Source organism: Podarcis raffonei, chromosome 5 (assembly GCF_027172205.1).
Source record: "Podarcis raffonei isolate rPodRaf1 chromosome 5, rPodRaf1.pri, whole genome shotgun sequence".
Classification (NCBI taxonomy): Eukaryota; Metazoa; Chordata; class Lepidosauria; order Squamata; family Lacertidae; genus Podarcis; species Podarcis raffonei.
The window spans coordinates 54,742,318-54,814,406 of record NC_070606.1 but is presented as its reverse complement, the minus strand read 5'-3'; positions in this window follow the sequence as shown (position 1 = coordinate 54,814,406).

Below are 72,089 nucleotides of genomic sequence, written 5' to 3'. Positions count from 1 at the left end.
ATTCTTCAGCTAAATATTCCCCAGGTGCCTTATGGAAAATATATAACTTAAAATGAAAAAATGAGGTGGACAATAATATTTCCAGAGAAATGAAACTCCATATATTGAGTGTCATGAACAGAGAAGGCCCTACTCTAAGCTTTGACACTGCAAACTACACTTTTGATGTATGGGGCAGCGGCATGAGGCAACAGATAATGATTCATATACTTGGATCCCAAGCAATACATGGCTTTATACACCAATGTCAGCATCTTAAATTAGACCTAACAGCAAACCAGCAGCTAATGACGATATAGAGGTATTGGTGTCACATGATACAGTTGTGCAGAACTGTACCAGCTGCAGATTCTGGAGTGTCTTGAGGGGCAGCACAATGCAGTAGTCTAAATGATGTACTGTTGTGGTTATCTCAGTCTGGGAGGGGCAATAGCCACTAAGGCTCCCTATGTCTCAAGTGACAATGATGTTTGTAAGATCACCTCCCCAAGCTATGCATCTGCTTTGTCAGGGGGTGTGAAACTCCATCCAGAGCAGGCTGTTTACCAAAGTACCAGACCAGAGAACCACCCACAGAGCCTTCCGCTTAAAAGAATTCAGTCATAGGCCCTCATCCAGCCTATTACTTCTTCCAGACACTAGATTAGCACATGGTATCTCCTGATTGGAGAATGGAGAGATAAGAGTTAGGAGACTTCCACATAATGATACCACACTCCAGATCCTTCAGTGATAGCTCCCAATATTTTCATAAAAACATTTAGAAACCGGGTAGAACTCTATAGCACAAATGTCAAGGAGCTGAGCAGGGAACTTCTTAACCTGTTTTCTGGTGCTGGTCCTGCAGATAGGAGTGGAACCACCATAATACTGTGGGCCCAATTCGCAACCCACTGAGCAAATCCAGGAGAAGGCTGTGATCACTAGTATCAAACCAGGAAGAGACTGAAAAGAACCAAAAGAGTTACATTACCTAATCTCTCTTCCAATAAAAGTAATCTATCAGGCACCCAATGCCATTTCAATGCCTAACGTAGGTCTGAAGTCAGGCTGAAATGTGTCTAGAGAATCCACAACTGAGAATTCACGTGTGGGATATTCCTTCACAAATCTGTAGTGGCATTTCCATTTTAGAAATGTCAGTGATGATGATTACACTCCAACAAAGACGAGTGCTTAAGCCTTTTGTCTTCAATAGGCTTGAGTGTACTGAATTCTCTGTCCGGTTGTGGCTAACATCTGCATGGCTCTGTGGTCTAAACCAGTGAACCTCTTGGGCTTGCCGATCAGAAGGTCGGCAGTTTGAATCCCCACGATGGGGTGAGCTCCCATTGCTTTGTCCCAGCTCCTGCCAAACTACCAGTTCAAAAATACACCAGTGCAAATAGATAAATAGGTACCACTGCAGTGGGAAGGTAAACAGCATTTCCGGGTGCTGCTCTGGTTTTGCCAGAAGTGGCTTAATCATGCTGGCCACATGACCCAGAAAGCTGTCTGTGGACAAACGCTGGTTCCCTCGATCTGAAAGCGAGATGAGCCCATAGTCGCCTTTGACTGGACTTAACCGTCTAGGGGTCCTTTACCTTTACCACAGCTAACACAGATCTTTATTACTTAGGCTGGATCTAGACACATCCAAAAAGCATTTCAAGAAAATGTGTCGTAAACCCCAAAGTGGGAAATGTTGATGAAAGATGGAACTCCACAGCGCCACATCGTGTCACAGCATTATAACACATATAAAATGCTTTTTCTTTACTAGTGTAGCTGTGTCCCTAGTTTCAAAATGATGGACAAGATGCATCAACAGGTTATAGAATGCAGTGAAAGCTTTACTGAATTTTGTATTTATTTGTTATGAACTGCCCTGTAATCTTCAGGTGAAAGGCTGCAAAACAAACAAACAAATACTGAAAAAGATTCACTTCAATAAATCCATGCTCATGTTTGGTTGTATCCAGGGCTTTCATTGAAGCATGAGAATCCAGGAAGGCTGGTTACCCATCGACCTGGATCAGCATGCTTGCTAATTTTGTTTTAAGAAATGTCATTCCTTTCATTAAAAGAAAAATAGATGTCACTTTTTATACAATAACAACAGTAATAAGGAACACCAGCCAGGAGTGTGGCAGACAGCTGCCCCAGCTTCTCACACTTAAAAGCCCAGCTGAGGGTGTCATGGGGTTTTCACTTGTCTAGGCATCTGGGAAGGTTGCAGAATGTGAACCACAGGATATGTAGTTTGTATTATGGCTTGTAAGATTCACAAAACCTCAAAAGTAAGAATCACAAGAAGACTCCCATAGCCACAAATCCCATTCTATGAAAATTTCATAGAAACATTAATAATAATAAAATTATTTATACCCCTCTTTTTCCTTAATGGGACTCAAGGAGGCTTGCAGATAAAAACAAGAACTACTAAAAACACACAAAAATCAATCATAAAAATGCAATTAAACCATGGTAGAATTAAAATTATATACATATATAAAATCTGTTTAAAACATACCAATAATTACAAGAAAAACAGCACAGCACCAACCCTTTCATTAAAAGCAGTCAATTCCCAAAGGCCTGTTGCAACAAGAAAGTCTTCACCTCATGTCAGAAGAACAGCAAGGAGGGAGCCGGTCTACCTTCTCTAAGGAGGACATCTTTGGTAATGCAATTTATTTTCTCATTAATTGATGAAGAATGGCTGGGCGGGGATGAGGGGATGAGATAAGAAAAAATGTTCAGGACAGCACTGCTTTAGACATAAGTATCTGTCCTCAATAACAATGACGATGAAACGTCAGCATTAGATGATGAGGGAGGGCAGCAATCTTCCAGGAATCTTAGGGAATAAAAGATTACAGATATTAACAGAAGGCATGAAATGACAGGGTGAAATTGGAAATAGATGAATTATCTCAGTGATATTTACAAATGAGATGTAAGACTAGAATCCTAAAGGCACAAAGAGACTAGGAAGGTTTACAAAAACATACTTGCATACAACTGGAAAAGTGTGAAAAGCCATCAAATGCTCCATTTTCCTTACAAAACAGAGCTGGAAGATCAATGTTAGGAACAGATATTTCCATAACTTTGCCCATGAATTATATATATTACCTGGTATCCTCTGATAACCTCTTTGTTCATTACTCATTCTAGTTCATTCTCTCTTTCCCTTTTGTGTGCAAGTTCTAGCTAAAATTTGGTCTTATGCCAGCTCAGATCATTATCACATCCGTATTGACAGCTAGTGATGCTTGATTGCACCTGACAGCAAACAGTCTTGGAAAGAGAGAGAGAGAGAGAGAGAGAGAGAGAGAGAGAGAGAGAGAGAGAGAGAGAATATACAGAATGCCTAAAACTTCACTGAAGTTACTAACAAAATCTCCCTTTGATTTTGGTAGGCTTTCAATGAGGCCTGGGATGTGTTCTGTGATTCAGTTTCAAATTGGTTTTTATAAAAAAATTGTAAGTAGATAACGTGGCAAGGGAAAATTAAGAGGAGGAATGAAAACAATCTTAAAGCTTCATTCCCTCAGAGATCTTGAAGAGAAGATTTTTTTTCCCTTCACAGATCTAATGTTGAAGAATTTTCAGCCCCCTGAGCAGGTAGCATATGAATTAGGTTTTCAGGATTGTCTGACTTAATGGCAGAATAATTGGAACTTACTGCATCAAATCTATATTGACATTCAGTAATAGTTTCACTTTTATTGTGCGTTATCCTACGACACAGAAAGCAGCTGCAATTATCAATTACGAACCAATATCAATATTTAGTCAAGATCATTTTTAAGACCTGCAGCTGAAATTTGTTTTAAAAATAAAAAGTAAAAAAGCCAGGTTTATGGACTCCTGGCATGAGGAAATCTACTATGCTTTTAACAAATCCGTGATACATTCATGTTTCCAAGCTTATATCAATGAACATGTTAGCCCTATGCACAAGGTTGGTTTAAGACATTTTTCTGCCTGAGGCGAAGGATAAAATGATGTCTCCTCCCCTTCTTAAATGTATAAAAGTTAAATCTTACATTGAAACTGGCAACAGGATATTGTCCTCTACTGCACTTGTGGTCAGCAAGTCTTTCCCTCCCAATGAAAGTTAAGCATGAGGGTTTCATCTGAGCATTCATCATGATGCCTTTCAGATTATGGCAAAAGGATTGCACTTTAAGATAGAAAGCTGCATCCCGAAACCTTCACAATCTTAATTTTCAATGCCTTTCAGTCTAACCTTGGCATAACACATAACAATTTGTGTTCCCCTTTTCTCCAGGACGGGTATTGGTCTGGCTCTTAGGGCGAGCCCTTTAAAAGACTGGGAGCTAATGATTTTATTCAGAACTATTGTTCCCTGTCTTAAGCCCTGGAGATGAGATGAAGTTCAAATCAAATTAATAAGTGTGGTCCCATAAATTGTTAGGACAAATTGTTAGGACAAAAGTGCAGTTTCTGTAACTACTTTTATTGCTTTACAGAGAAGCTCACATATTTAGTGTCTTCGACAAACTGTTGAGAAATACTCTGCCAGCAGAGATTCAGCAGGCACTTTCTGTTGCAACTTTTAAAAGCTTCTTGAAAACTTTTCTATTCAATCAGGCTTATGTAGGCAATTAATAATACATTTTCCCCCGTAACAGCTTATTTCTGATTTCAACATTTTAATAGGATTTTAATTTTATGTTATACATATAAAATGGTTGTAAAGCATTCTGGGTTTTGTTTTTTTTAAGGAACAGAGATATATAAATATTTTAAATAAATAAATAAATTGGTAGCTTAGTGAACTGTTAAGAAAAACAGGAGTAGATCACACAGACCCTAAGTAGGTACTGCAGTACCAAATAAAGCCAGCTGGACATTATAATTTCACATGACATGTTGATAGGTTCATCATCATGGCTTATCAACATCAGTTCCTTTAATATTATATATATATTTCAACATCTGTTTTGAGGCGCAACCCCCTCTAGGAGATGGACGCTAGCAGCAAATCCACAGCAGAAATTGTTGCATTTCTTTGTGCTGGTTGTAAAACTGAGAATGGATGACTTCAGGCTTCTTTTTGAAAGGTTAACCCCATACTGCACTTTTTTGATCCTGAAGGACCCTACTAGTTTGGCAGCATCTCTTTCAATTAATATAATTCACATCATGGTGCGTTTAAATGTCAGCAAGTCATTTGACCTGGCCTGCTACAATACAACATAGAAGAATGTTGGCCTGAGCTGTATAGAAAGTGAAACACACACAACACAACCCAGAGAATCAGATTAATATGTTCCCTTTCTCCATTCATGCATTCTCCTGATTGTGCATCTTTAGTTAAAGGAATTGCTTTCAGAGCAAACAGTGATCAGATTCGCCCCCCCCCCGTAACATTTAAAAATGCATATAGATTGTGTGTGTGTTAATACTGAGGAGAGGAATCTAGACACAGCAATATATCTTTTTTTGGAGGGGGAGGGGGAAATGTGCTTAAAAGTAAATCAACTTTGACCCTTAAACATGTTCACTGTGTGCATGTTTTTCTAACAAAATGTTAACATTTACTGGAGCAGCCTGGGAGAAATCCAGAGCACGCCTGATGATTTTCTGGTTTCCGACATTTACTGATTCTTTTCAACAGTGAAGAAGAAGAAAAAGAAGAAGAGGAGGAGGAGGAAGAGGAGTTTGTATTTGATATCCCGCTTTATCACTAACCGAAGGAGTCTCAAAGCGGCTAACAATCTCCTTTCCCTTCCTCCCCCACAACAAACACTCTGTGAGGTGAGTGGGGCTGAGAGACTTCAAAGAAGTATGGCTAGCCCAAGGTCACCCAGCAGCTGCATGTGGAGGAGCGGAGACGCGAACCCGGTTCACCAGATTATGAGTCTACCACTCTTAACTACTTCACCACACTGGCTCTCCCATAGTAGTGACCCCAAGAAGATTCCATAGCCATGCGCTCAAGGCAAGTCCAAAAGGCAACTGTGTTGATCCATTTTTATATATACATGGACCAGTCCATAGAATAATACCCCATTTATTAGGACTAGGCATGACCACAATCCGATGAACAGCCTACTGGGAATAAGCTCCATTAAACTCAGTAATGCTGCCTAGTTCTAACTGAATAGGTGCACAAAAATGCATTGAGCTTTAACATAAGATCTTCAACCAGCTGAAATGGAACCTTCATTGTATTTAATTAGAAACGCAAACACAATTTTGCAATTTAGCACCCAGCATGAAGTGGAATCCGCATCAAAGAAAAGGAAAGAAATACTGTATCAAGCCTCTGTATGATTTCTCTGACTTCCTTTTAAGTTAAACACCAACAAACAAAAGCCTCATTTATCATCTCATTGACTAGCAAGAGCTAGGAGAGTCTGTCAGTCACTTTGGAAGATGACATCATTGCTTCTCCTCTGAAAAAGATACCAGAGCTGCGTTCCTCTTTGTTCCCCATCCACTGTACCTCTGCTGTGCTCAAGGCGCTCTCAGTCCCATTGAGAATTCCTTTCCATATTTCCTTTCCATCACAGCCAGCATCAACTCCTTGCTCTAGTTTGTGGCTATCATAAAAACACCCAAGACCAATCAAACACCCAATGACAGGAATAATAGGGAATTTATAGACAAATTTAAAAGAACTTTGCACAACATAACCATTTCATAGAAGAATCATTACAGTTTACAGAACTGCCTTTTTCTCCTCCCAACAAATGTGGGCTGTTTCCTTGGCAGATATTTCAGATCAGAGCTTTACTTGGCAAAGCAAAGCATGGAAAGCAAAGCTCCCAGGTAAGACAGGTGAGGTTACTCAACATTTCTCCAAAACCAGAATCTATGTTTCACAGTGAACCTATCGGCAGCACTGGATTTAGGGAGCTGTGGGTGGTTCTCCTGCAAAAAGCACTGAGCCAAGGGTGCACAAAATAATGATGATAACTTATATTTATATGGATACCTACTGAAAAGATCCATTAAAAAAGCAACTGTGCCAAAAGGAATTATTGTGAAAAGAAGAAATATTGGAGGGGGCACCAAATTTTGTCCTCGCTCAGGTGCCATATTACCAAAGACTTTTTAGATACACACATGTTGTTGTTTTTCCTTGTGAGTGTTATGTACTGAGTTGAATAGGATCCAAACTGCAACAGTCTGATTGGTCCTAGAACAATAGGATCCAAAAGGAAGCAGTCTGATTGGTCCTAGAACAATAGGATTCAGAATGCAGCAGTCTGATTGATCCTAGAACAATGCAGCAGTATGATTGGGTGGCAGGAACCACCCAATCATGCTCCAGATAGAAGTGAATCCACAACCTGATTGGCTTACAGTAGAATTCCGGAATTAGCCAATCATGTGCAGCCCATTGTGTAAATAATGTATATAAAGCAGATGCTTTGAGGGGACTTTCATTCATTCCTCCTCACCACTATGAGCTGAATAAAGAGCATGAAATCACTTTGCGACTCTGAGTATATTTCAGTGAGGTTGCTTTAGAAAAGGTTAGGACCCCTATTTTTATTTTTTTGCAAGAAGATGATTTATTATGTCTTGCCTTCTATAAACTGGAGCCAGAGAGACTGGGCAGTTTTCATTCAGAGTGGAGATCAACAAAGCTCCCTGGCAAGTCTGCCAAGTTCAAAAGCAATTTAGTGATAGGAGAAGGACAAAAGATGTAGAACGAATATGACTCCTCCTAGCTGCGGCAGTTTTTTCACCTGCATATTGTAGACAGGCTTTGTCCTGCCTCCTTAATTGGAAGAGGGCACATAGGGTGCGAGGAAAGTGTGATTTCTGTGATCTGAATTGGGGGCAAGCTTGTGAGATCTACTTTATTTTTTACTAGATCCACCGATTAGAAGCTTAGTGCAAGACTAGCAGTTGGAATTAAAGAATTCTGAGCCTAGGAATGAGTTTTGATTATCCAAACTGAATGGGGCTCGCAGACCTTCCACCCAAATTCTGTTCCTGGTCACCCACAGCTTTCTTCATTTCAGCAGTATAATTTAGTCTTGATTTGATATCATTCTCACCCTTTGGTCTAACCTTGCACTCTTCTCTTCGTCTTTTTATTACTTTGTTCACATTTGGTCTAGGCCGTGTCACTTCATCAGGTACCTTGTGATACATTGAAATTGGTGTGCTTTAAGTGTACCAAACCACTATTGAGCTAGAAATCACAGAACAGACTTATGCATTCCACCTTTAATGAGAGCCCCAGAGAGCAGGTGTATATGTAATAGAAACAGGTGAATGACACTGCTTTGAGCTGGCATAAAATGATTGGCATAAATATGCTCACCTACGGTCAAAAAACAGCACTAATGACCAAAGGAAACAATTAGCATGCCTCAAGCTAAAGTGCAAGAGCGGAGGGTCATATATCGAAAACCAGGACTGCTGGAAGAAAACAAGTACAATCATTTCAATGCTCCCATGAAGCATGCCTTAATGAATAAGGAAGAGACATATACAAATGCAGGGGAAATGCTACCAACAAATAGATGTATAGGAACAGACTTCTCCTCTGAGTGAGTGAGATCTGTCAGATCTTTTACTACTTCCTTTTGATTTTAGCGTTAATGTTATCCTTTTTTATATAACACACTTTTTTGTTTTTCATCCCTTGAACTTTCTAACATATATCTTTTGCAACGCCAGAAACACACATAGAAATTTTAAAAATAGGAAGTAGCTGAAAGTGACTTCTGATTTGATGTCTTACAGTGAAATCCTATCATGTCTATGCAGAAGTAGTCACAATGAGTTCAGTGGGGTTTAGGTATGTCTGAATGGAAGCCTAAAACACCCCCTTTTTTATTATGGCCCACTGTGAAAGGAAACATAAAGCTGAAACTTCAAGCAATGAAGTTTATTTTATATATCATCAATTTGAGATACCAGCAAGCTATTTCTCCGAGGGGTTTGCTTTATTACAGAGACGGACTGGTAATAATGTGAATCAGAGTCCTTGTTTACATGGTTGGTTGCCTGTTCGAGCAAACTATTGACCATCTGCACAAAAATTCTGTCTGGCAGTAGATTGACCAGAGACATGCAATGATGATCGCACAGTAACAATAGAAAAGCAAAAGAAAGAAAGAAACTAGCCTTGGGGTGGAGAATGTGGAGGAAATCAAATAAATGGTTTAATAACGCTAACTTCACTCCTGTCTGATTTCTGTTTGTGGCAGTTTACAGAGAGGTGAAAGAGGAGTGATGCTTAAAAAAACACACCATAACTTAAAACTTTTGTTTTCATATACAAAGATATACCTGCACTGATGAAAACAGCATGGAATAAGAAATCCTAAACCTTTTCTTCTTAAGCTGTTTATTTTAGATTTCAATCCATTCATTTATTTAATCTTATTTATTAATTTTAATAATCTATATACAGTGGTACCTCGGGTTACAGACGCTTCAGGTTACAGACTCCACTAACCCAGAAATAGTACCTCAGGTAGAAGATGAGAACAGAAATCGCGCAGCGGCGGCGCAGTGGCAGCGGGAGGCCTCATTAGCTAAAGTGGTGCTTCAGGTTAAGAACAGTTTCAGATTAAGAACGGACCTCCAGAATGAATTAAGTTCTTAACCCGAGGTACCACTGTACCTCTTAATAGCAGTTTCTTGAGGAGGGCAATGGAAATATAAAAAGGACACAATAGGAATTGTTCTCTTCATAAAGGTTTCTGGTTTCTAACAAGTTAATTCCATCCAAGCTACAGTGTCCTTCTGGTTCCATTTCCTATTGCTAACTATTTTTGCCACTAATCGATGTTCTGGTAAACTTCCCTTCAAAGAAGTGAGAAAATGACTGCTGTCCATTGCAGTCACAGTCACGCTCTCCATATGCAGCTAATGTTCACTCATTATCCCAACATCCATAGTAGTCTCCAGGAACATAAAATTAGTTCATCTGTGATATTTTTCATTATGAAGTGTAACAACCTCATGCATACAGATAGAAATATAAAGACATCAGTGCAATTTATTGTATTCATTGTGGAGAAAACAGAAGGAAAATACCAGCTGTGAGATGGATTCTCATAATAAGAGAAGTGTGGGGGGGGGGAGAATCAATTTTCTGCACTTTGGCTTACCAATACTTACTTTAAAGCCACAGAAAGAATCCAGATGTGAGATCCACTGAGAATGGAATACTACTGTGCTATCATTAAAATTACTAGAAAATTGCTATACTTTATAGTTAAAATGGAAAAAAATTATCCAGGCTAACACAATACAGAAAGCCAAACTACTCAATGTTTACCTTATTTTCAAAAGCTTTAATAAAAGTGGGGAAATTGATACAAACTGCAGTAATTGTTTAATGAGGAGGTAAAATGATGGTTCATTGCTTCTTTTTTTAAGAAATCACTTGGAATGTTTCACCTGCTTAGCTCTTTTCTTCTTTATGCTGCTGCAGCTGATGGTACAGGAAACCACATTTTACATTGAGATAATAACATATGAAATATGAATTAAAATCATTGATACAAATATAAATTAACCAAATGCATAGTAAACTCTGCCCATTAAATGCCACTTCTACTAAACCATTCTGCATTTTCTCTCTCTAGAAAATGGCCAAGTTTTGACAAACCTCCAAGATTCAAAGTTGCAAAAACAAACCCCTGGGTGATGTATTTCAAATAACCCAAACTTGGCTCACAAGTTACAGAATCAGAAAGTCCTTCTTACTTCTGACGTTGGGGGCAACCTCATAGCCCTTTATACAGCTGCTACATACAGATGATAAGAAGATTCATAGCCAATATATTTTGAAACACTAGCTTCACCTTGTATGTCCTACTGTGTATTCCATCAAGTGACCCTCCTCCATAATAGAGATTTTGAAAGACTGCCTTTTAAAAGCGCTAATTGTACAAAGCTGACTTTCAAAACACAGGCATTGCTGGGAGAATAATAAGGTGCGCATGGAAGAGAGGATAAAAGGGCAGCGAAGCAGAACGAGAGTCTGGATATCAAAAGGAAGATTCTAACAATCACTTCCTGGCTGCAATTACCTTCATCCCCTACGGTGGCTAAGTGACCTGTCAAGATGCCAAGGAACCCGGGAATGCAAGAAAGTTCTGTTTTCAATTCCGGCAGCCCTCTTCATCACATGCATTTTCCCTAGTTTAATTAGGGGAATGCACAAGGTGGCTGGATGAGGAATAAAGTCAGGTGTTTACAATCGTGGCAAGGCAGATGGATGGGCAAAAGAACCTACAAATTCTTTCACAAGGTGGTCATCCTCAGGTAAGGGAGGGAATAAGTCACCACCTGCAATTTCCCCCACCTCCTTCTGCCTGGGCTAGTCAAGCAAGGAAAGCCTTCTGTTCCATTCGCCCCTCAGCCTGATCAGTGTTCTTGATGTTACACCATTCTGAATCTCCCTTTTGTCTTCATCCCTGTCTCCTCTGCAGGGAGCCAACAGACTGTGCATATGTGGCAAGGACTGGAGTGTTCAATGTCTGCAGTTTTATGATACCTTCAAATCTCCAACTCACGTAGAAGTTTTGTGCTAGGATCTGCTTCCCTTGTCTTCTGCCAAACTTATGCCAAACTTCTAAAGCTGTTTATGGTGTGTCACACATCTCTTTTCGCAATCCCTGCCATGTCTTCCTTCCTTCCCACCCTGCCTGTTCCCTGCCTAGGACAGGCCACATCCCATTGGATCTTAGTAATGAGAGATCTTACAGGGGAGATGGGAAACTGTGGCCTTTCATCCATGGCCACTGGCCATGCTGGCTAGGGCTGAAATGAGTTGGATTCCTACAAGGACTCAGATTCAGCAACCCTATCTTTACAGGTACAGGTAAAGGGACCCCTGACCATTAGGTCCAGTCATGGCCAACTCTGGGGTTGCGGCGCTCATCTCGTTTTATTGGCCGAGGGAGCTGGCGTACAGCTTCCGAGTCATGTGGCCAGCATGACTAAGCCGCTGCTGGCAAACCAGAGCAGCACACAGAAATGCTGTTTACCTTCCCGCCAGAGCAGTACCTATTTATCTACTTGCACTTTGACATGCTTTCAAACTGCTAGGTTGGCAGGATCAGGGACCGAGCAACGGGAGCTTACCCCATTGTGGGGATTCGAACCACCGACCTTCTGATCGGCAAGCCCTAGGCTCTGTGGTTTAACCCACAGCGCCACCCGCATCCCCAACCCTATCTTTAAAGAATCTCTAAAAATATGTTCCTCTGTCCTTTGCAAAGGCAGTTGAAACCTTCCCTCCTCCCTTGTAGGCCACTTCCACTTTTCCTTCTGTGGCAACCAAGATCAATTTATTGCCTTTCTTGGCATCTTGTTTTGCTGTATAATTTGCGAATATACACAGCACAAAATTAACCCCAAAGCTTACCCTGTGTTGGACGCATCTAACAGTGTCATGTATTTCAAGAAGAAAGATGAACAACTGTGCTGGATTAGCATATACAAGTAGACTTTTGCTGATGGCAAGCATATTTTCCTGCAGAGGTCAGTCTGTGTTATGGTCAAGGGCCATAAACTGCCAATTACTTAATTGCACAAATTAACCCTAGCAAACTAAGGAACATGTTTCCTGCATTTTTGACACTCGTGTTTCTCTCTCTACACTAGTGTCATGGCCTCATGACAGTAAATAAACTGTAAACTTATTTTCACTTGCCTCCAGTCCAGATTGCCTTTGTTGGTAACAAAATGAAGAGGGGTGTGTGGGTGTCGGTGGGTGTTAGGCATACTTATAGCCTACCACTCATCAAATGAAAATATAATAGCTGATGCCCTCTACAGGAGGACAACTGCTGAATACTGGGCTCCCTGTGTCCTACCCACTTCCACACGGGATGGACATATTTGATGTGTGTGTGTGCATGAATAACCAGTCACAGCAGCCTTTCTTGTAGGAATAAACTATGGGGACTTCAGATCCAAGCAAGTTTTTTATAATGTGAAGCATGGTCTTCTGGGATTTGTAGACTAATGGAACTCTCTTCATACAAAGCCTATTTAGCAATTCCTATTTACCTGCACTATATGCCACTTTTCTCCACTTTGTGCATTCATCACATCACCAAAATGTCAGTCAGGCAAAGTCTGGAATGTGTTTTTGGCAGAGGAAACCAACTTGAAAAGATAAATTACCTTAACATTAAGCCTTGAGCAGCACTTGTGAGGGTCAATAATGGCCCATCAAAAAGCTTTTATTGATACAAAAGAGGTTTTCTTTGGAAGAAATGAGTACTTCTACAGAAAATGTCACGACTATTTACATTTTTCTTTCTTCAAAAAAAATATGAAAGCCTCTTCAAATATGGACATGATTTCCCCCCATTTTTAATAAATGTTTTCCCCACCACCATCACCAAAAGCTCATTTCCTAAGCAGCAAAAATCTCAGGTGCCCTTTCAATCGTATACTCTGTAAACATTAAACACACACTGCAGGCCTCATGCTGGCTAAATGAGAGGTGTTTGGGTAGTTCTTTGGCAGATTACTGTCATAAGAAATTGGTAGGACAACATATATGGATAATATTTTTCATCCACACACAGTAAAGGTGTTAAGCAAAAAATATGACAGACCTTCCTAGAACCTGATCACATGGAATTATAAAATGGTCCATAAATTTGGCTAGTGCATGGATATGGTGTTTAGTGAATCAGTCCTTATTCGATTACACATTTCAACAATGAACAACATAGGATTGTTCTTGTATGAGTACAATTTGTGAAAAGATACAAATTATTTCCCACCATTTGCAATGCATTTTGAAGGCAATTTTAGCTTTTTCTCAAGTCACAGAATTAGCCCTGTTTTGCTATTTCTATGTGAAATAGAGAGCTACTTGGGCTGCAACAGTGTGTTTCAATACACTGCAGAAGTTATTCAATTGGCTCTAGAGAGTCACTGCTCATTTTTCTGAAAGATAGTAAAGATACGTTATTTTAAAAATCTGCTTTCAGAAGTTGTATTCAAATAAATGGGACCTTAGTATTAAAGAAAGCTAGGCTTTCGTGAATATTTTGCATACCCCAAGGGGAGTCTTGTATACATAATAATACAAACATATGGCCGACTATACAAATGTACTTCCTCATGGCGACATTCAGTCATTATACATGCACAAACCTTCAACAACACAAATACTGAAGGATAAAACTCTAGGGGCCTCAACTAGTGATGCCCCTAAAGTTTGAAAATAATGTTACAAACTTAGGATGTTCAGATTTACTCCAAAAAGAGCTGTCTTGCCAAGTTCTTCCTCTGCTCATAATTCAAATGGAGAATATTATGTGCCAGTGCTGTGTCTGCATGATCTGCAATATTGTACTTGGTGCTCAAACTGACCTCCAGTGGTTAACAACCTTTCTTCTGCAATTCCCTTCCTCCTCTAGCCTTCTGTGGCTGAACCTTGATGAGCTTCCATCTCAGCTGACCCCTTCCCCTCAAGCATTTGTCCCCAAAGGACCACATAATATTCACTCTTCATGAGATATTTCCTACAACAGATTCCTCCAAGTATAACTAACTCCCCTCCTCTACCCCACCCCCTTGCCTCCATTCATGTTTGGCTTAAAGGAGCCCTGTGCTCTCCCTTAACACAATTCCCCTGTCCTTGAACTATTTGGAGGATCAAAGTTAGAGAATCCAGTTCCACACTATACAGGGCTCCCTGGGTCAATTAGAGTCTGCAAATACTGAAAGGTAGACTTTGGCTTTTATCCAGAGAATCATGCCTAGTTGCTTCAAGAAAATCATTATACAGCAGTGACCCCAGATTCTTAGGCCATTGTGGAACTTGAGAAACCTGCTGTTTTACTCCCCCTGGAACAGGTAACTATTAGCATTTCAACCTTTCAGTTTCTATCTCTTCCATTTCCCATAGTTCATTGTACTTTCTACCCTCACATGGTCCAGAACTGTATCAGTTGCATTTCAGTTCCCCCCATTGTATCTAGATTTCCATTGCCACCTGCTGGATCCTACTGCCCTTTACCATATTGCAAGAGGAATATTCACCACCTCTACATCTATCCTAGTAACAGGAAAGGGGATGCTGTTGGTCCAGACACTGTGGGATTGAGGAAATCTACACAGGTGTATTGTCCCAACCGTCCATTTAATTATTTGTAACCCTTTGGGCAGTTTAAGCCATACAGCTATTTTATTCTCTGGCGACAATTTGACACTGAGTAAAATTAAATTTATTTTGAACCAAACTTTGGATTCAGTGACCTTTTGCAAAATGTCCCCAGTAAATAAAGAACAATACAAAGCTCCATCTGGACCCAAAATTTCAAATATCACATATTTATGCTGACACATGTTTACATATGTAATCAGGGGTACATGCAGACTTGGTAACAAGTGAGGGTCATGAATCCATCCCTGGTGATTGTATCACTGATATGGCATGTTGTAGGACATGCAATTTTTCTCAGAACCTGACATTAGTCAGAGAGTGGGAACAAGAGAAAGGCATCACTTTCTACCATAGTCATCAGAACAGAAGGAACTTGGTCAGCTAAAGTACTCTAGCTCAAGGGTCATAATGATGGCAACCTTTATGTTCATGTTCCAAGCCAGGAAATTACAAACTACAACAACATCACCAGCTGGAATATAAGCTTTTCTCACAAGTCTGCTTGCCCTCCCCAGTGTGGCAGCGTTGCGGGCCAGCACTGGCTTCCCACAGGCCTGAGGCTTAGGATGCTGGGATCCTGCCTGAACAGGTGAAGGGGTCAGAATGCCCCCCGCACCTATCAGGAGCTGGGTCCAAGCCTGTTTGTGTGATTGGCCGATGGCAGGCAAGCTTAAATGCAGGTCTGGCCTTGGGGGCAGACTTGATGGAGCAGGTAGGCTTGCTTCAGGTTCGCTTCCAGGGAATTTAAGCACCCTGCACCTGGACCCAGCACCTGGGTGTCAGATCACAGGATCATTCTTGCTGCTCATCGGGTTTTGGATCTTCAGGATCAGCATCAGCACGTCAGGCCAGGGTCTCCTGCTATTGCTGTAGGATATGGAGTGAACCTGCTCTGAAGCCCCAGCTGCAGTTTGCCCTCTCTTCAGAGCTGAAATCATTGGTGCCAATGGTAGTTTCCCACAGCCTTGTCATCAGCCTTGTTAGCAGCCCACCCCTTGTTCCAGTTAGTGGACACACTCAAGGGTTTGGGGGCTGTTCCCATGACAGGAAGTGGAGCTTGAGTACTAAGGGTGGTGCCATTTTGTAGCTCAGCTTTAAGCAAGCGCCATTTTGGAGCATTGGAAGGGAACTTTCCCAGATGTGGGCTGGGGCCTATAGCACTCTCCAAGGCAGCAATCATGGTGAGGGTGCCCCTATTTGATGTAAGTCCCGGCCATTGGATTGGTCCCTGGCATCACTTCTGGCAGGCCGGCCGGAAGTTAATGGTTATTATGCCAAACCTCTTTCATATGTATTCAATAAAGTTGTGGCCTTAGTCAATCCAAAGTCAAGTGTGTGGTATCCTTATTCTATGCGGTCAGTCTGGGTGGCCTGCACAAAGTCTCGGCATAGAAGTATCCTTCAAAGTTAAATTTCCAAAACAAAAATCTAAGAATATTCAACATTTTTTAAAAAATCCATCTCCCTCTCTCTTCTCATTTCAGTCCCACTTCTGGACATCTATGGCCATGAATCTTATTATGCATATTGACTCAGCAGGTTTTAGGACACCAGAATAACCCTGCATTAGAAAGGACAACAATATATATGGCATCAGTTACCCATTGCCTTCAGTTATCTAACAGCATTGCATTTTTGTATTGCTTTATTTGGTCTGTATATATCAAAGCAAGTACAAAATATTCACATTCAGGTGGATATGCATACATTCATGCAAAATGCTATACTCAAGCCCATGCGTTCACAAACACCTCTCATACAGGCATCTCTAACTGAACTCAGCTTCTGTCTGAATCTCTAAATGTCATAAATTAATGCTCTTCCAGTCAGAGAGACTTTCTCAATGAAGACAACAATGTCAATGAAATAAAATTAATAGCGCAAAATGCTAATAAAATGGGTAAATCTTCTTTCTCCTCATAAAACCATATTAGCCCGACTCGTATTTACTCTTCTTCTGTGCAGAAATTAGTGTGTTTCTTGAAGTTGATGGGAAACACTAACAGTAATGAAGCAGAAAAATGATGAATGTTAAAAAATTAAGGTGATCCATAAATGGTGATAAACTTGCCCCCATTTTGGTGGCCATGTACTTTTGATGAGCTGGCAAACTTTTAAGGCTCTTTAATTTAAGACAGAGTGGTTTTATTTCTTTCAAGCTACAGTGGAAATAATTTCCTTATCTATCATTTAGAATGGTTTAATACTTTCATTAATCCACACATCATAAAGCAGAAAGTGATTTTTATACCTATTCCAATCATTCATTGTGGCCGGCTGCAAATGGGAAACGGCTGTTTTTCTGCTGATTCTGAATTTAAACTTAAGGACAGTATCTCTACAAGTCAGAGTAATTATGGAGGCAAAGATTTAAAGACAGATAGAACCACTGTCATCTCTCCCTTGCTGTTATTGGGCTTATTATTGGTTTTTAGGGAAAATAAATGAGCAAATCACAGGAACATAACCCCAGAGAAGAGAACGGAGACCTGACATATGGATGGAAAGGAAGTGGTGCCTTGGAGGCAGGGCTATGGTAATGACTGATGTTCAATTTTACCAGCTAGGAATTCATAGTCTGCTCTTTTTTAAAAAAATAAAATAAAATAAATGCTCCCAACACACACATCACAAGTGGCCTATATTCCTGCCGACTCAGTATAAAATCCAACAAGTAATTTTATCGGCTAATTAGCAACACTGGCATTTAAAAAAGACAAAGACGACAGAAGATCAGTTGTTCAGCATTTTTGTTAATACAATCACTATTTAGTACAATCACTATTTAGTATCATAATATTATTATAATAGTTTTAAATGGTTGCTATTGGTAACTGTGATATTGTATTTTATATGCTCACATTCTGTATATTGATGTTTTATGTAAGCTTCTGTGTAATGTACCCTTGCCTGAACTGGTAGACTTCAGATGTTTTGGACTATAATTCCTATCAGCCCCAGCCAGCACAGTTGTGATGGGAATTGTGGTCCAAGGCCTCGTCTACACAGCTGCAAATAAAACATTTTAAATGTGTTGCAAAGTGCAATATAAAAATGTGACACTAGATGGTGGGTCTGGTGACTTCTGTTTCAGTGTATCTGAAGAAGTGTGCGTGCACACGAAAGCTCATACCAATGACAAACTTAGTTGGTCTCTAAGGTGCTACTGGAAGGAATTTTTTAATTTTGTTTAGATGACAGTGAGCTATGCAAAATTCAATGTATTTTTCAAAACTTTTTTTTAAAGTGTTTTCGCAGCGTTTTTAATATGTGTGTAGATTCCACCCAAAACACCAAGAAGGCATTGGGTTAAGCAAGGCTGGCTTAACGAATTTTCTCTAAAAGACGGCTTTAAATACAGAAATAAAAACATTCTTTGTTCTGCTGCAGTTCAATTGGAATCAGAACAGTCAAAAATAAATGGCTGCTTGTGATGGCTTGGTTCAAACAAGTGCTGATAACCCAGTGGATAATTTTCAGATCTGGGTTTCTCCCCTTGCAACCTCACTGGATAGGAAGATGTCCCGAGAGCCAGTTGGAAGATGGAGTAAATTCTCTTGCCAAAAATTTATCCAGTCAATCTCCTCCAACAAATACCCATCAACCTCTTTTGCAACAGAGCAATGAAAGGAAGTGCATTTGGCTTTCAGTCATTAAAAGTGGCTTCCCCACCCAACATGTTCAGGAATAAGAAGAGAACTGAATCAAAATAAAGCATTATTTTTTCCTGGAATGCACTGGAGGGCTTAACTGCTGTTAGAAATCGCTCATGAAAAATTAGCTTTTTTGTTTCACATGCTAATATTTAGAAAAACCTCTTTTAAAGTCATAAACAGGAAATAAATTATTTAAGCTCATGCTAAACTGCTGCAAGCAATCCAAATAGAAACAATATCCATTTTAGGCAGCATGTCAACTAATTTAGCAAATTCATTCTGTATTGTTCGGTTGCTTAATACTTCATCTCAGGCTAAAAGCATCTCCCATAGTTATTCTCGCCTCTTACAACCTGTGGCTTTGCTTCAGTAAGCAAAGTAAATTTCTCAAAATAAAGCTGTGTCCTCCCTTGTGGATGAGATTCCCTAAATGCTGAGCATCCGCTTGATGAATTTATGTGTCTGTAACCTTCCCCAAGCTTTGTCTAGTGCCCTCCAGTCACAGTCTTCAAATTATTGTAATGTATTTTTGTAGGGTGACATATGTACATAGAGCTCCTCCAAGTGAAGGAGGAATTCTGGACCACTCCTGATCTCCTGTTTCACACAGAAGCTCTATGTGCATATATTAGTTTATGTTTAGGTCTTGTACTCATGTTTGCTGAACTAAGCCTAATGACTTCTTTGTGTTATTTTAATGTGTGGGTGAGTCTGCCTGAACCCCGTCTTGCATTTTGTTCCTTAACAGAAAGCACTTAGGTAGAATCTAGACACATATAAAAAAAGATTATGAAAATGCTTTTTTTATAAGTGTTTTGAAAAATATATTGAATTTGTCATAGCTCACCATCGCCATATAGTGTCACATTTGTATAATGCACTTTACAACACACTTAAAACATTTTATTTCCATGCAGCTGTATAGCTGAGTCCTTAGTTATGAACTCAGGTCTTGCGTATGACACTGCATTGAGTTATGTGATTTTCAGAAAATATCTTACACCAATGTAGTTCAGACCTACATGGTCTTTCTTGGGGAATGCTGTGCACTTTATAAATAAGAGCTGTATATCATAGTTGAATTTAATCACTATATTAAAATTGAATTATTCAATTGCTGTGTGGTTGTGAGTTCCGTTTAGGCTTCCTGCGCTCTCCCCACAGTTGTCTGGTTTGTTTTATATGTACTGAGAAATGTTAGAAACCAGTTTGTTAATAAATCTGACTGTAGACAATGTCTTTCTCTTCATTCTACAAAATAGTTTAACTATTAAATTTTCTTTCGGAGAAGCAAACATACACGTTAGACAGAGAGAGAAAAATAAAGGCACATAAGTCTGTGTCTGCCATTGCCTCCTTGGTTCTTGTCAATGGCTTGTTTAGAAGACAGGCCTAATCAGTCTTTTGTGTGTGTGGTATCTTATATACCACCAATCCCACTGCTACATTGAAGACAGGCACCTCATGACGCAGGTGTCAGACACCTGGAGTCTGAGTCCCCTTCTCCAGGGGATGAGAACTCTGGACCATAAAGAGAAGGACATAACTGTGACAGCCACAGAAGCTTTTCCACTGGATGAGGAATTAGCTGTGCCACACAGAAACATCAAGGACTTTATCACAGAAGGCAAATGAGGCAATAGGGTCTCCTTCTCCGCCGCAGTAGGAGACTACTAGAGCAAGCTGAATCCCTTTAAAGAAACATCTTTCAGCACAGGCAGAGGTAACAATTGGGATGCAGCTGTTGCTACTATAGAAAGCTCAGTCTCAGTTGGTTTTTTTTTTTTTTTGCAGCTCTGTGGTCCTTGAGCACAGTCTGAGCCTTGCACCGCTTTGCCTCAGGGCAGAACAGTGGGAGATGTTGCTAGTGGGATAAGGGCAATGCTCTGTAATTCTGCTCCATTTGCAATACTTTATCTCCTCACAGGCCCATTCTTGACTTGCTGCACAGCAAATAATATTAAGAGAGATGTGAAGCAAAAGGTGGCATTTTAAGTATGCCTAGAGCAAGCCTGCACTTTCCATGGGACCTTCATTTAACATGGCTCCGAGACACAAACAAGGTTTCTGGCTTCATCCAAACATAGACAAAGAATGCATTCCATTTTAGAGCAATAGTGAAAGATCTGTAGCATGACATAAACCCCCAAACATCCAAATCTGGGAAGTGTGGGAACATGTGGTAGGCCCAAGTTTCCTGATCCTTGAATCCAACTAGTAGTCCAATCCTATGAAGATTTACTTAGAAAAAGAAATCTATTGTGTTGAATGGTGATTACTTCAGGTGGCAAATGCAAATAGAATTGTAGACTATGTGAACCCACCAGTAGCCACTATTATCTTTTCCAGTTACATTCCAAATTGGCCAACCCCCAAAACTTTAACTTATCTATCTTCTTCAGAAACAATAATTAAGTGTTCCCAATGGCAAAGAATCCTAATTGTTCCAAAATGAAGGCTAGAAGAGGTTGATGCCTCTGAAAACAATATGAACTTCAGATCAGGAAGAGGAAATAATGGCCCACCCTTCCTATTTATCTGCCTGACACAACTGTCCTATATCATCTGTGGAATTATTATGACTCCTTTATTCTAAAATCTCCCTCCAAGATGAAATCTCTTGTCGGGGAGCAGATTATCCTGACTACGCTCTTCTTTCCATGCTTGATTCATCATTGAAGCTGGGCTTAACCTCTGCACGTTGCTTAGGAGGCTGAGATGGATTTTCCTAAGCTTCCCATTTTAAAGCACTAAAGAGTAAAGCCTATTTAGAATGTAAAGCACAATCAATAATACATCTCATTTAGCTCAATGACCTGAGAGCATGTAACTATATAATGTGCATGTTGACGTGGTTCATGGCGCCAAGCAGTGTGCTTCCCGCTTGATAAAGCTGCTGATAATGTGGCCTTGAGATTAGAGGCCGGTCTGAGATGAAATGAGATTGATTTAAAGATACTTTTCATTGAACGGGGCAGTTTATGTGATATTTGCTAATGAACAAGGCCCTTGAGCGCCTGTTTAAATGGTGATTGCTTGTGGGACAGTCGATTCAAGTTTTACAAGAGATTCAGGATCGCTCTGCAGTATGCTGTGCTTCCAGTTTCCTACTCCTGACCAAAGCAGGTGATATTCTTGGGTCAGTCGTCACAGATCTACTGGGAACCCTAGAATATATAGGGACACTGCTCCCCATAGGTGTTCAGATGTGACATGTCCAGGATCCAAATGTGTATTTGTGAGTTTGTCCAGGAAGTGTTGGTGTGTGTTTGTCCAGGAAAGGTGTGTTTGAGTATCAACAATTTTAAGGCTGATTTCCTCTTGAAATATGGCAATCTTAGTTTATTAGGAATGGAGAATAATTTAATAAATCCCAAGGCATTGGAAGCTGTGTCCAATCCTTCTTCCAAGTTTCCATCCTTTATCCCTCTTCCCAGTAACAAATGAGGAGAGCGAAAGGGGAAAATAGACAAGTCTCAAGCTAAGATGAGGGTTCTTCTACGTTATTCCTGCATTATTGATGTCAACTCTGGGAAATGTAGCTTTTAAATCTCCCATTAATTTCCTTTTGTCTCTCCTGAATCTCTAGTCAGCCAGTTTTATTGGCTTGCCATGGGTTCTAGTCATATGAGGGTGAAAAATGTATTTCTTTAACAGCTTGATTCACACCATGCATAAACCTCAATCATGCCCCCGCCCCGCCGCCCCCGGCAACCTTCCTGCCCCCTAAACTGATTCTTTAAAAGGCTTGAGGAAATGTCAGCTTGATCATTATAAAGTTACATGCTCTCAGGTCTTTTCAAATCAAGATGGCTGGAGTTTGCTTATCTCTAGTGCTTATTCTTCAGAACCTCGTATTTCCAGACAGCTCCTCAAACTTTTCATCTCTTTCAAAAACGTTTGCTCCCAAAACCATACACCTGGATTATGGATTATAAAGCAATCCAGCGGGAGTTGACAATTTTGCACCAACACCTCTGCTCCTCTACTGAAATCTGAAATCGTGTCCCAGTTCAGGATCTGTTTCTGGGCTGGGAGGAAAGAATTGACTTTTTTACATTGTACGTAAGGAAAGTAACTTCAGCTGTTGTTGTTGTTGTGCTTTTTTAAAAAATTGGGGGGGGGGTAGCCTTTGCTACCTGTTGCTTGATTAATTTGAATCCTGTCTGTGTTTTTGACCTATAGTAATCCAGTAACCCCAGTTTTGCAAAACAGGGTTTTAAGATAGAACTTTACTCTTCAGTCTTTATTTACCTACCTATCATAATGTGACCCCTCTGAGACCATTGGTGAAATTCTAAGCTTCTTTACTCAGCTCCTACTGAGCTCAATGGGTTTACTTCTTAATATCCCTATTAAGTTGCATTCTATTGACATCATCTGTCTGAGACAGTGCACATCACTGGGAAATATGTTGGGAATAAAACTAGATTTCTCATCATGGAGTAGAAGTTACAATGTTTGCAAAGTCCTTTATGGAAGTAGGAGGGGGAAAACTTTCTTAATCACTTTCAAAGATAAAGTTAGAAATAGGAACTTTGAACAAAATCGGTTGCTATGCATTTTCCTAATATAATGAGATTTATGCAGGAATAATATGACTGAATTAATTGTTGGGATATCAATTAATACTTCAGTAATGCTGTAATTACAAAGTGATGATAATTAAATAGTCCACAGAAGCTTTGTGTGCAGAGAAATAAAAAAAAAGATATATAATTGAATTTAAGAATGTGAAAATGTCTTTGAAGTGAAAGTTAATCAAAAGTGGCAACAGGGATCTTTTGGTAAATCTTCCCATCATTACCTTTCAATGGAGGAAAAGATCAAAGAGATAGGATTCTATCTGACTGTCACTTCAGCAAAATGAGCTCCTTGTGTCATTCGAAACGGCTACCTCGAAACAGCTACATGGGTCCTTTAGGGAAGTGAAACAAAAATACCATTAATTAGTCATGAATGTTGGTGAGGGCGACGACATGTCGAAGAGTTTGATGGGCGTACGAATGCTTGAGGAGGAGAATGTCACAAAAAGCACCACAACTACATGCAGATAAATGAAGTGAGCAGATGGAGTGATTTATAATTATGAAGCCTTTGATCTCTTTTTCGGGTGTTTGAACATGATGCAATGCAAAGGAAGACAGAAGTGCTGGTGGTCTACTCACAGTTTTGTAATTCCCAAAGTGAAACTTTCAAGCTCCTAATGAAAGAACTTCTCACAGTGGGAGTCAGGAATATTTGAAAGTTTTGTGTTGGTCATTACCAAAAGTACAGCAACCAGTAAGTATGAGTTATTTGCTCTTTTCATCCTCCCCATTCATATTACATGATGCCCAAACCTACCTCTTTCTTGATTCACATTACTCAAGTACAGGATTTTAAGAAACTGGATAAGTATTTTTCTACACATCCAAGACATAGAATAAAATAATAATAATAAAAATAAATAATAATAATAATAATAATAATAATAATAATAATAATAATAATAATTTATTTGTACCCCACCCATCTGACTGGGTTGCCCCAGTCACTCTGGGCAGCTTCCAGCACATATAAATACATAGCAAAACATTAAACCTTAAAAAGCTTCCCTATACAGGGCTGCCTTCAGATGTTTCCTAAATATTGTACAATTACTCATCTCCTTAACATCTGATGGGAGGGCATTCCACAGGGTGGGCGCCACTACCGAAAAGAACAACTCTATTCTGATGAACGCCCATCTATATTGGAACTAAAGAGAATTACAAGTGGCGCTCTTCTGAGAAATGTTGGCAGGTATGGTTTCTTTACCTCATGGTAGACTTACAAAAAGAAAAGCACACACCAAAAAAATCAGTTTTAGAAAGGGCCAAGATTAGATGCAGACACACACTATTCACAGGCCAGAATAGAACTGAACTGAAGGGTTCAGCCAGCCTGCTTATATAGAGCTCCACTACAATGCAACAGTAACCACTTTCTGTAACTATCCAATCACTGAACATCACTTTCAATCCCCTATTTGCATATATGGACTTGAGTGAAAACTATCTACTGTATCCCCCTGCTGGCCCAGGGTGAGAACTTCAGTATATAACATATATTTTTTAAAAAAATAAAAAAATATCAAGACTTCTTACATTCTGGTCCCCCTTTCTTCCCGCCCAGGGCAGCTGCAGCCTCCCCTCCTCTCCGATGCAGCTCAGCACACAAGACACGTAGTTTAGTAGTGTGTTTTAATTCTTTATTCAAGAACGTGGCTTGTGGCTTGGTACTACTTCCATTGAGCAGTTGCCAGGTCTGAAGGTCTCTGTTGTCTACATCCCCTTTTAGGCATCCTTTTCTAAATGCTCACAAACCAACTGTTGAATTATCAGTTCTAAGAACTTTCCTGGTATCAATGTCAAGCTTACTGGTTAGTAGTTACCTGGGCCTTCTTTTTTCCTTTTGAAGATGGGGGTGCCATTTTCTCACCTCCAGTCTGCAGGGAACTCATCTGTTCTCCAAGAATTCTCAAAGATTATAGACAGAGACTCTGCAAGTTCCTTTAGTACCGTTGGGTGAATTTCATCAGGCCCTGGGGATCTGAATTCGTATAGAGGGAACCAGGTGTTCCCTGACCACTTCTTTTCCTAATGAAAGGTTTATGCAGGCATGTTCTCATAATGACAAACTACGATTTCCTTTTATGTCTTGAATGAGACTTAGTCTCTTGGTCTCAGTTTTCCCTTAGTAAAATGGAACTAATATTGAGTTGCTGGAGATCAGGATATGTATTGGTATTCCATAGTGTTGGGTTGGTAGTGTTTGGGCTTCACATTTAAGAAACAAATATAAATATTTGCAGCAACGCAGATCTCTTTTGAACTTCTATGGAAGTTGCAACCCATTTATAATCAGGAAGAAAGGAAGAATGGCAATTCAAGAAACAACCAAGAGAGAGGAAGCCTTTGACATATTTTGCAATAAAAGTCTCAGCTTGGAAATGGAAAATAAGTCTCTTATTTGCAGCATAAACAGCCCAATAATAAAAAACACATTTATTCTGAGGATAGATGATTTCGCACAATGTTTGGCTGCTGACTGGAAAACTCTTCCTTTGATCTTTTTCTTTTATGCCACAAACATTAACAATATTATAAAAAAATTAATAATTTATCTAAGATGAGCTGAATATATTTTCTGCTCCTTCATTTGTCTATTCCCAGCCAGGCAACAAAGCTGTCTAGCTTCAGAATCAATCTTAACCTTATTTTCTATTGTGTGTTTCCTGTTGTTCCAAAATAAGATTAATTTCTGTATATGCAAGCGACTGAACAGTCACTGCTAAAATAAGATTGATTTTAAATTTATTTATTTTCTTTCTTTAGCTTCACCCCACCACTTAGGTTACTTTCTCTTTTTTGTTACCACATTAATAAAATCACGTTGACTTATAAAATTGAATTTTGGGTTATATTCCATTTCAAAAAGTTTACATACCTTCTCCCTCCACCCTCTCTGTTTACTGTAGTAGATATCACTGACATTTTGTGTGTGTGTGTGTTAAGCAGTCATTGTGTTGAAGCAGCAAATGCAAGTTCAAAAGAAGCAATTGCTATTTTGGGGTTCAGCCTCACACCACCTTTTGCACTCAGACTGTAGTTAGGGGCAACCATAAGAGCCAACTCCTAGGGGCCGAAGTCCCTTCAGCTCGACCCCCGGAAAATATTTGAAGGGGCTGGAGGCCCCAAAGTTGATGGGTATTGCCATTCAAATGGTGTGATTGATTATGTGGGGTTGGGCTTACCTGCCCCCAAAACATTTTATTCAAGTTGGCACCCCTGTGGGCAACTCAATTGTTTCAGTCCAGTCCAGTCTTCCATTTCTAAATGGCCAAGCAATGCCATTTTTCCAGCTTTTCAATATATGATGCTTCTGTGGCTGCTCTGTTCTCCCCAACTTCTCTCCATCTTTGCAGTATGCCAAAACGGGGAAGTGCGTCACACACAGCTTTGTGATTCTGCAGCGGAAGAGACCCATACAGGAAATGTGAAGTCTAAATGTAAAAATAAACAGGCAATCCTACCATTAGCAACCTACTTCGTCCTCATTCCCTTATTTTAACATCTTACCCGAGCAACTATCTTTTCTCCAGAGCAGTAACAAATTCTACAGCAAGAGTCTGGAGAGTAAATGCCACTTTATCACAAAGAGGCAGAAGCTTTTCATTTACTGACCTTCCTTAGTGTTATGTAATGTAAAATCTTGTTAAAATGCACACCTATTGTGTGAACACAGCTGGGTGCCAAACTGCAGCGGGCAGGCAAAAAGCATTTGGTTGTGATCCCCACATTGAAGCTGCCTCCCAAAAAAAGTATTTTTTTAAAAAAAATACCACGAGTCACAGAGTCAGCAAGCTTGAAATGAGCTCCCTAGTCATGACTTTAGTGAAAATATGATGACTTGGAGCTTCTTTGTATTTATTTTTAGCTTATTCAGTGTCAACCTTCCTTCCCTCTCATTCAATGAAATGTTTAGTTCTCTCTTGGGGGAGATTTTGTATCCAGGCTGTACCACATCAAAGACATAAATCCCTGCACCTAGAAAACTAGATTTCATTTAGAAGAGTTATAGATTAGATTTCTCTCTCTTCCCTGCTAGTATTCTGTCAGCAGGGATTTGCTTTATTTTGTTTTCACGTGGAGCATCAGTTATGTGAGGTTTCATCTTTTTGACTTAGCCCAAAAGGTGCTTTTCACAAATACTTTCAACAAGTCAGGACCAGCAGTGTTGTGTATGTTAACGGAGCCTGTGGTCGAGGGGGGCAGCGTTAAATTAACATCAAGGACAGTCATCCCTGCCTTAACTCAGGCACTTCTTCATCTGCAAAACTTCTTTATTAGTAGAGCATGAGGCTTCAACATGCTATGGAATAAGAACAAGCCAATAAAATGTGAGACTTCTGTTTGAAACTGAATGCAAGATTTGGTTTGAGAAGGTCGTTTAAGTAGGTTGATCTTTGATGCTGCCTGAAAAGTATGGGGGATTTTTTAATGGGGAATTAAATAAATCCACTAATTATTTAAAAAAAATCCACCTTTTCCAATCCTATTGTTCACTGACACTGTTTCTGCAATAGGGTCTTACAAGTGACCTGCACGGCAGGGTGGTTGTGTACCATTCTCTCTGCAATGGATAAAAGGGATGAAAGCAATGGATAACGCTATGTGGTTGTTTTCAATTTATTTCGATCTTTTTGATGCTTTCTGAAAGTTGTTTCATTTGCCCTCAGTGATGTCAGCACATATCCATAATCTGATTTGCCATGTTTTGTCATGACACCATCCCATTCAGTATGTGATCCCTGATTGGTTGGGATCACCCAATTCTCAGAAAAAGAAAACAGCACCAAAGCAGCAACGTATCACAGAAACAATATCGGTGAACAATAGGTTTAGAAAAGGTGAATGTTGCTGCAATTTGTGGATATACGATATATGATATCTTTATTGTCATTGTCCCATGCAGGACAATGAAATTGAAAAACTACATAAAACTACATAAAAACTACATAAAACTACATAAAAACTACATAAAACATTCAAAAACCCCTAAAAACTCTGAAACCCCATTTTAAAATACACTGTACTATAGAGTATATGGATTTACATATATCAAAAGCTGTGAATACTTGGAGTAGCCCTAATACATTTTGTAGCTTATCACTGGCTATTCCAGGGAGTACTTTTGATTATCCTACTAGTACAGCACTTGCATACTGTGGAGTCAAAAATGGTACATAAATCAAATAAACAAGGAAACATATTTTTCATATATGATACTGTATGATTATCCCTTTTTTTAAAAAAGCTGTTCCTCCAATAGTAAACATTTCCTACAGAAAAGATTTGGAAGTTAGTATGTACATGAGTTTGAAAATTTCTTGAACCTAGGATGGAAAATATATTTTGTATCTGGTATCACAGCTAGAATTTGCAAATGGTGAGAAAAAGCTGTGTTGGGAGTATTTTGCTAGGTCTAAGTATAAGCTTTTCTACAACCATGCTGGAAGTTGCCTTAAGCAAGTTTCATTGTATCTGAAACACGTGGATTGCAAATATCATACATTGCCTCCCATTTATCTTTGCCTTCACAGAAGATGTGTTCTCTGTATTAATGAGGGGGAAATAACCTATTTTTTCACATCACTCAAGGAACTACCTTTTAATCTCCCCCGCCCCAAAGAAAAACCCCAGTAAAGGAACAAGGGTGAGGGTAGGATCGATTCATATCAGAAAGAAGCGCTGTCAAACCCAGCTGGCTTCAAGCAGCATGAAAGAACATGTATTTCTAAGCATGTACCGCTTAGAGAGATGCCTTTTATCACGATTAAGAAACACAATCTCAACCTTGCAGAACTGCATTTTTGGAGAGAGAGAAAGAGGGGGACAAGGAGAATGGCTCAATAAATCAGCATCCTCAGAGTTCAACTGGCCACTATATGGCTGGGTGCGAAATGGTTTTCTATTCTTCTTCCAATCAACACAGATGAAACATTTCTCTCTCTCTCTTCCCCCCTCCCATTTGCATTCCCTTGCACCATATTGGCGATTCACATACTTCAACCGTCTCTGCAGTTCTATTAAATGTGTAGCTTATCCCACAGACACATCTGGAACAGTACACCTTACTGCATTTTTTGCAGTTTTTAACAGAGTAGCCTAAGTAGATTAAGAGGCTATATTCTTTTGTTGGGAGCAGGCAAACCTGCTTAGGAAAGTGTGAGCATGATGGGGGAGGATTAGACTGGATGATCTTCAGGCCCTTCTCCTTGACAGTTCTGTGATTCCTATAAAACCTACTGCTAAATTTAGTGGGACTAAAATGGCTTGTATCCAAATACACCGACTTCTCTGCTCACCACCTAATGGCCCATCTATAAAGCATTTTCCTATTTCAGTTTTTAGTGATGGCTCATTTATTGTCTTCGGTGAAATTTTACAAAGTGGCTAATGGCCTAATAATAAAACGATTCTGCTGGCACATGCCCCATTGCACTCTTCTATGTCTGCACCAACACAGTGTGATTCACTGGCCACGTCTTTTATTTAGTCCCACTAACACCAGGGTGCCCTCTGTGGACTCTCTGATGAGGGATTTACCTACTATGACATAAAAACATGGTTGTTGTACCATAGACTCGCTGAGGGACGACGATGAATGAGGAGGAGGCGGAGCTGGCGCCACAGCATTAAGCTGCTACACACACACCCCGGAGGCACCTGGTTGGCTGCCTCCGGTGGGCGTGGGCGCCAGCCAGGTAAGGAGGGGAGGGGGCTAAGGCCCCCTACCAGGGGCGGAGCTCGGTCTCCCGCCCACAACCACTCCCCTCTCTTCCAGGGAGGAGAGTCTTTGTTGTACCAGATTATTAACTCCCATCACCTATATTATTATTATCATCATCATCATTTGGTTGTTTCATCTACAAAAGTGACCCAAAGCAACTTACAAAAATAGTATAAACATTATAACAAACAATACCTAAAAACACAGATAAACACAGATGTTTGCTATAATGTTTATACTATCTTTGTTCAGGTCCCACCCCACTGAAAGAGGCCACTAATGCCCCAAACCCTTCAAATCAAACCCCTGGGTAAAGAGCAAAGTCTTTGCATGGAACCAGGCATGGCTCCCTGGAGAGAGATTGGATCCTTTCCAATCAGGTTTCAGGCCCCACCATGGATTGGAAACTGCCCTAGTCACACTCATCGATGATCTCCAGCAGGCTAGGAACAGAGGTGAAAGTTGTTTTCTTGTTCTGCTGGATCTCTCAGCATCATTTGATACCATCAACCATGGTATCTTTCTGCACCACTTAGAAGGGTTGGGAGTTGGGGGCACTGTTATGCAGTGGTTCCACTCCTTCCTCCTGTGTCCAGAAAGTGGTGTCGGGGGATGAGTGTTCGGGCCCCTAGATGCTCACCTGTGGGGTGCCTCAGGGCTTTGTCCTCTCCCCCTCTATATGAAACCATGGCAGAGATCATCAGGGAGTTTGGGCTGAGTGTTCCCCCATATGCAGAAGATACCCAGCTCTACCCCTAGTTTAAACTGGAACCGGTGAAGGCCCTGAGCATCCTGTGTGGGTGTCTAGAGGCAGGTGGAAGATGGGTGGCAGTCCATGGAATCCCAACAAAACAGAAGTATTGTTTCTTGGGGACAGGATGTGGGGACTCCCTAGTTCTGAATGGCTGTGACAGTGCCCCTTAAGGACCAGGTGCCTTGTGGTCATTTTGGACTCACAGCTATCCATCAAAGCACAGGTCGACTCTGTGTCCAGGGTGGCTGTCTACCAGCTGCATCTGATATTCTGGCTGCGACCTGCCTGCATACTGCCTCACCAGAGTGGTACAGTGGTACCTTGGTTTTCAAACATAATCCATTCCAGAAGTCCGTTTGAGTTCCGAAACGTTCGAAAACCAAAAACTGAAAGCAGAAGCCTCAAGACAGAAGCCCCAATATGGAAAACTCAAAACGGAAGCTGTGTTTCCTGTTCGACTTCTGAGGCATGTTCAAAAACAAAGGCATTTACTTCCGGGTTTTCAGGGTTTGAGTTCCGAAACAATCGACTACGGAGGCATTCAAAAACCGAGGTACCACTGTACATTCTCTGGTTATATCCCACTTGGACTACTGCAATGCACACTACGTGTGGCTACCTTTGAAGGTAACTCAGAAACTACAACTAATTCAGAATGTAACAGCTAGTTCTTATTAACCTGGAACTTTCAATTTAATGCTGGAGTATTATGGTAATCAGCATTCATGATTGTTTCTGCCATTCTGCTTCTTCAGCATGAAGCATCACTACAGCAAACCTTTTCCCAAACCAACTGTCCTTCCCACTATATGTCCACTTCCACTGCCCTCCAATGTTTTCCCACCCTTCATCACTCTTTATGCCTCCACCCCCAGCAGGGCTGACCTATCACCTAACAAATATTATAAACCTCTGGGCCAACATACTATCACAATAAAAGCTTCTCCTATATATATTGGCAGTTAAAAATTGTTAGCCTCTGACAAAGTGTGAGCTACTGCCCATATAATAAATATTTCCCCCCCAAAGGGACCACTGTTGGCTATAATGACACAATGTCACAACCTCGCCTCAAGCTGACCTACACTCATGGTTTATAATGCTAAGGAAGGGTTAAGGAATGGTTTCCATAACGTAGTGTCAGGGACTGGGCAGAGGCGGAATGGTGGAAATCGCCTCCCAATCCTTCCAGGGAGGACGAAGAGGAAGACAGTATAGATTTACAACAGGGGTTTGAAGGAGGTGACAGCTCAGAGGTAGATGAGGGGGGAAGTTGGGAAATCATGGAAGAGCCAGAGCAACACCTGGCTGACACATTGTCATTAGAAAGCATTCCTGACCCTTCATCTCCCAGAACCCGGCGAGCCTTAAAAGTAGGAGAGCAAAGAGCTCAAAGACAAAGGGTACTTAGTAGCACCCATAGAGGAGGTGATGATGATGACGAATGAGGAAGTGAGAGAGACAAGGGGTGGAGATTCACAAAGGACAGTGCCATTATCCAAGAGGCTGGGTTCTAGAGCCTCTCTCTGTAAAGATTGAAATAAAAAAGGACTGTAAGAAACTTTTCCCTGTCTTTATACTTTCCTGGGCTACCAACCGGGAGCCACTGGCAGCATCCTGACACATAGATGGACACATTATGTTCTACTTTTAATGTTCTTAATGCATTATTAAAATGTGACACCAGAGGACGCTGTAGAGCACCCAGGAACCAGCAGTAGGGATATGGCATTTTGATGGAGGAAACGGGTAAGAAACACTTTTAATTTGCAAGTATGCCCTGTGACGTTTTAGATTGCTATATCTAATATTGTTCTAATAACGTTAGATAGGTCAGTGTAGATCCAGCCCTAGGATGTTGGGCTTGCAGATAGGCGATGTCCAGGTATAGCAGAGCAGTGCTGGGAAAAGACTGCCATGTGGCACAAAATAAGGTCAAGGTGGCACACAGAAGGCCAAAACTAGGCACAGTTCATCAATATGCCATCCCTCCAGCCGTGAGGGTATGTTTTTTGTTCTTGATCTTGTTTTTATTATGTATTTTGTGTTCTCATTTTGTATTTTTATGTTGTGAACCACTCTGTGATCTTCGGGTGAGGGGCGGCATATTAATAAATCATAATTAATAAAATAACAATAATAGAGAGCCAGAGATGCCTGTGTACCTTTGCACATGGATATACGATAGTAATGTTTTCTATTAAGCATATTGAGAATGCCTTGCCCATCACACAAGTTGCTCTGTTTTGGCATGTTGTTTTGTACCCTGTGGCAGTTATGCATATCTGTTATACAAGGTTTCTAGACTCTTATTTAATTAGGTGTTTATTACTAGTCATTAAGTCACTAGTTTGGTATTATATTATTTTCCTAGATGTAAATTTGCTCTGGTATTTACTAACTCATTATTTTTGGTTATTATTTCTTTAAGTGTAAGACATTTTGCATTTATTTATCTTCATTTGTTGTCAGTGCACATCATGAGCAGAAGTAGATATAAAATGTCAGCTTTGTTTAACGAGTTGAGTTGGCATGTTTGGCAGAGTTGAAATTCATTGGACTCCTTCTGCTCTCTATTGATAAATAAGCAGGCCTCAAAATCAGATTTGTTAAACATGGCAAATAAATTAAACTGAATTTTGTTGGAATGTTGTAAGACAGGGGAATTAAAATTGGAAAAGACCTTCAAAGAAATGAATCTTCTAATTTGATCCATAAACTTGAAAAGCCATATTTACTTCAGCTTTAGTGAAGAAAATAAAGTTCTGAATAAAGTGAGTTATATTCTTCGCATGATTTATAGTGCATTACCTACCTTGGGCTTCACTTTGAATTAACCTTTGAAACCACAAATCCCCAGGGAAGTTACCTTCTCCTAAAAGGTAACATGTGCAGGCAAGAGATGTTTTGTAAACATAGATTCTAGCAGTAGGAGTGAGTTCAGAACCATCTGGAAATTCTCACTCCATTACAAGGCAGACCCGGATCTCACCATGTTTTGGTGTTGCTTATAATGTGTTTTCTCCCTACTGTCCCCATTAGCCAACCATTCTGGTCCATCCCTCTCTGTTGTAAACAAGCAAAAGCTTTCAAAAGGCCAAAGAGTCCACTAGCAGCAGGGAGAATTTGCTGGAGGAGGGAGTAGCCTGTTTCACACATTATCACACCAACGCATATAGGGAAACAGGGAAGGCAATGAAGGTCAGAGCTCTCCTTCATCATCTCAATAATTAGAATGCCTAGACTAGAATGCCTGAATTGGGCTTGTGAATGTGTTATATTGTACACAAGCTCTGCTTTAGTTTCTGAAGTGTCATCCCCTACATCAAGGCTGAAGCAGGACTGTGACAAAGCTAGTGTTGCTCCCAAGATAGTTTGTGGGAGAAAAGGCAGTGAACTTCACCAGTTAATATTCACAAAAAACACTGGACCTGTCTGAAATTTGACGGACTTCATCCTCTAAAGAAAGGGCTACTGCTGTGCCTACACATTCCATCCATTTCTGCCAAAAAGTAGAAGGTTACAGCTCTCTTTTTTCATTTCCTGATTATATTCAGTTTTAAAGCTTTAGAAAATTTAAGTGAAGCTCTGGCCTAATCAAATACAAGGTGAAGCACAATTTGTCAAAAGAGATCTTAAGCAAAGTAGTGCCCTATCCAAAGCATCAATGTGGATTCCAAAGTGAGTTTTTTTATGCCTATGCCTAGAGTTCAGCAATCACTAATTTCTTCTTTAAGAAAGAAATAATTGACATCAGCATTAAGATTTGATGTCAGGACAAATGTCCTGATTCAATGGAGCCAAGACAAAAGTGAATCTTTACTTTAAAAAAAAAACCCTACAAACTGTCAATGCAAAATGCTGAATAGTACTACTTTCAAGTTTTTCTGACTGAATACTAATGGATTGTGACATAATACACATTTCAAAAGCTGAATGCAGCCTCCAAATGAAAGAACTTAATAGGAAAATCTAACCAATTATTATTTATTCTTTAATATTCAGCCTTTCACAATTCTCCATGACGCAGCCCAATTCGGTGTTGAATCATTCATGTTCAAGTTTGTCTTAAATGAGCTTCCCAAATTCACTAGGCAATACAGTGAACATGCTGAGCCTGCCTTTCAAATTGAGCTTATTCATGCAATTCTAGAGGAGATCAAGTTCCAATGAGTCAACAACTAACTGTCATTGATCATTTCCCCAAGCATGACCTATAGATGTGCAGGTTATAACCCTGGCCTGTCTACCACATCCTCCCTCTATGATTACATTTGTGGTGGGACAGAAATATCATTAAATCAGCTGTTTATTTCCCATCCATTGTGGATATCTAAAAATTGAGCCTTCCCTGTCACCCCCCCCCCACTATCCCACCCTGCTGCCTAGAAGACCATACTTATTCATCTGTATACAATACTCCACTCGTGAATATTTTGAGGGTTTTAAAACTTCATGTGTGCTTAGTTAAGTGAATAGGGAGCAGGGGTGCGAACTTGAACAAAATATTGAGGGGGCCCAGGTGAGCCTCGGCCCGCATATTCAGTCACAAGATGCAGTGCACAAATACCATTTGAATGGCAATGTCCATCAACTTGGGGGACCAAGCCCCCTCAAATATATTATTGGGAGGACTGAAGGGAACTCGACCCCTAGGATTTGGCTCCTATGGTAGACAGAGAAATACTGTAATTTTCCGTGTATAAGACACCCCCATGTATAAGACGGCCCTATTTTTGGGAACTCCAAATTAAGAAAACACCCCTCAGCACTACCTATATATAAGACAAGCCCCAATTTTAAACCTAATTTTTTTGGTAAAAAAAACCTAGTCTTATACAGGAAAAAATACAGTAGCCCTTTTTCTATATAGCCATGGAAGATGCAACAGAGGACAGAACTCGCCTACCATGCTTCATCTGTTCATCCACTTACTAAAGCAAAGGGAACCAGAATAAGGTTCCAATAGGGTTATTGTTATTGTGATTTTCAACTGAGTATTGGTCATTGGCCCATGCTTCTACAACTGTACACAGGCTTCCCTTTCTGGCCTTCACCAGATGGCACAGAAGTCGGGGGTAATGAATCCAAGAGCTGCAACAAGGATGGACAAGTTTCTATACACCTATGTGTATAGAATGAATGTCTTGAAGGATGTGCAAGAAATATATTGCCCCCAAGAGAGAAGATATTGAGTAATGTTGGGTGAAAAGTTATATGGTTTTTAGCTACAATGCTATAAGGAGTATGAAAATATTGGATTATTAATAGACAAAAATTTAATGTTACATTATTTTAAGATTAAAGATTAGGATAAGTAAAGAGGGGAAGGATTTGCTGAACTAACAAATTAAATTGGAATACAAAAAGGGAGGTTTGAGGAGGTTCGGGAATCAAGCAAATGAAAGAATGTGATGGAAAGATGGAATTGTCTTTTATTTGTATTTTTTTCTTTTTTCTTTTTTCATTTTGTAAAACTCTAATAAATATCTTTTTTTAAAAAAGGGAATTTTCCATTCACGGAAGCCACATGATTTGGAGGCGGGTGAATAACGCAAACTATTATCAGAATGCTGTTTGTCAGCAGATTCCAAGGTCAGACTGGTTGATCTAACATTCTGAAGATACATGCAGGATACAAGCTTGTCTTATTCCACTACCAACCATTCTAATTTTGCTGAAGTGCTTTATACTTGGTGTGTGGTCACTACAGAGTTAATAACATTTGGTACCCCATGTTTCAGCAATACCTCCCCCAGTAAACTAGAGTTGTACTTTGGAACAGACCCAACTGTCCTATGTCCTGGCACTTGGATCAGCCAATTACATTAGGAGTTGCTGAATTAGTTTATAAAAATACCAACATATATGTGGGGGCTTGAATGCCTGGGAAGGTGCCATATTGACATCTCTGTACAATGAAGCTTTGTTGCATCAGGACTGGAGCTCTGTGTTGAGTGAACAAGCATTGCTAACTGGAAGAACATTTTACTTGCCACACCGTATTATTTCTGCACAAAACTCCAAATGACATGCTAAAAGGTCCACAGCATGTATATGTTTGATCCAACATTCCAACTGTGCAATAAAGTGGGCAATAATCAAGCACACAAAAAAAAGATATTGAGTAAGGTTAATGTTTACAAAAGTTAATGTACACTGGGTGAGGTTAATATTAAACTAACATTGAATTAACATTATTGAGTAGGGTTAGCATTAAATAAATTTTGCAAATGCTTCTGCAGATCATATGGCTTTGTAACCCATGTATTTGCACAGCAATCAACAAGCATTTCAGCAAGAGGAAGGGATTAGTATTATAGATCTTTTTCCCCAATATACATATACAAAGCAGATGGCGCTGAGTCTACAGGATTGTTGTGGGGATTAAAAGAGGAATCATGTATGCCGCCTTGAGCTCTTCAGGAAAAAGTTGGGGTATAATAGCAATAAATAAATAAAAGAGTAAACATTGAACACTCATTTCACATACTAAGCCAGAGAAGAACCTTTGTGGAAATGCTACTCTATGTATAATACCACTTATGCATTAGAAATGGAACAATTCATGAGGTAATTCTGAACATTGGTGACATTGGCCTGAAACAAGAAATTCATTTATATCTTACATATGTCAGGAACAAAAATGGCTATATTCAGTATGTAGCATTCAGCCTTCAGGCCCCCAGACTTTTGAAAAAGATAAAACAGGTATCTGACAGAGTTTTGGTACTGGATCAGAGGCTGTTATGAAGCTGAACAGCATAAGTGGATTCCCCCCTCCCCCTGAATTTTAACAACAGGATATGGAGAAAATTTAAATTAACTGTGTATAGTGTGTATAAAAGGTGTGACATTTGCACACAAATTGTACTGCAAGGCTGTCATGGCAAAGGTGGAAATTTTGAAATTCCTTACTTGTTTGTTTTTAAATGCATTCAATACCAAGTAGGGTAAAATTCAAGGCCTTCTAATAAGGGCTAAAGATGGAAATTGTTCATTTGAAATTGCCATATATTTTAACGTAAATGTGTGAAACCCTCACCCACATTTCATAACAATGAATTTCTTTGCATCACAGATTCATTCCCAGAAGTCTCCTTGCTCTTTTAGACTTTTAATTTGAACCTTTGCATTTTCTCTCTTTACACATACACAGTTACACACAAACACACACACACACACACAAATGTATATACCCAACAACTGAAGATATGCATCTGATAATGTGGGCTCTCATCCCCAGGGCTACAATTCAATTTGTTAGTCTTGAAGGTGCCACAAGATTCTTTGTTGCATTTACTCAATCCTTAGTATTTTTAGGATTCCTTTCATTGGTTTAATTTGCCAGAATTGCAGTGTGTATTCTTTTACAACCGCTCACAATCTGTACTTGATTTGCAATTTTCCTCCAATTTGTTTTTCCTCTTGCCAAAACTCCCTAAGCCTGCCTCCTTACCTTTCAACCCTTTCTGGGATGCCAACGTGAACAGTAATCCACACTGAAGTGAAAGAAAATATTTATTTTCAAGTTGTCAAGGGTTCCGTTCTGAAACCATTCTGATTGTATAACAGTGTACTTTGCATTTTCCTCTCAAGAATTCTTATTGAAACTGACATTTGCATGAAAAGAGCTTTGTATTGTAGACAGCTGATGAAGCCATGGGGAAATAGTTGAGGGGAAATGCTATTTGGAGACAATGCGCTGATCTGGTGCATGCATGCACGAACACATGCACATTGTGCATATATGTCACTCACACACACACATATCCTGGTCCCAGCGCTGGCCCACATGGCAAGTTGAGCTGAGCACCTCAAGTCACAGAATCCGCAAAGGCAACAAATCCTGTCTCCAAAGAATGCATCGCCCACTATTGCTGCCCCAACTGTGGTGGCAGCAACAGCAGATGCATAGTCCTTGGAGGCCAGATCTGCTGTTTCCTTGGCAGCCCCCCCTCCCAATGCCGCCCCTTGGCAAATAGGAGGTGCTTTAGGCCTCCCCCACCCCTTTTCCTGATGTAGATCTTCACTCACCAGTTCTTCCATGGTGAGGAGGGAAGACACCATTTTGTGGTTCACCTCAGGTGCCGATATCCTGGGCCAGCCCTGTCTGGTACCTCTTTTACCCTTATAGGTAAAGCTATTTTCACTCTAGCAGGATGCTTGCAATCACATAATTCTATGGCAATTCTCTATTATACAGTGGATCTTCCCCTTTTTTTACTTGGCCATTCATCTTCTCTTAATTGAATTAAATTACAGTTGCAATACACAGTACAAGCAACTAAACTAATACAATAAGCAATTACAAACCCTAGTGTGGCTCAATATCTACATATTCAGCAACCTGGAATCCTTGCTTTGCACACTCTGATTTCAATGACTACAGAGATCCACTTCTAACATTAGATTTAATGGCATCAGAGTGCTCCCGCAAGTCACTCCTGTCTCAGCAAATGACAGGTGGGAATGATTAATATACACTGCTTTGGTTAATTTCCCCTTTAGGAAACCTATTCTAAATTTAACCAATACTGACAACAAATGGAGTTGCTCTCCTCTTTAAAAATGCTGACTTAATTTTTGTCAGCTGTGGCAAATAGCATTATGTCTCAGGGCAATTGCCTCTTCTCTTTAAAAATTATCTCCATGTGCAATTCTGCATATAGCAGCTCCTTTAATTATTTATTGTTCATTTTTGACATTCCTGACTTATTACAGAAAGCTAGCTGCTCTACGTATTGGCCATTCTCATATATTGTTGTTGCCACATTACAAACAAGAGATTCGATTGCCATCTCTTACCCACAATACCGATCATTGCCTGTTAAATCTCAAGTTAAAATCTGGTTTCCAGGGAGTTACAGTTTCACTCCCTTCTCTCCATGGTCTGTCATCTACTTCCCTTCACTGGTTGTGCATCATATCTGGACATGTAATCTTCACTGCGGGGCTAAGACAATGAGTGAGAAGGATCCAGAGGAGTTCATACTACCTTATATTCCTCTTCAGCTGGTGATACAGGCACTGCCCGCACAACTCCTCCACCCCTGGAGCTCACACATTCACTCTGAAGAACGGTGGGATTTTCCTGGTAGCTCTTGCCTCAAACTGTTGACACATTCCCTGGCCAAACCATGGATGGTCCTATTTTGCTAACACTGCTTGTAGCTACTGGGAACAGGGCCGACAGGTGTGGTGTGTCCCCCACCCCATGTATTCACCCCATAGAGATCCATTAACTGAGAAACATTTTTATCCCTGTTCCCTGGTCATGGTGTGTGTGTGTGTGTGTGTGTGTGTGTGTGTGTGTGTAAGCCCAGAGGTCATAAAATCATTGGGATGGAGGGGTCTTCTGGGCCCTGATTGGCCCAGGAAAGTCAATTAGATCATCCCCAACAGATATCTGACCTGACTCTGCTTGAAGACCTCCACTGAAGAGGAACTCACAACTCCTTTAGATAACAGGTGTCATTGACAAACTCCTCTTACCATGAAGATAATTTTCCTCAGGTTTAACAAAAAAAAGTGACTTAATTCCATTAGGTCATCAGGGAACAAGTCTTTGTCCTTTTCGATAGGACTGCCATTTAGGTATTTGTGGGGTACTATCAAATTTCCGCTCCCCCCCTTACTTTTCTTTTCCAGCCTAAACAAACACATTTCTTTCAACCTTCTGCTATGGTCTATGTACTAACTCAATCAATGCTATTCTGATTCTGATTCTTTCAACTTTTCCCCATAGGACTTGTTTTCTGTACCACTGAACATAGTTTTCATACAGCTGTTTTTTATATCATTGCCCTCCTCTGAACCCAATCTGAGTTGTCCTCAAACTTAGAGTGACATCCGGAATTGGACACAGTACTCCAGATGGAGTCTGATTAGTGCAGAATAGAAGTGGAACTATTGTTTCCCAGATCATGGAAATTATGGCTCTGTTAATGCAGCCTAAAATCATATTGTGCTTTTCATGCAGCCATATCATAGAATCTTAGAACTGTACAGTTGGGTGGGTCGTCTGCTCCAACCCCCTGCGATGCAGGAATCATCAGCTTATGGTCAAATGCAATCTCAAGGTACTTTTCAGGTGTTTTGCTGGCAAACCAGGTTCTCCCAATCTAAAACTGTGCATTTGCCCTCCTCCTCAAATGCAGAAGCTTACATTTGGCTCTCTTGAATGTAAGCGCCGTATGACCAATGGATGGAAGTTCTGAATGTTTTGCATATGTGCAGATAATGCTTTTGTGAACAAGGTGGTGAATGACATGAATGAACACAAACCTTAAATACCAGAAAAATCGCAAATATAGCATCCTTCAAAGTTAAACACAGACGGCTGGGCACAGTAATGCACTATTAAAATCAAAATGTTAAAGGCAATTCAAAGGAGAGAGATATTTTATTATTTCAAATGCCAAGGTGTTCTAAGAATTGCAAACATAAATGGTGTTCTCTTAACCATATATTAACCTTTTCACTGCCTTTTGATTCAAGGTTGTTTCGTGTGTGTATGTGTGTGTGTGTGTGTCTTTTTTCAGCCTCCAAACTCACCTGGTACACAATACACCATCCCTGCTATTGTTGTGCCTCACAAATGCTAGGAGCATGCATTGATACTTGATGGTAGGTATTAAAAATGTCTTTACCATGTGCAAGACCTTAATATCCCCCTCTTAACTCTATCTTGCAAAAACCATTTTCAAACTAGACCTGCCTTGAAAAGAGAAAGGAATAGAAGTCTCGGTCCATATGAAACAATTTTGTAGCCATTGTAACTTATGAAACACATTCTGATGGAGTAAATAGCAGCATCCTTTTCAATTTACTAACAAGTCAGGACAATACAGGTAACTGCTATATCCTGTTATTCTTCTAATAGGAATGATGGGAGTGAATGAGCCATTCTAGTGTTGCTGTGCTTACAAAAAAAAATAAGAAACCATGATTCACCAGTACTAAATATTCACTGAAAGACTATGTGATGGTAAACATGAGTCTTGTGTCAGGAATGTGTTTTATGGTTTCAAATTATAAACCTCTCCTGTCACAGATGAAATTACCACTCTTGTTAGGTGATTTGGAACATTCTAAAGATTTGCTTGTACTGCTCTTAGTATACCAGCATTGCTTCCTCTCTGTGGCATGGAGGCAAGTTTGGATTTAAGCTGGATGTTTTCTTCCGTTACAGCACAACTTCTCTGTTGGCTCCTTCTAGGATGAGAAGAAAACAACTCATTTACAGCTTCACTTAAATACTACCTACAACCAAGTAAGTTTCAAAAGAATGGCGCTTTGCAACTTTTCTCTCCAGTTACATGGATCCTCCATTTTTTGAAATTTTGTTCTCAAATCTTTTCATTATTTCAGAATAAATTGGTTGTCTGTGCTAAAATGTTACAGGGTGGACCAGTGTATAGGTTCTATGGGAAATGCTGGCAAGTTTCCGGTTTGTTTGTTCCTTCTGTTGTCTATAGAACATGCTATTTAGCAAGTTCCTTTGCATATATCTCTATATTTCCACTTAAAAGATCGCCTCATTATACAGTGGTACCTTGGGTTACAGACGCTTCAGATTACAGACTCCACTAACCCAGAAATAGTGCCTTGGGTTAAGAACTTTACTTCAGAATGAGAACAGAAATCAGGCGGCGGCATAGCGGCAGCAGGAGGCCCCATTAGCTAAAGTGATACCTCAGGTTAAGAACAGTTTCAGGTTAAGAACGGACCTCCGGAACAAATTAAGTTCTTAACCCGAGGTACCACTGTATACCCAATGGATCACTGCATTCTGTAGGAAAGAACCTCCTACAGATACCATCTTCTTAGGAGGCCTGTTCCCTATGATATAGGAATAGGACATTTAGTATGATTGTGTCCACCTTCTGGAATCCCCTCCAATTACATATTTGGCAGGTGCCATCTCCTTTGTCTTTTTGGTGCCTACTGAACTTCCTCTTTCAAGAAGACAATAAAACTACCAGTCTCATATGCATCTATACAAATCTATGGTGCAAACACGCTGGAAATACTAGGAGGAATTCAACATCACACTAACACAAATGTTCCTTCAGCTTGTTTGTTGGAATGATCTCCTTTCTCCTCATCTCATGTGCTGTTCTGGGGGGTTCCCCTGGCCCACTGACAGTGGGGAAAGTGCAGTGGGGCAAGTTTCATTGCACTAGTGGCACCTGTTGCCCTCTGCAAAATCAGAGCTTTTGAAAATTGCTGATTATATGTTGCTTGCAACAATATTGGCTCTCTAGATCAACATAATACAGGGTTTCTTGATGTGTAAAGATGAGATGTTCATCACTCAGTATTTTGTGTTCTGTTCAGGAGACATCAGCTTTGGGAGCTATGTGCTGGATCAAACAAGGCCCAGTTTGTGATATACTGTATGTGCTGTAGTGCTGAATGCTAAACAGGGACCCAGTTCTTGCTTCCTTAACTGCTTTTAGAAGTCACAGCTTCTGCACAAATTTGCCCTTCATAATGTTTATTATATACACATCTATTTTGTACTTACAATCTTTACTCGAGTGCTAACCCAAGTTCAGCACGTGTCCTGAAATAATCCCATTTTGCTTTCTGGTGATAATGCATTATGGGGGCAGGGCAATTTGGATTCAAAATATATATATAATACCTGTCACTCTACATAAATAATAGTATTTAAACTTTACCATTTCAGTTGCTTGCTCCATATGAGGAAGGGGGGGATTCATAGCTCAGATGGCTGCTTTATATGCAGCCTAAAATCTAAACGCATTAAAGTTTATTGCTGATCTGTGGTCACAGATGTTTATTTGCAATGAAGATTTATGCCCTAGAGAGAGAAATAATGACAAATGCATTTTTAAAACCGTCTGATGCAATAAAGACAAAGGAAACCCCTCAAAACAGAATACACTGGGCAATTGTGATATAATTGCAATTTGGACATACAGCAGACGGGAGGCAAGTAGGTTCACAGGAAGCCCTTGTTAGTTTTGAAGCATTATCATTCTTCAAATACAACAGTATCTTCCCAGGCCCCCAAGACAGCTTCAGCTAGCCAGCTCCAAAAATGTAAAAATGCTTTGTCTTTAGACCCCAAACAAAATTTTATTATTATATTACTTGCTGATATTATGAGAGTTAATTTTATTGTGTACTATTATATTCTAATGGATTGTTGAATATTACGTTATTTGATATAAGTTGTTTATTTTAACTCATATTTTTAATATGACTTATTTGTATTGGATCATATTGTTATAAGATGTGTGGTCTCTGTTGTGTATTTTGTTGTTTCTTAAGCTTGTAAACTGTCTTGTGTATAGCAATACGGAAAGGCAGTACACTTAAGTGGGGGTTATATTCTGGGCCCCTGTGCGCATAAGTGGGGAGCACCCTCTACAAAGCCTCTAAACGACCATTTTTCCTGATACCCAGCTCTCGCTCTCTCACTCTCTCTCCACACAACTCTCTCTTCAACTAGATTTGAAGCTCTGGGGCTGCCTGGAGGACACACGGGAAAGTGGCTGCTGCTGCTGCGCTCTCCCACATGTCAGCTGCTAGGCAGGAAGGCTGACCAGCCTAAACAAAGCCATGCTGTACCTCTAGTCGCTTTGCGGCTTCCTCCGCCCTCACTGAAGTCCTCTTAGGGTTCCGGGGAAGTTCTCCTCGTGAGCCACAAGGACTCTCCAGCTTTCTCCCACCATTTCCTGGTTGGAATCTGTTTACTTATTTATTTCCTGGTGCCACGCATATACAAGGTCAAGCAGGAGTATGTCACGTGTAAGTGGGTTGCCTGTGTGCAACAGTAAGCGGCCAAAAGTGGAATGAAATTTTAAAAATGGATGAAGGTAATTCTGGCTTTTGACACTTGAGGTGTATAGTTTTAGGACCCGCCTAATCTTGTGATTGTAAGTTTTAAATTGTTTTAAATTTTGTGTTGCCATGTCCTAGGACATTGAAGAGTGGGTTAATAACAATAACAACAGCCACCTCTGTATTGTTTTAACAATTTACAAGTGTGGGAGGAAAGAGAGGTATTAAGAAAATGCAATATTTGTTTATCATAAGGCTTTTACAGTATCAACCTAATGAGCTAATATACTTATTTATTATAACAATAAACACAGCTGTAAACGGACCATAAAAATAATAAATGATTTGCATATTTCTATACCCAACATGTCAGCTGTAATTGGAAAATAAATTAAATGATTCATCTGCTTGCTATCATCTACTCTATTTGTCTTCCTATCCGCAACATTTAAATACAGTCAGCATTATTCATACTAATTACTAACTAACACAAAAACAAAATTTCCATGAAGAAATGGATTGGTCTGGTAATATAATTTCTTTTCTTCCACCCCCAGTTATGCACTTACTTACTTACTTTCTTTGCATTCAGTTCTAATGAGCATGATGAAGTTGCTTTTCTAATTAATAGTGTTCACTTTATCACACCAGTGCTATTGAGTTTTCTCTTTATTAGTGACTTTCAATGATGGGTCATATAAGAGGCTGAAAGGCATCCAATTCAGTCACTACTGGCAATTCTATACCATCTGGATTCAGCATATAGAGCCATGAATGTTATGGTGCTGTTGTGAAGTAGCATATTGCCGGATGCTACACAGCACACATCTGGACTTGAAGGAATGCCATGAGTGAGAGGACTCCAAAGGTTCACATTCAGATTTTCCAACTGCTGGAGCCATCTCCATATCTGCACACACTTACAACAAAAATATGGGAACTGACAACACTCTGGTGGACCAACCCATTCTTGATACTCTGTTTCAGATGCTGACACAAGTTCTACTGCCATGGTGGGTGGATGCATACATTGGTAAATCCAGTGATCTTCTCTGTAACCATATAGAGACTGTTCATCGTTCATGTGACATATATTTGTAGTATATGCCTGTGGGGGCAAGACCACCAGCATCATCTTCTTTCTGTGGATGCTAGGAAATTCAGGCCAATGGAGGATGAGTAACACTGTGGTTAATTTGGTGTTTGGAAGCTGCAGAAGGCCTCTATAAGTGTGGCTCTGGGGTCTACAATGTGTTGTGGACAATATGTAAGAGAACCACTTGCAGAAGAGTCCTTTCTTTAGGATTCGTTTCCTGAAGTTCATTTGTAAGGTAGAGATGGAAACCAAAAAATAGCATGGAAATCAAATTATTTCTGTATATGAAATTATTTGACTGTGTGCAATTTGAATCAGAAATTATTTGAACAACGCCTGTTCAAAACCTATGCAATATATTGCTGGTAGAAATATTAATCTATTTTTTGAACTAATAACCCTGACCTAGAAATTCCTTACACATGTAGGAATGACAGTGCATGTGCACATTATGCTCAAGGCTGGGTTTCATTCATTTGCGTGCCAGGGAAAGCTTTGCATGAACTTTTGCCCTTATTCCTGACCCAGAAGTCAATAGAAAGCACCTGCTTGAGGAAAGATCCTGCGCATGTGTTGGAGCTCCCACAGAGATTGCAATCGGGCAGAAACTATTTTTTCATTTTCTTAATGTAAGCCTTCCAGAGGATTTTTAAAAAAAATAATCTTATTTCAAAACGAGGAAGAAAATGGATTAGTATTCCCCCCTTGAAATAAATATTTATATGTTTTCATATAGTTGAAATTAATGTGAGCATTTCTATATAAATATATAAAAGTGTCAATCTTAAATAATCATGTTATGCAATCTGGAGTTCTTGGGGAAGACTTTATTTTCTTTAAAACATCCTTGATGCAAACACATTCTTGAATGAAATAAGCCTCCGTCTTGAAATATGCTGCTGGTAGCTCTCAAGCTGGAGATCTTGACACAGAACACCACCTTTTAATCTATACTGCACTTCCCTAAAAAATAGCTCTACATATTCAAAATAAGTGAGTGTCATGAGGTCAACCACCATATGTAATGGTACAGTTTCTTTCTCAGTACTTGAACAAGATTATCACTCAGCAATTGCAAGTTCATGTGAGTTCACTTAAGAGCCTTTCTGTTGCTCCTCTATTAAATCATGATTTAATTTTATCTGCCGTCTTACTAGAAAACATTTGTGCTCTTTGACACTTTCCCTCTTATCTCCTGCATGCTAAAAAAGGTAATAGCCTTTGTTATAATTTGTACTATCTTTTAAAATTAGTCTCGCTTGTGATTCCCTGCTGGTTGGCTTACTGTTGTATGGAAAGTGTAGGTTCTTATATATGTTTTCTCCCTTTGTGTAGAGAACCCGTCTCCACTCCCATTTCAAATGACTGGTAAATTGCAATGGCTAGATGCATCAGTACTACTGAGAAGTTCTGTACAGTGGTACCTCGGGTTAAATACGCTTCAGGTTACATACACTTCAGTTACAGACTCCACTAACCCAGAAATAGTGCTTCAGGTTAAGAACTTTGCTTCAGGATGAGAACAGAAATTGTGCTCCGGCGGCGCGGCGGCAGCAGGAGGCCCCATTAGCTAAAGTGGTGCTTCAGGTTAAGAACAATTTCAGGTTAAGAACGGACCTCTGGGACGAATTAAGTACTTAACCCGAGGTACCACTGTACTCTGAAAGGATGGCAACCATAGGGGCTTAGAAGCTGCCAGAGCTGCAACAAATATGGCTTTTTATTCTACACAAGGGATAATTTCATTAATCTATGCAATGTGTGGGAAAGAACAGTAATGGCAGAGGAACAACTTATGGCAAAATGGTGGTGCAAAGTGATTAAAAAATTAGCAAAGAGACTACATGTAGCAAACACCTGAGATGGCATGACTTTCTTCCTCTCTTCCCATTCCAGTTTTCTGCTGTGCAGTTGAGTGAGGCGGTTCACCTGTGGGACTCATGAACCACGGCACACACAATCAAAGGAGGAAGCTAGGAGGCAGAGGTGATAGTAAGAGGAAACTTGGGGCAGAGCCTCACGGCACAGTTACAGCACAGCTGATGCACATTTAAAGTAAATGGCTTCCTCCAAAAATCCTGGGAGCTTTCATTTAAGAATGCTCAGAGTTCTGGCTCTGCAAAAGGGAAACTACAGTTCCCAAGATTATTTGTGGGCAAGCATTGTGCTTTAAATATGTATTGGATATGTTTTAAATGCATGGTGTGGAACTGCCCTTTTTTATTCTCAGCTGGATTGTATCTGTCAGGGAACTGCCATCGGAACGCGAGGAGGAGGAGGGGCTCCACGACGATGCTGGAGAGGGGCCAAGTAGGGAGAGAGGCAGGTCTCCTGTTGGGGAAGAAAATCAGCGCAACACCAGGGATGGAGGGGGGCCAATGGGGGAAGCGGAGAGCAGGCTCAGAGACTCTTCACTGGATACCAGCGGAGAGAGCACAGGTCCTCCGCTACCCACGCCCACCCTGCACAGAAGACTTCCGCACAGGGAGAGTAGGAGGAGACTGGGCGTCAAACAACTTTTATGTTGGAAAAGGTTGAAGAAACGCCCACTGTTGGATTCTGCCAGCGACTGAACAGCCATGAAGTGAGGGGCTGTCCAGCCAGGAAAGGTTTAACCAGGCCACCTAGCCAGGAGTGGCGGCAACTTACGCACGAGCAACCCCATAACCATTACAGTATCCTATCAAGGATGACTAAAGAAGATAAAATTATCCTCCTGGGTGATTCTAATGCAAGAGTAGCTAGGTGCTTGCACACTGCTTGCTAAGCTACTCCTCCTTCCACCACTGCCTCTTCGTGGTTGCAAAAAGGATATGATTTATCTCCTTATTGTCCCACAAACCCATAAACTGCCACACCAACTGCAGCTTCTTACAGTGCCCTGTCTCCCACAGCTGGCTATAAAGCATTGTGATCAGCACTTTCCAACATTTGAAAGTGTTGATCACTTTTCAGACCAGGACAGTTATCTTTCTACAAGGGCTGACACTGATGCCGAAATCCAGTAACACCTGAGCTGTGCGAGTGCAGCTTTCTCCCAATTAGGTGCAGAGTGTTTGAGGACTAGGACATTCCCACGTGGGAAGGCAGGTGAACTAACGTCAGTGTACTGGAAGAAGTAAAGATCACCAGTTTTCAAGCAATGATTCTTCAACATCAACTTCATTGGACTGTTCATATTGTTCGGATGCCTGATTATCATTTTCCAAAGCAACTGCTCTGTTCCCAGCTTAAGAATGGAAAGCAGAATGCCAGTGGACCACAAAAAAGGTTTAAAGACACTCTCAAGGCAAATCTTTAAAAATGCAGTATAAGCACAGATAACTGGAAAACACTGGCCTGCATGAGCTCCAATTGGAGAATTTGTTGTTGTTTAGTCATTTAGTCGTGTCCAACTCTTCGTGACCCCATGGACCAGAGCACGCCAGGCACTCCTGTCTTCCACTGCCTCCCGCAGTTTGGTCAAACTCATGCTGGTAGCTTCGAGAACACTGTCCAACCATCTCGTCCTCTGGCGTCCCCTTCTCCTTGTGCCCTCAATCTTTCCCAACATCAGGGTCTTTTCCAGGGAGTCTTCTCTTCTCATGAGGTGGCCAAAGTATTGGAGCCTCAGCTTCACGATCTGTCCTTCCAGTGAGCACTCAGGGCTGATTTCCTTAAGAATGGATAGGTTTGATCTTCTTGCAGTCCATGGGACTCCCAAGAGTCTTTGAAGAAGGACAAAAGGGAGAAACGAGCTAAGAGGAAGGCAAGTTTGCCAAATCCTCACCATGATCAACTTCCACTCGGAAACCTATGTCTCCACTGTGGAAGGGTGTGTGGGTCCAGAATTGGCCTCCACAGTCACTTACGGACACACCTTTAAGACCATGTTCATGTAGGACAATCTTACTCAGCTAAGAGTGATGGCCAAAGAAGAAGGACAAAGCATTGACCTAATGCCCATTTCAGAGATAAATGTGAATGCATAGCAGGCAGGGAAGTAGAGAGAGGGATAGTAAATGCTCTGCCTCTGATTATTAATTATAAGATTAGGTGCCCTATCACATACAGCTGTAAGCACAGAGTGTTCTCCCAGTCTGATCAGCAACCCAGAGCTACCCTTAAAGGTTGGATAAATGACAGGGCAGGGGCAAGTGCATAAATTACAGTGGCAAAAATTTCCAGGGGGTAGCCATGTTCATCTGTTGCAGCAAAAGGGGGAAAGAGTCTTGTGGCACCTGAAAGATGAACATGTTTAGAGTCATGACTTCTTCTTCATTCCCCCCTCCCTCACCCCACTATGTTTTTGGCATCACATGTGCTCTGAGTTTATGGGATTAAGTCCTGATTTCCAAGTATAGCTCAAAGGCTGAAATGGACTGAAACAAAAATCCATCAATTACTTAGCTTTGACTAATGGGATTTGCAGGGGCTCTGGTTTGGGGAAAGACAAGGAGAAAAGAAGCATATGGATGATCACGAGGGACCTTCTCCCTCACCTTTGATTATACTACCAATACATCTGTTCAAAATTCCCATTTCCACAGATAATTACTGATTTCAAGGGGAGATTTCAGTTTGAAGGATATAAAACCCCACAACTGGATAAGGCAGCCGCCTTCAAAATGTTTCAGTTGTTCTTAAAATTGCCATGGCAAGCTTGATTCTGGCATCTTTATCCATGTTGAATTATTCCAGTCCCTTGCCAGACAGCAGGACTGCCAGGGTTACATGAAACACCTGGCCTAGTTTGCTGGCTCCCTGCTGTCCTGCTTCACTTTGAAACCTGTTGCTCTATTTTCAGCCTCACAATAATGTAAAGGCTGAACAAGACTAGATATGATCCCTTTTCTCTTTTATTGATGTGCTGTTGTCTTCTAAATGACACCTTGCTTCTCACAGAAGTGACAACTAATTTGGTCCTGTTGGGATAATTTTATGAACCATCACTTCCATGGCACTTGTCCGTATCCAAAATGTTTTACGCTTCTTGCCTCCTCAATCCTGAACAATAGACTACAAATCCTGAACAATAGACTGCAAGAGAGTGTGTTTTGTTCTATCATTGAACCAAAGAAGGGTTGCCTGTTATTTAAAACCAGCCCATAGTCGGAGCCAGCTTGAAAGCTCCAGGTTCCACATCCTAGTCCTAACAAGGACTTCTCTGTGATCGTATTCCACAAGAGAGCTATAATTTAATAAACCAATATTTGGCACAGTGGCTAGGTTAGAGGGGAGGACTTTGGCCAGGGATACTTGATGGCACAGCTGATCCCTGCTGATCGCAGGCTTGAAGTCACTGCTCCTCAGCTGATAGGTGGTGACTGAAGTCTGTTGAATAGCAGCATATCAGAGCACCGCACCAGGCTCTTTGCAAACCTGCGTAGTGCTTTGAAGTCCCAAGTCAGGGATTGTCAGGTTAGCATCCTCAGCTAACTGTCCAATTGGGCCCACAAGGAATACATAAGAAGGATCTGGCTCTCTGGCCAGATCAGGTTCCCCACCACTGCCCTAAAGCACAGTGGGTGACCACCATTCATTTTTGCTGAGTTATTGTGAGGGTAGAAGGGGAACTTGTACACCACGCAGAGCTTCTTGAAATTTAAAATAAAAATCTATGATTCTAGTAATGTAAGTTTTATATTGGTTGAAGCGTACGTTCCCAGTGATTGCTAACACCGGGATAGTGTCTCTTCATATAATCAGGCTGCTACATGTGGTAAATAGCTTACAATACATTGACACTCTTCCCTGCAAAGTTTTTGGACTCCAACTCCCTTTAGCCCTATGAGGAAGGCTGAATTAAGTATTAGAGTGCCAAAATGGACCGAAATTCATAAAATGGATTTCCTTTAGATATGAAATGGCCTCGTATCCACCACAGTTTGGCCTGAATTAAAGCTTGCTTGTTCTGTTCAGCCTTGTAGAGAAAAAACATTACATAAATATTGAATATTGAATAGTGCCAAAGAAAGTATGTGCAGTAATGTTTGCCTCCACTTGAGAAACCCAGTCATCCGTTGCAAGGGCATAACAGTGCAAATCTCAGTGCAGGAAATTGAGAAAGGCTACCATATCCAATTAAATTTGGAACCTCAAAAATGACGTTCAGAAGACGGGAATGTAGCTGTTCAAAATGGAATGTGGCCAAGACGTCCACTTTCACCTCACCAGCTAATATCCTGAGACTTTTAACAGTGATATGAGGTCGGTACTCCAATTTTAGAGCTCAACTGAATTATTGTAATCTGTAGCAATAAAAGACTTTTCCAGGTCACTGGTTTTTAAGCAGAAATGACACTTTATTTAAAACAGTGATCATCCTGCAGCATGGGAATAAGAATGGACAAAGTTCATTTGTATTTACAGTAACTTTGTCATATACACCAGACTGTCCAGAGACAGTTCAGCAGATTGCAAAGATAATGAAAGCATGACTGAAAATGAAGAAGGGGGGCATGGGCCACTATGGATGACATAATCATCCTGTTCCTGTTAGACATCATGGAAGCAGTAGGCTTTGGCCCCATTTAATGTATCCATTTTGAGAGCTTGGAGCAGGCAATAACACTTTAAAAAATAAGCTAAGAAAAGGTAACAAGATAAAAGGTTTGCTAATGAACATTATATTCTAATAAATGTAACATTTTCCCCATGATGTTTTAATCCCCAGGTGGAGTTTCTTAAGAAACTTAAGGAATACCCAGACTCAGTTCCATACTTGCAGAAGGGTTGAGAGTGAGAATTTGGAAGCATCAGAAAGCATATGAGGAAGGGATGGACCATTAAGAACATATGGGGATCTAATAGCCTAGCCACAACTTATCTGCTTATAGAAGAGGCCTTGTAGGAGGCTTCCGGAAACTTATTCAGGTTATAAAGCCCAGAGTAGCAGAGGCAAATTCATTTTCAAGTTTTATATTACAATGTGTTTGTTGTTTTTGCTGCAATGTATGACTAGCCTTTTGGCGTCTTCATAGTTACTTCAGGTGACAAGACAAAATAAATCCAGAGTTCTTTGGTTTTCCCTTTCATTTAATGGACAAGTAAGTGTAGTGGAGAGTTGATAGCAGAGAATTATGGTTGATATATGGACATAGAAAGGGACAGAGAAAAGCGTGGTGTAAACCAAGTTATACAAGCCCAGTGATTAAGCAGGATAGTTCTGGTTGTACAAGCCCAACGATTAAGTAGGCTAAGGAAGAATTAAGTGTCATCAGTCTAGGGGAAATCACAGAAGAGGAAGACAAATGGACTTTGAAATTATTTAGTCATTCCATATGCAGGTATAGAGTAAACGAAATTTCCGTGTGCTCTGGCACTTGTCACGGTGTCCCGTTGTGACAGAAGTGGTTTAGTCATGCTGGCTAAATGACCTGGAAAGCTGTCTGTCGACAAATGGCAGGCCTGAAAAGCGAGATAAGTGCCGCATCCCATAGTCGCCTTTGACTAGACTTAACCATCCAGGGGTCTTTTACCTTTACATTTTATAGAGCAACAAGGAATAGCGGGTTGGTGATATAATTATTATTATTTTACTGATATACCTCTTACTGCCAAAATAGGCTTCTAAGCAGTTTACAAGTATAAAAGTCAATGGCACAAACATTAACGCATAAGCATCCATAATTAAATTAAATCCTATTAAAACATTAAAATATAAACATCCATAATTTAAATAAAGGAAGTAAAGCAGTTCCATTAAAACAACACAGCAATTAAAACAGGAGACTTGGGATGAGTAAATACTTTCCCAAGTCTCTTTGTGTGGTTGGCAAAACTCAGATGTTAACTGCACAGAAACAAAAATGAAGCTTCCCATCTTGGTCAAACACATAAAATTTACTGCTTTTTGGAGCCAGTCTTAAAGAACAGCCCAGGTTTCCCTTAATAGAACTGTGGCTGCACATCATTAAACTGAGAAGGTTTCTTTTGGTGCAGAAAGGTGTTTATATAAATGTCCATTAATCTTTGCCTTCTAGTTGCTTCTGGTTTTGTAGCCAAAAGTGAAATCTCTTAAATTATTTCAGTTTAATCTTCTGAAGTGTGCTTCTTGGGAGGTACACACATCAATAGCTGGGGTGTGGTGTGTCTGTGTGCTGATCTCTTTACAGTTCACTGAGCAATACCAAATGACCTACCTACCTACCTACCTACCTACCTACCTACCTACCTACAGAACTACCTTTGCCCCAGCAGACTCCACAACATCATAGGAAACTTTAGTTTGAGTTAGAGGGGAGGAGAGGGCAGCCAACATGATTAAATAATTACACTGAGAATTCACAGAATTATTTATTCATTGAATTCAGACTGAATTCCAGCTGGGGTTATCTTTCCTTGTGCTGAAAGTAATTGTCCCTCTCAGTATGTTCACTTAGCATACCAAAACACTGTCTGCGAGTGTAAACTGGTAACTCTTACTCAGCACTATTTTTCTAGAAAAAGAGGTGCTGGAACTCACCATGAACACCTACCTCCCTTGTGCTCTTATCTTCTTTGGTGATCACTCGTAGCTGAGTAAGATTGCCTTCCATGAACACAGTCTTAACAGTGAGTCTCAAACCATTCCTCGTTATTGCTATTTCTCATTCCTTCAGCCAAGGTCAGAGAAGGAAACAGATGGCCACTTCCTGTCATTTCTTTAAGAAGTTCCTACCTGTGAGTTGTAGTTGAGTAGGAAGCAAATCATGATACCACACTCCTAGAGCCCAGTAGCCTACAAGAAACCAGCTTGCTCTGCCGTTAGAACTGACACACATGGAATCTTCCTATAGAAACAACTGCTTGACAGGAAGTCATTTTAATGCCATACAGGCAACGGTTCCAAATGGGGTTGGTTATATTCCATACTGTCCTTTAAGAGCTCTAAGGATAGCACATGTTCTGCTGATGAAAATCACACATCACTATGTTGAACTGACGTGACAAACTGACTTTGCCTAATGTTGCTAGACTTTCTTCTGTGATGTTATTGTACTAATTTGATTTTCACACAAAAACCAAGAACAACATAGTGGCATTTGATTCCCAGGATTATATGAATACAGCCCCAATATAAACACTCAAATGTAATAGCACTATAACCAGACTAAATACATAGCTTTCTAAAGAAACATAGTGTGGCAGCTGAGAAACAAACAATCTAATATTAAGATTTCAGAAGCCATTCCACTTTGCTGCATGATATTTCCTCAGGGGAATACCAAGTGCTCAAGACTCCCAAGGTTTGCATTCTGAAAAGCTAAATTCAGTCATTTCAGTAACTTTTTTGGTTTTCTTCTGACCCCTAATAATTAACCAGCCTGAGTATACCAACTTGTTTACAGAGGTAAGTTTCTTCCTAGTTCAGAACAAGGCCCAAGAACACATTCTTTGTGTTCTTTTGCTAACTTTTGCATTTTATTCTCATGAACAGAGAAAGGATTAGGTTTAATGGATGGGGCTTCTTGTGTTGTTATACTGAAAAAAAGAATAATAAAAACACACACCCTTTAAAAAATGGATTTGGCCATTTCCTAACACTTCCTGGTGTTCTGGTGCTTGACTCCTTCTTGCTGGTTTCCCATAGGCATCTGACTGGCCATTGTTGAGAACAGGATGCTGGCCTGGATGGGCCACTGGCCTGATCCAGCTCCCCTTACATTCTGAACACTGACAATCAATGAAAGGGCTGGAGGGGAGATCAATTGTGAAAGGGCTGATTTCTTAGCTGGTACCTTTTGTCATGGTGCATTAAGAAATATAAGAAAATGAGCCAACCATGGCTGAATTTGCATCTCTCTCACCTGTTTCATCTCAACATCTATATCTACTTGTGTGTGGTTGATATAGGACAGGCATGTCCAACCGGTCGATCACGATCTACCAGTCGATCTCTTGGTGTTCCTGAGTGATCCTGGTTGATCGTGGGATCCTGATTGATTGCCCATTTTTTTTAAAAAAAGCTGAACAACTTTGGTCAACCCTAACCAAAAAAAGTCTCCCCAAAAAAAGGTCTGGTCAATGGGTAGATAACGGCCAGTTTTTTTATAGTGGGAGTAGATCACAGTCTCTTGGAAGTTGGACTTGCCTGATTTAGGAGATATCAGAATAAGTTCATGTTACATTAGAGACTGAACATGCTCCTTGCTCTAGCACAAACCTGTTCCCCAATTTTTTTGAAGTCTTTCACACTAACACAAATCACTGTAATTACTTAGAATGCATTCCACACAATCAAATATGTGTATATCCAGAATGAAACTCCAAACTGAAGTGAGAAAGCCAGTCACGGTCTAAGTGAGTTGCATATGCTTATGGGATTGGCTATAATTATAATCTTTGAGGTCAGACAAATAAGCCCTCTGGAGAAGAAAATAAAGCAGCTATCTATAATAACTCTTATTACATATTTATTAAGGAGAAGACAGAATCTGATTTCGCTTCACTATGTAGTATATATGGTTTATTTTAAAGTCCACTGTAGAGCAACATATTTTATGAGGAACAACCAAAATGTCACAAAATGATGCATAAGATGTCTTCAGGTGTGTTGTTACACAAAGCAGGAAGAGAATGTGGAAAGGTTGTTGCATTTTTTTTTTACAAGAAGTATTGAAGCCTTGAAGTTTCTAATTAGATTCAGTCTGAAATTGGAGGTTGAAGACTGAATATGTGTTATGTTACACCTAGGATTCTGGGCTATGGCTGATCCCCCATTTTTGGAAAACACAAAGCCCAGCTGTTACACAGTTCTGCCTCATGCCTTAAGCAAAATATGCAGGTTCCTGGCTAGGGGAAAAGCTGTAGAAAGAAACACGATCAGCTTTATACTGGACTTTGCAGACCAACACAGCTGCTTTTCAGTGTGTGTTTGGTATCTATGAATGTTTTACTATTGTGTTTGCTGAGCCCGTATTTTATACAGTCAGTATATGATGTTTGTTTGTTAATGTGAGGTGTGATATGCCTAATATAGGATTTTGAATTTGAATTTGAATGTTTTACTATTCATTATCCGTACTTGTTCATTGCCTTGGAATCTACTGATGGGAAATGGTGGTATATGTATATGAGGTATAATAGAACCTATAATTGTATTCTTGGTATTGTAATTATTTGATTTTGAATTGTACCACTGATTCAAGAACATAAGAAGAGCCCTGCTGAATCAAGCCAATGGCCCGTCTAGTCCATCATCCTGTTCTCCCAGTGGCCAACCAGATGCCTGTGGGAAGCCCGCAAATAGGATCTGAGCATAAGAGCACTCTCTTCTCCTGTGGTCTCCAGCAACAGTTATTTGGTAGCATTACTGTCTCCAGCTATAGAAGCAGAGCAGGGTCATCATGGTCAGATTGATAAAGCGTAACAGGCATGAGATGCCTGATGTCCTGCTATTTCAGAAGTAAGCAGGAGGACAACTATATTTGCCTGGAATTGAACTTTTATTTCTGGAAACTATATATAGCAACAGGCCTGAAGAAACGAGAAAATCTAACAACTTTTGCATTAACTGGTTTAATTTTATTTCTTATGTTTTAACAAAATAACACATATATTGACCACCAAAGACTCATGGAACGTTATGGAACACTATGTTTTTGCAACTTGGGAATATCTACTGTACAACTGCTATCCTCAAACGGGCTTGTTGGGGAAATTGTTGGGGGAAGAAGGGTATAGTTTTCTCTCTTTTTTCACTCTTTAACCTTGTTCCATTCTACATGGAAAGCCAAAATAAAATATTTAATAATAAAGAAGATAGAAAGGGAAAGAGTGTTACAGCTGAGCAGAAAACACATAACAGTTAGAGCTGGGTTTGAGTGCCTGTCTGTCTGTCTGTCTGCCTGTCGAGAGAAAGAGACAAGAGGAGACAAACTATGAGATTTTTTTGTAGAATTGTTTAAAATAGCTGACCTTTTGTTTGGAGGGCTCCTGTCACTTTCAGCTTGCATTTACTACAGATTTTTGTAGTAAAAATAAAAGAGGAAAACTTGAATAACCAACTTTGTTTTGAACAGAGCCTTCTTGGTTGAGTAGAGTCTTTTGAGTAGAGCTTTAGGAAATATGAAGCACTGGTGGAGGAAGAGGCATGTGGGGGGAGAGCACTGCCCCCGGCAGCGCGATCCCGGTGGGGTACCATAATGGTTGCCCCCCCAATGCTGGGCGGCACGCCACGCCCCCGGGACGCACGCCAGCCCCACCCCTGCCTGCTCTCCGCCCCCCCCCCAGTGCCGGAGCATGAAGTTCCGCCACTGATATGAAGTTCTTGTTTTTGTAGGGCATCCTCTCTCAAGTTGCAACATGAGGGATTTTGGCTCACATAGTAGGTCTAGCCTCTGACAAAAGTTCCAGCTGTTTCCTGCCACCTTCACCACCAACTCTAATCTGAATCACACTCATCTCTGCCCATGGAGCTGAATGGACTGACCCAAATCAGGGGAGCTGTGTAGACCCTGGCCACATCTACACCATACATTTAAACCACATGGCTTCCCTCAAAGACTCGTGGGAACTGTAGTTTACCTCTCACAAAGCCACAATTCCCAGCACCTTTAAACTACAATTCCCAGGATTCTTTTGGGAGGGGACATGTGCTTGAGGTGTGTTTTGAATGTGGATATGCCCATCATTACTTTGGTATTATATTGTATCCATGCACAAAAAGTCCCTCTAAAGTGCCAAAGCACCCAAAAAATGTCTGATCCCATTTGGACTCTTCACTGCCTCCAATACCATTATGACCCTACAGCCCCATTTCCTGAGTGAATGGGTTTTATTGACTGTGCCCAAGAGGTGTTCCTGCTTGAGAATGTGTAGATGGAGCAGTACTACACCTCCCAAGCCTTCAGACACAGAATATATCCAAATATGCATCATCAAAAGGGCAAAGGGGAGAGAGACAGCCTAGTTAATTGTTAATTATTCTTTTTTATTATTACTATTATCCAAGACCTTTAAAAATTATGATTTAGTCTCCATAGTAATTAGGTTAAAATCCCTTTTGTATTACCGTCTCATTTTCTTCTTAACAATCGACTAAACAGCAGAGTGTTCTCTAGAAAGCACAAATCTCTTTATTAGCATGAGGACAAGCTGCCTTGTACAACACTAATGAATCTTTCATTGGCGCATTCTGAATTCATTGCGGTTACAAGTGAAATGGCAAGAAGAATTCATTTGTCTTCTCCCCCCCCCCCACCTCAATGAATCTTTGCTCACAGCCAGCTCTCAACTGGGAGACTGCATGGCACTGGTTCCTTTTAGCCACACCAAAGGATCTAGATTTCTCTGAAGGATCATTCTTTCAGCACTGGAGAAATCAAAGCCAAATAGAACATAGAAAACTACCTTAGACTGATTCATACTGTTCATACATCTAGCTCAGTTGTCAAGGCGGGAGTCGGGAGCAAGTGACAAGGTGTCATTGAAATTAAAGAAACAAAACAGCTCAGGTCTGGTGATCACAGCAACTCTTTCCAGTAGATTATTTGATTGTTTCATTATTTGATTGTTGTTAGCCGCCCTGAGCCCGGTTTCAGCTGGGGAGGGCGGGATATAAATAAAATTTATTATTATTATTATTATTATTATTATTATTATTATTATTATTATTATATCTTGCGCCAATGATGCAGTTGTGAGGACTCTAAGGTCCACTAAGGCTCCTCTTGCCCATGGTCCTTCCCCAGCAAACTGAGGCTCCTTCATCTCCCTTTGCTCCACCCTTTATTCCAGGGCGGAAGGGAGCTGATCACAGTAGGAGGGGGAGACTCCCTGGCTTCTTCAGCAGCCTGCCTCCACTCTGCCTCTTGGCCCCGCTCCTCACCAGCCTCCACTTCTGCCTCTGGACTGCTCTCTGTCACAGCCTCTTCCTGCTCACTAAACCCTGTTACCTCTTCAGGTTCCAGCACTCCCTCCTCCCCGTCTGCTCCCTCTGACTACTCATTGTCGCCCCACCACCAATTCCCTGGCTTTGAGCCTTCTTACCCTGAGGGATCCCTTGCGGTCTCCCCAACTGGTGCTTCTCACACTCCTCTGCATCCAGCCAGTCTATGACATCAGTCTTTTCTACTTTGACTGACAACCGCTTTCCTGCATTTTCAGATGTGATGTGGTTCTGGGCATCACCTAGTCTATAGAATCTGATGTGTTGGAAAAGATACAGCTCCCAAATATCTAGGTTAGATACTGCCTACTGGCAAGTCTATACGTACAGAATCTGATTGCCAACTGAGACAAATACAAAGGGAGAACAAAAATGCCTAATGGCTTGAATGCTTACCACGCCTAATTGTTGGCAGACTGGGAATGGCAGTGATTACTGTCAATGCCATTGTCTTTTATAGCAATTAGATTGTGAACCATTGCCTTCAGCTTTTGTGGAATGCCTTATTAATACTACCATCACTCTGTTCCCCATTAAGAAGTAGTTATGGCTTCAGACAGTGGGCATGCTATGAATCTTGTTCAGATAGCAGAGCTACTTATATCTCAGCAGACATTTGTGTTGTGTTTCGCATTATAGTCGTTAGCTTTCCCTTTGCTTCAAGCCACCTATTCTTCAGATACAAAGCAAACAGTTTGCCATCTGCATGGCAAGTAGCTGCCTAGAACTGAAAACTGATTGCAACCAGTTGCCTGCAGCAGATCAACTGAAAATGTAACTAGGTTTTGTCACTAGTGATTTGGTTGGCTATTAATACATATAATGCTGCAAGCACTGGAGACACAGCTAGCAGTTCATCACTGGGTCACAACTGGGTTCAGACACAGAAAGCAATTGAACTTTCACCCTCTCTGAAATCTTTTTTTCTTCTTCTTCATGAAATGATATGTTTGTGGCTGAACAAGAAAAGAAGCATTGTCTTCATGGTTTATGCACTTTCCCAATACTGTTTCCAGCTAAAGAGAAAGGAAAAAATGATATGTGTGGAACATTAATCCCTAATCCTAATTGGAGCAGGGAGAGAACTTCCATTGAGATGACCACAACTAGAAAAGGGACATTGGTGGAACTGACCGTGATTGCACAACATCTGATCTGCAAATCTGAACAGAGACTGACACGAACTTAATAAACTCATTGTTTTTGGTGCCAACCTTGGATTGCAAAACAGGGCTTGCCAATCATCTGGTGACCAGGTTGTGCAAACCTGGAAGATGCTATATGTTAGGGTTAGACAGACATTATTTTACTCAGGTTAGATTATTACGGTAGTTTGCCCCATGTAACAATTGCCAAAGTTCTGTCTTATGAAAGCTAGCCAGAATCCTGCATTGAAAACATTACACCCATGCATGAATATCCTGTAGTATCAGAATCAAGGCTGAGTGGGTGAACAAAGAAAGCTGCTTATACCAAGTTATTGGTCCATCTAGCTCAGAACCATTTACACTGACAGGTGTTGTGGTTCCATGGGCTTGCAAGCAGTGGACATTTCCAGCACTACCTTAAGACTCAGGGATTGAGCCTGAGACCTTCTGCATACAAAGCATGAGTTCCATCATTAAGCCATGGCCCACCCCAGATGGGCTTCAAGCTCATCATCCCAGGTTTAGGAAGCCAGTGCCTTATGCATTCGAGGGAGGGAGAAAGTTAAAATACTCCTTTTCATTGCACATGGGAAAGAATATTGTCTGGACCATTTGAATTAGACGTGCAACTAAAATGGTTTACTGGTACACCAAAAAAAGAAGCATGTTTTGTATCATACATCATATTGTTTAGTATGTCACATTGGTAAAATCACTCAAATCTCAGGATTGGCTTTATTGCTAATATATTGTTTGAAAAAGTCCAGAGCGTGGTCTTGCCAAAACAGCAGCAACAAATTAGGTTTCTATATAGAAAAATGATCACCTCATCTGTCTCCCGAGAAATCTCTATGTGGGACACGAAGCTACAGTTAGAACTGGATATGGAACAACTGATTGGTTCAAAATTAGGAAAGGAGTACGACAAGGCTGTATATTGTCTCCCTGCTTATTTAACTTATATGCAGAATTCATCATGCGAAAGGCTGGGCTGGATGAATCCCAAACCGGAATTAAGATTGCCGGAAGAAATATCAACAACCTCAGATATGCAGATGACACAACCTTGATGGCAGAAAGTGAGGAGGAATTAAAGAACCTTTTAATGAGGGTGAAAGAGGAGAGCGTAAAATATGGTCTGAAGCTCAACATCAAAAAAACAAAGATCATGGCCCATCACCTCCTGGAAAATAGAAGGGGAAGAAATGGAGGCAGTGAGAGATTTTACTTTCTTGGGCTCCATGATCACTGCAGATGGTGACAGCAATCACAAAATTAAAAGACGCCTGCTTCTTGGGAGAAAAGCGATGACAAACCTAGACAGCATCTTAAAAAGCAGAGACATCACCTTGGCAACAAAGATCCGTATAGTTCAAGCTATGGTTTTCCCAGCAGTGATGTATGGAAGTGAGAGCTGGACCATAAAGAAGGCTGATCACTGAAGAATTAATGCTTTTGAATTATGGTGCTGGAGGAGACTCTTGAGAGTCCCATGGACTGCAAGAAGATCAACCCTATCCATTCTTAAGGAAATCAGCCCTGAGTGCTCACTGGAAGGACAGATCCTAAAGCTTAGGCTCCAATACTTTGGTCAGCTCATGAGAAGAGAAGACTCCTTGGAAAAGACCTTGATATTGCGAAAGATGGAGGGCACAAGGAGAAGGGGACGACAGAGGACGAGATGGTTGGACAGTGTTCTCAAAGCTACCAACATGAGTTTGACCAAACTGCGGGAGGCAGTGGAAGACCGGAGTGCCTGGCGTGCTCTGGTCCATGGGGTCACGAAGAGTCGGGCACGACTAAACAACTAAACAACAACAACAACATAGAAAAATGAGACTGCTGCAGTCTCAATACAAAAAGCTGATATTCCACATTAATGAATAGTTCAGGTTTTGTGACCTGTTGTCCCACATGTCTATCTGTGTGCATGTGCTGCAGTTGAAAGAACAGACTGCAATCAGCAGTGACATCTTCCTGCTGTGTAAAGCTACGTTAAATCAAAGTCACCTGTTTAAAAACAAGTGCTGGGAATGCTAAGAGCCAACCTTCCCCTTCTCAATTAGAACGATTAACGTTCTGCATTGCTGTTGATTCCAAATGCAAAGAGAAAACAGAGAGCAACTTGTTATCTCTCAAGTCTCTATTCTCACCCCAGAACACATGCCTCATCTGTATTGATTCTCTCTTTAGCACATTAATTGTGATTCTCTGTTTTCATGTCCTACTAAAATTAAACCCTTTCAGTGAGAAATTGAATGTACTTTTGGTATGTTCAGATCTTTATTAGATCTTTAATTCATCCATAAAGAAAAGGTCAGGTTCTATTCTTTCCAGCATTTGGGGGATAGGCAGTTTCAGATAAAACGAAAAAAGTAAGTAGTTAATAAATAATAAGGAGAACAAGATAGTAATTGAGAATAATTTAAATCCATGAACTGAGCTGCCCAATTTTTGTAGGATACCACTGCATTAAAACAGGATCACAAGGGACATGGCTTACAACCCAGAAAGCTGCTGTGAGATCTGGAGCTGAGCAGTTTTCTGCCAATTACATCTGCTGCACTATTATACTCCCTGCTTGCCTTTTCAGAGGACAGGGATTTCACCACACTGATTTCCATTTTTGCAGCTTCCTGGCTTAAGAGACATGGATTACTGGAGTGGGGGGGGGAGCATCACCACTTACCACCACCAGGGAGGCATCCATGACATGTGCCCCATGTTCCTGGAGCACAGTCTGAACCCTTCTGTATCTAGTGTTGCCTAAGTTTCCCTTCCATCCAGCCCGAACCTTACCCAGCCTGAGTCCCACCTTGCTTTGCAGAAGAGCATGCTTGGAGCCCCTAAAATGTTGTGTTATGATGGCCAGGCCTGACATTTTGTCAGATGGATTTTTGAAAAATCCCATCCAACGTTCTTTCTTTGTCATGGTTCGCTATTCAGGAACCCAATGTGTTATCATACTACTCTCAGCAGTTTGACTCCACTGAATGCAGTGCAGCAGATCGGGATCAAAGCCTATGGATTTCAGCAGCCTTATTTGCATAAGTAAAATGAGCAAGACCAGCCTTTTCTTTGCTTCTCCTTCATTTGCCCTGTTTGTCCTGAGTCCAGGGAGCCATATCCGACTGTTTGAATAAGGTTATTTGAAATCTTCTAGATTTCAGGGGCATAGCATCACCTCTTAAAACCTTTTCAAATTTACCCTTAGCTGATTTTGGTATCTATGGGCCACATGCGTAAGTTAGTCTAAAGGGGGGGGGGGAATTTTACTTGAATAAAATATTTAAATACAATAAAATAGATGCAGGAAGGCTCATGATTAAATTAAATGATTTTTTTCAGACAGTAGACATGTCCATTCCAGCTATCCAAAGAAATGAGGGGAAATTAAACAGCTTTTGAATTACATATGAATTAGAATTTTTAACCTACCAATATTACCCATTACATTTTTCTGCATATGAAATAAAATGTGATGTTTAAACAGCCAGCAGAGAGTACCTTTTTATAAAGGTTGCTATCAATCAAATACCAGGTTAGAAAGCCATTTCTCTCGGCTTTTCCTCCACCTTTTCCTTTCAAACTCCTTGCAATCATTTAGTTTTAATAACTCTCTTCATAACCTTCAACTTATTTCATATGAAATGGGAAACCTGGCAAAATATCCTAAACAAATTAAATGCAACCTATTCTTTGACATGCAAAATGGATTTTAGATTTGCCCTGGTGAGGTCTTATGTTTCATTATTATTAAAAATGTCAGCAATATTTTGCCTGCTGGGAGCGTAGCTTTTCCTCTTCTTTTTTCCAATCTTACTCCAAGCCCTTTATTACATATTTTACCATTCACATCAGCATAGACTAATAGCTATTTTGTTTTCATTTTTAACCAATATTGAAGCCCCTGCTATCACTTCCTTAAATGTTTTTGCTTAAGTTAAATTTCAGCCTGGTGTAAAAGAATTAAATGAGACATTACGTATATTAAAAAGTCTATGATTGCAATCCGTAAGCCCGGTAAACTGAAATACTTAGTTTTTAGGTTATGGGATTAAATAAACTGAAATCTTCAGCCAGGGCGTAATGTTCCATTGCGTGAACTGGGTTAACTGGAAAAGTGAAAAGAGAGCCCATAGGCAAATATTTCCATCTATGGGCCTGGAGCATATTTTGTCTTGTTCCCAGAAGACCTCTAGAGATGTTCCCAGAACCATAAATTACCTTCTTTTCTTTTCATTTTTAGGAAAGAAAATTGCTTTCCAAAATACTAGGGATAGATGAATCATGGTATTTCTGGTGCTTGTGTTCCCTCATAAGTCTTTTCTATCTGGTTCCATCTGAGTTTGTTTTTGATAATGAAGTTCTTAAGTTGCCCCATTGGGGGGAAAGTGGTGACCAGACAGGACTCAGGAGGCTAAAATCTGATTGGAAAGATTTATTTTAATCTTATCAGCAGACCAGTGAATGCATTTCATTTTATGAAATATACAAGCATAAAAATATCAAACAGAAATCAACAGCACATGATACATGAATAAATCTTGGAGAAAGGAGAAATAAAGAATATTGTATGCAAATAATGATTACATATAAAAGAAAATTGAATATGAATATGCAAGTTAACTATTAAGCTTAACTCTACGCAGAAGAGCAATACAGGATAGATAAGGATTGTGGTGTGCATGAGTACGCCACTTCCTGAGCTAGTGGTTGGAATGCACTGGATGTGGAGTAAATGGGATTGTGTACATAGTCTTGGAGCTGCTAATAGGACCCTGGTACATGATCTCAGCTTGTCTAAGCTTTGCCAATCCTTCTGTTCTCATTTTCCAGCACAGGGGGCATGCAAACAGAGACATTTCTGACCTTAAAGTAGACATTCAGGCCTGCATAAACCATGAGACAGAGTCCTCTTGACCAAAGTCTGCTTCTATTCCATTACACAGCTTCTAGGCATAATCACCATCACCATGCATGCAGAATCACCCCTCAAAATGACCCCCACAACAGTTTGTAATATTCACTTTGAAATATGTGCTTTAAACACATTTCCCCCCTAAAAATATATATTTAAAAACACATTTTGATATTTTTGACGTTTTGAGTCAAGAAGTGCACTGAAATATTCAGAAAGTGCAAAAACATAGTTTACCCTCAATTCACGCATCAGTACAGGTGATGTGTCCAGGCCGATTTACAGTAGAATGGGCACATAACAAATTTCTCAATTATCCCGATGAAAAACAAACAGATGAGGAATCAAAATCGAAAATTATTTTGTGCATTCATCGATTAAACTTTTCTCCTTTCCTTCCTCGTAAAAGACGCCAGGGTGTCAAAACACAACAGTACTGAAACAATACAATTTTTTTAAGCATAAAGGCATGTTTAAAGAACTTTAAAACAACGTTAAAGTTCTAAAACATTTTTAAAAGGTTAAAAACATCTAAAGACATATGCTCTCTGTTAATAATGTCAAGGTTGCTAGGAGCTGTATCTTTCAGCCATCAAATAGCTGGGTACCCAGAAATGTTTTAAATTCCTCCTGAAAGTCGATAATGAGGGAGACAGATGCCCTTCACCAGGAAGGCCATTCCATAAATGATGAACCACCGCTGAGCAAGCCATGAAATGGTACAATGCCAACCAAGTAGCACCCAGTGGTGGCACCACCAACAAGACCTCACCTGCCAATAGCAAGACCCAAGATTATTGACATTGGGGAAGGTCCCAAGCTGTTTAGGGCTTTGTACATTAGTATTAACACCTGGATGTAGGTCCAGTATCTCATTGGGAGCCGATGCAGTGCTTTTAGGATCAGTGACACATCATCCTGTCAGGCTGCCCCACTTCCCAACCTAGCAGTTGCTTTTGCACCAGATGCAGCCTCTGGACCATATTCAAGGGCATCTCCATATGGAGTATAGTGTTGAAAATTTAGGAAAGCCACCACACACAGAGAAGAAACCAATGAAGATGGCTGCTGATAAAATTGTGCAAGCATTTTTGTTAAGCAGTTACTGGCTTCCTCCTGCAAAATCCTCTGTGAGGTCTAACCAAAACTGAGCTACTGCTGGAAAGTCTAGCAATGTGCATGCATTCATTCTCTCCCTCTCTCTCTCTCTCTCTCTCTCTCTCTCTCTCACACACACACACACACACACACACACACACAGAGGATATTGCATCCTTTGAAGAAATACCTGCTAGAGAGTTGGTATACGTAGCTGATCAGAGTCCATGACACACAACTGCAATGGAGACACACTGCAGCTGTGGACATAGTCAGAGTGCGCTGTAATTATTTTACAGCCTCAGCTGGGGATCAGGTGATTGGTCTATCTAGCTCAGTGTTGTCCAAACAGATTGGCAGAAGCTCACCAGGGTTTCAGACCAGAGTCTTTCACTACCTACCTGATGATGCCAGAGATTGAATCTGTGACCTTTTGGATACAAAGCATGTGCAGGAAATAATTCATCCATTGATCAGTGTAATCAGTGTAAAGTTGTTGGAAGCCAGGTGACAGTTGGATAAGACTTTTAAAAAATACAGTACTTTTATTCTTATAACAAAAAAGGAGGGGCCCTTCCCTTAAAAACCCAAGTGCTTTGTAAAAGAATAAGCTGCTCTTCTTCCCCCAAACCAGTTCTACGTTATTTTGCTCCAACCTTGACTGTTTTTTTGAATTAACTATCTTTCCCTGAGAGTTCCCTTTGATCTTCTTATGAAGTCTGTGATGCAGCAAGTTCATGTTCATGAACAACAAGCTGGGGAAATGATTTTCATCTTTGTTTACTACCATATCTGTAAAAATAACAGCAAGCACTTTGTGCCACAAGGAAGAAGAGGTCGTGTTTGGACCATCCTTGAACTCTGAGAGCTGTCTGTTGTTATGAAAAGGGGAGATGTGGTTTCTGAAGGGCTGTAGTGCCCTGGGCTGGGGAGATTTGCCTTCACTGAGAAGATCCCAAAGAGTCTTAATTTGTGGCACCATTTTTCACACTGAGGAATGGAATGTTCACTTCACATAGACCAACTTTCCCTAATCTACTGCCCTCCAGACATTTTGGACTCTCACCATCCCTGGCCATTGATCATAGTCTCTGGGGAAACCCAGCCAGATGGGTGGGGTATAAATATATTATGATGGTGATGGTGGTGATGATGATGATGAATTGATAGGACATGTGTTCTGTTTCCTGAGTTGGCATCAGGTTTGGATTTGCAGGCTCTGACACAGGAGGAGGAAGAAATGTAGGTGATTGAATGGTGGACACCTGGATTGGTTTGCACCCTGACTTCAGCAGCTTTGCAAGGAGGAGCAGGGATGATGGCCCCTCCCCTGACCTTCCTGCAGAGTAGAGATCCTCCATAGAGGATGGGGAGGGCTTTGAGCAGATGAGCAGGGAAGCAGAACAGTTAGCAGTAGGGAATCATGAAGAGCCTGAACAGGAAGGTGCAGTTGTCACCTAGAACCACACACTGTCTTCACAGATGGGTGCTGACCTACACACCCTGACGGGGTGTGCATTTGCAATCCTGACATTCCTGCAAGGCAAGCAAGTCTCTCCAGTGAATGCCTCATGCCTCCCCTTTCAAAATTTGGTGGAAAGAGGATGGAAAGTTGTTGGGACATCTTTGTCACTTCTGACCAGTTGAACTTCTTGCCCTGCTCCTGAACATGAACATGACTTCTGAGCCCTGTGTTTGCTGCTGAGCCTCCTCTGTGAGTTAGGGGCGGGGGGAGAAGCCAATATAGTCTGAAACATCTGGAGGTTGAGGAGGGCTGCCACCCTTTGAGCTCCAAAACAGCTTCATACACTGTACTATTTTGTTTGCCCAATGGGCAAATTGGCATACAGAGATACTTCAGTTCTAACATTCTGCATTGTGATGCCAATGATAATTTTTTTTAAAATGGCTGAACTCATATTAAATGAAGCATTCCATGTTCATACAATTAAAGGGAAGGGGTGGCCACCAGTAACTATCATGTTTACCTCCAGAACCTTCTGTACCAGCACGTTCTTCACCAGCAGGTTTTGAATTTCTGCTGTAAGAGCTCTTGCTACCTTGAGCAAAGAAGCTAGTTTTGGGGGAGGCACTGGTATATATATATATATATATATATATATATATATATATATATATAATCAGATCAGACTTGATAATGAAGATAAACACAATCCCACGCCAAGTGAAAGAGCACCTGACGCTTCACACTGTCAATCAACACAGCAGAGAGTTTCTCACTACACTGGAGAAACATAGCAGGAGGGTGAAAGACTGCTGGGTACCAGCCTATTAAAAATGTTGTATAAAACTAGCTTCTCCTTGCGGTCTTACAATGCAGCTAAGTTGGCATACAACCAAGTGAGCAAAGGCAGCTTGCTTTGCCACCCAGCCTTACCAACATTTTTACATAATGCTCAAGCCAGTTTAAAAAGTATGAGACAACGCTCTTTCTGTGTGTGTTACAGAACTGTCAAGTATTTGTGGCCCTTAAATACCATAAGAAACTGTTCTTTAGAGTTGGTGGGTACTGTCAACTTAATCCTCAGAGAGTGAAGAATTAGGGGTTCTCACTCCACTTGCCAACCCCACCAACACTCACCCCACATTAATCCCCCAGAGCTTCCCTTTCCCACCCCACTAACCCCACTTTTCACATTCTCAGCTATTTTTTTGAAACCACTTCTCTCTTCTATTCTGCGGCCCCACTTTGCGCCCTTAGTCTCATCGTCTCTCCCACATCTGTGCCTCTTCTGCTGCTGCTTTAGTGCAAACCTCCCCTCCTTGCAGGCAGACTACCCCATGGTAACCTCCTGAATCTTCCACCCACAAAATGCAAGTACCGTATATAATCGAGTATAAGCCGACCCGAATATAAGCCAAGGCACCTAATTTTACCACAAAAAACTGGGGAAACTTATTGACTCGAGTATAAGCCTAGGGTGGCAAAGGTGGTGGAGGAGGAAGGAGCAGCCCAAAAGGGCTGCTTTTGGGCTGCTCGTTCCTCCTCCTCTGCCGACAACAACCTCTGCCACTCACAAGGGCAGGCACAGGAGCCGCGCTTGGCAGAGTGGCAGTGGCACAAGCGGTGGCAGCAAATAGTAAGTGGGACCCTCACTCGAGTATAAGCCAAGGGGGGCTTTTTCAGCATAAAAAATGTGCTGAAAAAGTCAGCTTATACATGAGTATATACTGTATTATTTGTGTTTTGTAGCTTAACTGAGTATATACGGTATTATTTGTGTTTTGTAGCTTAACTGAAAACTCTGCAAAGAAATCATTCCACCCACTGTCTTTTCTTCTTCATTTTCTCCAAGCTACAATAAGCCCCTGCTGCCATTACAACTGGCTCCTCTTCAGTATAACCCCTTAAACAATCAAACAGACCTGTTTATGTAGCATTCATCCTGGTAAGTTTGCACAAAGTTGTAGGAAGGTCATACAACACCCACTGTGTATTGAGTATTCATTCTGATTTGTTTGCAAAGCAGTTATACCATGTTGCATCAAACAATTGTGACTCCACATTTTCCAGTGCTCTTTCCAGGCACTTTCCTTAACGTAAAAGGCCTAATTTGGGGGAGGGGGGCAGATTTGTTGCATATGAATGTCAACTTCATATGTGTGTATCTAATTACGAAGGATATAAATTTGCAAAAGATTACAATAGGATATTAAAGAGATTACAAAAGGTACATAGAAAAACCAAGGTCACATTTACGCTGACAATAAAGCATGCAAACAAAACAGGGAATACAGAAAAAGAAAATGATCCTTCACACCAAGCCTTTTTAAATTCAAAGCAAAATATTTGATTCCAAAATATTACATTGTAGACACTTCCAGTTTAATAAAGCTGGGTTCAACTGCTGAGTTCCATCAGCAGAAGCCCATGCAAGGACTTCTGCAAGTGCAATGGAGCTCCCCCACCAAAAAAAAAAAAGTACATAGGGGAAGGAGAAGGGAGATCATTCTGTCAGGCAAGCAGAAGTGCTGGTGCTTATAGAATGATTTCCTTAGCGCTACACTGAATTTGTTATGTATTGAGTTGAATAGGATTCAGAATGCAGCAGTCTGACTGGTCCTAGAACAATGCAGCAGTATGATTGGTCCGCAGGAGCCACCCAATCCAGCTCCAGGTGGAAGTGAATCCGCAACCTGATTGGCCCATGGGAGAATCCCAGAATTAGTCAATCACATGGGGCCCATTGTGTAAATAATATATACAAAGCAGATATTTTGGGTAAACTTTCATTCCTTACTACTATGAGCTGAATAAAGAGAATGAAATTCACACTCAACTCCGATTATATTTCAGAATTCTTCCCAATATATTCCACTTTATTTTATTCTATTCTTTCCCTCACATAGAACCATAAAGTTGGAAGGGGCCATTTAGTCCAACCCCCCGCAATGCAGGAATCTTTTGCCCAACATGGGGCTCAAACCAACAACCCTGAGATTAATAGCCTTGTGCTCTACCAAGTGAGCTATCCTCTAGCTCTATGAAGTCTATGAAACCTGGAGACACTAGATCAGGTCCAGGCCATAAGCCAGATGGGTCCAAATAAGAAGGTATTACTGTCACCCACAAAATGTAGCTATTGCTTCTTTAAAGGAAGTAAAAGCATTGGGTTCGTGTTTTCTTGAGTAGTCTTTTGTGCCATATTTGCCAAAATGATCCCCAAATTCAGTCTCCATACTGCTGAATGGTTCTAATTCTTCTTTCCTCTCAGCAGTTCTTTGAATTTGTACATATCATTATTACAATGGTGATGGTGGCTGAGTTTGAGGATCGTTTTCCTCCTCTGTCTTAAGCTCAATGTGCTACAACTCAGTAGTTTTAATAGGCACTGAATACAGATTTCAGTCTGGGCCAGATGTTCATTATATTATCTCGGTAGATAATATATCAGATGAGGTTCATCTGTGATAGGTTTGTTTTTAAGCTCAGTCAGTCTCAAATGCTAAAGCTCTAACTTGAGAAATTAAGGTGCTCCTGAAATCCTGTTCACTCTCTATTGTTGCTGGAATGAGAGAATGGACAGGAGCAACTCAACAGCAATTCCTGTCTAAAACGTAAAGCATTGGCACTTGTCAAGACAGTGATAACCAGGGGGAAATAAATGGCTATTGCTGGAGAAAAATCAGACTTCGAAAACAAGAAGAGAAAAATAGATCTGGAGGAGTCATTTATTGAATGCAAAAATCAAAATGACTTTTCAAGAAATTTATGCCCACTCAAACAAGAAGCTAGCAAGAAATTGGAATCTAGCCCAGCATACAAATTCACCCAC